At 44.4% G+C, this 71,730-nt stretch overlaps 1 protein-coding gene across 5 annotated transcripts; it reads left to right on the top strand.

Moving 5' to 3' along the window:
- The first annotated feature begins 35,173 nt into the window (after positions 1–35,173).
- Mdm1 (Mdm1 nuclear protein) lies at positions 35,174–63,011 on the top strand. 5 transcript variants are annotated; one of them, XM_040754822.1, is made up of 15 exons: positions 35,174–35,328; positions 36,615–36,729; positions 40,489–40,856; positions 41,951–42,085; positions 44,137–44,304; positions 45,455–45,549; positions 45,628–45,727; positions 49,134–49,163; positions 49,488–49,663; positions 52,316–52,615; positions 53,641–53,750; positions 53,838–53,947; positions 58,392–58,632; positions 60,415–60,474; positions 62,049–63,011. In XM_040754822.1, the coding sequence occupies exons 1-15, from the start codon at positions 35,323–35,325 to the stop codon at positions 62,159–62,161; spliced, it is 2,127 nt and encodes a 708-aa protein (XP_040610756.1). In that variant the 5' UTR covers positions 35,174–35,322; the 3' UTR covers positions 62,162–63,011. The 5 variants fall into 5 exon arrangements, with proteins under 5 accessions (XP_040610756.1, XP_040610757.1, XP_012977021.1 ...); XM_013121567.3 differs by lacking the exon at positions 35,174–35,328 and adding an exon at positions 35,405–35,558; XM_021233746.2 differs by lacking the exons at positions 35,174–35,328; positions 49,134–49,163 and adding an exon at positions 35,405–35,558.
- The last annotated feature ends 8,719 nt before the right edge of the window (positions 63,012–71,730 follow it).

Genomic DNA, 71,730 nt, shown 5'->3' with positions numbered 1-71,730 from the left:
CAGAAAAAGTTAAGACACCCCGATGTAGCAAACACTAAACACCTCTGTGGGCTGTACAGTTTGTTGTTCTGACTTGGGCCTGACATTGTCGTGCAAATGTACACCACAGATAATGAATGGGTACATCAGTGAAAGTGTTTGGATGATACTTTATGCACATTGAAATATGAATTTCATGTCATTTTTGCATGTCATCAAAGAGTATTGTTTTATTGGAAAATGCCTAGCCATTTAAAAACTCAAAAACCATTTTTATTTTTTAGACCATTCAGAGTTAACGGGGTGAATTAGATTTGCCTTGTGGGCTGTGGACTCCTGGTCTAAACTAGTGCACTCTAACTTTACTAAATATGTGCAACACCAATGGTCCTGTGATGATGTGAGCCAGGTATGGTGGCACACATCTGTTATCCCAGCACTTGGGAGGCTGATGCAGGAGCATGAGTTCGGGCCATTCTGGGCTGCATACATAGTAAGATCTTGTGTGCAGTCCACCCCCCAAAGAACACCTGAATCAAAAAAGATTCAGGCTAACTTGGGATGTCTGGGATAGAAAGCTGAGAGCTTACATTTTGAACCTGCTTCCAGCGTTCTGGGGGAGTGCTCCTGTTAGTCGGGATTGCAAGCACTGCAGTCGTGACTACGGGAAAGATGGGAAAGATAGGTTAATGGCGTAGGAGAATGCCCTCCTGAAATCCACGTGTGACAAGCCAGGCTGCAGAAGAGCAGGTTTGCAAGGCAAACAAACCCTGTCTTCCCAGACATGCGAGTCGGGCCTGTGTCTCAACCCTTCCCAGTTTCTGTCTGCGTAGCTGTAGAACAGGCAAGGATCTCTGCGTCAGATGGTGGTGTTGGAGCTTCACATAGCCACGTGAGCCATAGCAGGCTCTCAGACTGAGCTCTGATTTTTACATTAAAAATCGAGACACGAAACTGGGTATAATGAATTAAGGTGAACTTTAATTTTGAGTGCATCAGGGGATTTCCTTCTGTTCTTCCTTAGATCGCATTTGCAAGGGTCGTGCCCATTCATTCACTCAGGAAATATTTGCTGAGCTCTCGGCTTCAGTCAGGTAACCTGCTTTGCCAGGTAGGCTAAACTGAGTGAAATGTAAGCTGGGGGTGGAGGTGGGGTGGGTACGGGAGGGGGTGGGTACGGGGCGGGGGAGGACAGTAGAGTGTTGGGGCCTTCACCTTGGCATGAGGAGAGACCAGAGGGATGTCACACAGAAGAGGACTAAGCTGGCCTTTCAGTCAGGAAATGTGGGTCTGTCTGGTGGAGGAAAAGGGGGCAGTTTGCAACAGCTGTGGAAATCCCAGGGGAGGCCTAGCTGTGACCAGGACAAGGTTCCAAACAGTCAGGCAGATGGAGACCTGTTGGGTATCAGCCCTGGGTGGACCATCATCCCTTCCTAGGAAATACCTCAACAATAATTGTAAATGATAACCACCACGGGTTGAAGAGACTGTGCCAGAAAACCTGGAGCCATTTCTCACTTATATAAGCAAATGGGCCTTGGGGTGCCACAGCCTATATTATCTTGATATTCAGGAGGTTGAGACAACGAGGGTCACAAGTTCAAGGCCAACCTGGTCAACAATTTCAAAATAAAAAGTACAGAGAGGGCTGAGCATAGCTCAGCCAGAGAGCATTGATGTTAGGATTAATCAGGACCTAAGGGTTTAACACCCAGTATTGCTGAAAGAGGAGGAGAAAGGATGAAGGGAGGGAGAGAGGGAGAGAGAAACACACACACACACACACAGAAAGAGAGAGAGAGAGAGAGAGAGAGAGAGAGAGAGAGAGAGAGAGAGAGAGAGAGAGAGAGAGAGAGAGAGAGAAAATCTCTGTGTCTCTGCTTGGCTCAGCTGTTGCCCCTTAGTGTCTGTTAGCAGAGGGAAAATGTGAGAATGGACTGCTCAGGCTGCTGAGATAAACCCTGGCATTACTTACATTCCAGTGCAAGCGTGGGTGCCCATCACTGAACCCAGGGTGAAAACAGGCATTAACAGTCTTGTGGGACTCTACATGAAGGCGGAACAGTGCTGAGGAGTTGCACGCTGGGATAGAAGTTCTGAGAGAGGTTCATGGTGGGCCAGACCTAGTGCTGAAAGACCCTGTCTGAAGGGTCCCTGGCAGTGTATTTTTCTGTCCTGAACGGCCTTGCCGCTGAATGACGGGTGTGTTGGAGAATGGGAGAGGAGGTGTCCCTCATCTATGACCTCCACGTTGCATACTGACCCCATTCCTCTCCTGTCTCTGCATTTCTTCTCACTCAATTGTGTGGGATGGATTTTCCATGTCTCATCTTTTTTGTTGTTGTTGTTGTTTGTTTTTCGAGACAGGGTTTCTCTGTATTGTTTTGGAGGCTGTCCTGGAACTAGCTCTTGTAGACCAGGCTGGTTTCAAACTCACAGAGATCCGCCTGCCTCTGCCTCCCGAGTGCTGGGATTAAAGACGTGCACCACCACTGCCCAGCTACATGTCTCGTCTTTTTTGTTGTTGTTATTATTATTTTATGTGGTGTTTTCTTGTCTGTATGTCTGTGCACCATGTGCCTGGCTAATACCCATGGAGGTCAGAAGAGGGTGTTGGATTCCCTAGAACCAGAGTGGTTGTGAGTCTGGGTGTGGGTGCTGGGAACAGAACCTGGGTCCCCTGCAAAAACAGCAAGTGCTACTTTCCTCATCCTGTGTCCCATGACCCCACAGAGCCCCCTGAAGTGCTTGGTCCCAGCTGTTAAGAGAAGCTTTTTCCTTTACTAGCCGCTTTGGTTTATCCCCCGCCAGTCGCCTGGGCTCTGCCGCGCCAGCCTGGTTCTAGAGCCGCATCAGTCCCAAATAAACACACAGGAGGTTATATTAATTATGAAGTTGTTGGCCTTGCTTGTCTCTTACTGGCTACCTCTGCCTTAAGTAATTACCCCATAATTGTTAATCTAAGTATGTCTCTTACCGGAGAATAGTTCTGGGCTCCTACCCCCATGGCGGTTACATGTTGACTCTCCTGTGTTTCTCCTACCCAGAATCCTCCTGGATTCCTAGCCCCACCTATCTAGATTCCTATTGGCCAGACAGTGCTTTATTAGCATAAGACTTCCCCAACACCCAGCAGAGATGTAAGCTTCAAGACTTGGGGGCTGATGAGAGGGTGTGGAGGGTGCATGGCAGAGAGCTGTTCCTAACCTAGGCTGGAGCCTAGGTTGGGGCTCAGCGGAGAGCAGTCTGCACACAGAAGCAGGTCTTGATTTGTTGTCATGTGGGCATTTTTGTTCCCGTTACAAGACACTCTCAGAGACAAAGATCTCAAAGTAATGCTGTTTGGGGCCCCAGGTGAGGAACCCAGGCACCACTAATCACTTCCAGAACTCCTGCTACAGCTTAGCTTCCTGAATATTCCATCTGAATCAGCCCAGCTCAGATCTGCCCACCGGGAGAGGGACATTTTCTTCGTAGAAGGCTTTGCTATCTCAACTGTTGCAGTTTAGGGATCTTTGTGTCTTATCCCCAGGGAAGAAAGCAGTGTTCTCACATTGTCCACTACGATGAACCCATCAGTTCTGCAGTGAGGTTCTGTAGCTGCTGAGGCTGGTGGTGGTAAGAGGGAAAGGGCAAGAACTTAGGAACTGCTAAAGTTCTTAAGGAGCACAACAAATGCCTTTGGATGCTGCCAAGCGTGGGAGAAAAGATTGTTGGGGTCTCCTTGTGTGGTTTGGGGGTCTGGTGAAGGTTGAGTTACATTTGGAAATGTACATCCATTCACATGAAATTAATGCCGAGAAGTCACAGGATTCAGAGGTTGAGCACCATATTTGGTCTGCGTGCAGTAGAGCAAACCTGCAGTCATTTCTCCATGTTTTCTAAACACCCACACCAGTAAATAGCAGAACAGCTGGAAGCTCCCCTCACTAAACAGGGGAACACAGTTCGCTGGACTTGAATTTGTTTTTGTTTTGTTGTGGTCTTGTATGGGTACATGCATGTGTTTGAGTATGTGCATTGTGGGTACCTGTGCAAGTATGTATGCAAATGTGTGTGGGGCGGGCAGGGGTTGATGTCTGGCATCTTCCTCGGTTGCTCTTGAGTCTTTAGCCTGTGGAAAACACATCTTAGTGCACAGGCTGTAGGTAGCTTTGGGGCCTTGGGGGTCAGCATGTGGGTGTGATTTCTCTTTCATATGCAGGGTTAGCAGACAATCCCAAAAGGGCCCGAGGGACTTTCAGGCAGAGTACTGCAAAGTTCATCTTCCTCAACATGTGTTACTCTTTGTCCTGTTATGAAAATAACCCTGGCTTGTTAAGGATGGGAACCTAGGAAAGGTGACAAACTGCCCATTACCCAGACCCAGAATCGGCAGTCTCTCCTGCTGGCCACCCTCCCCGCCAGTTGCAGAGTTGGGCGAGCTTCCTCAAACACAGGTCTGTGCCAAGCTTCAAAGGGTTCCTGTTATCTCCAGTGTCCAAACTGGGCTGGCTCTGCTCGTCTCTTCAGTTTCCTGTCTCTCTGAGCCGCATCCCATCTCTCTTGTGCCAAATGGAATTTCCTTTGATTCTTCACACAGGCTGCACCTTCTCACGTTCCTTTGAGAGAGCCCTCTCTGTCCTGGTCTGCTTTTCCAGTTTCGCGGTGTTAACCTCCCAACCCCCTCCACCACCATTACCCACCTCTCCATTTCCCACCACACTGCTTCAGCACCTACATACTTCTTTGCCTAAAACACTGTCACCGACTGTCCCTTTTCTTTCCCCCAGGGGACCTGAGTTTGGAGGTCCTCCTGGGTGCCTTGAAAACCCACAGATTTCTTCTGCTGTGAGATTCATCATAGTGTCTTAGTGGCTCTTGGAGAAGATACCTCTCCATCTTTAGTACTCAGTCCCTTGGTTCACGTCACACCAATTACAAAATGCTTGTCCGCCACCTTAGAGCGGACCATTGTTTTTCTGCCTCATCCTCACTCCCTCTGAGGGTGGTGTCTTGGCTCAGGTTTGTGGATCTAACCCTGCCAGGGTTTACACCCTCGACGGAGATGTTTAATCACTGAGAGCAACTGTTTCCTCCTTTGAGAGGTCAAGGCAGCTCTGAGATGCCAGTGTTGATTCCATTTCAAATGCTTTAGGTGGTCCAGGGCTTCTCCCATGATCAACGTGACCAGCATGCCTATGCACACTTCTGTGTGTGTGTACTCACGCTTGCATGAGTGCACACATGCACACATCTTAGGTTAGCATCCCCTGCCACCATCTTCTTCTCATTCCCTACCACTGTCTCCTGGCTCTACGATTCCTTTGCTCTTCCCTTTAGTTCCCTGGTCTTTACATCCCTTCGTCCCTCCCTCCTTATGCCCCTCCCTTCCTCCCTCCCTCCCTCACTCGATCCCCCACTCCCACCTATTCCTTCTTTGCTTCCCCCTCTTCCATGGAACCATTTATTCAACAAAGTTATCTAGCACTTACTAGCCTAGGGATAAATGACACACAGACACAGTTCCTGCTTTTGTGGACTTAACATTCAAGCAGGAAGACAGATTAGAGCAAAAAGCAAATCCAGATGCTACAAATTCATGTGTCATAATGGATATTTTGGAGGGAGGGGGGAGAGAGAGAGAGAGACAGAGAGTGACCCCAGGAGAAGCTCTTTGGATGGAGTGACTGCTCCTTCCCCATTGGCCGCTCCCACACTGACAGAGGAGCATACTATTTCCTGGTGCCTTTGGTTACTGACTGTCTCCCCACCCTGGAAGGGGAGCGCCACCAGGAGAGGGGTTTGCTTCTTGTGTTGTGCCTGACCCAACAAGTCCAGCAGGCAGTATTTCTCAGTAAGTGTCTGTTGTCTGAATGTGTGAATGGGAGGTCCCGGGAGGTCTATGTGTGAAACTGTGCAGACAGAGTGAAAAGAGCCTGGCCCTGAGATCCAGGCAGAGGAAATGTGAGCAGCATCCCCAGGTATGGGGATGAGCAAAAAGAAGCCCAAGTGACACAGGTCAGATGAGCGAGTACAATGACACCAGGTGAGGGTGGCCAGGTCTCCCAGGCCATAGGAGGAGCTGGCATTTCATGACGAACCAAGGGAAACGCTGTTGCTCTTGGAAGTTTTTGTTGTTGCTCTCTGAAGCTTTGCCTTGACAGGGCATGGGATTGTGACTTCCTGCATTGGCAGAGTATGGGTAAGGTATCTGTGTGGAGGTGGGTGGCTGACGAGTCTGCTGCCCACCGCGTTCTTCATTTGTCTTACCTGTGACCCATGCTCTCTTTTGTGTTTGAGAACCAAGCGTGCCTTTAACCCTAGCACTCGGGAGGCAGAGGCAGGCGGATCTCTGTGAGTTCGAGGCCAGCCTGGTCTACAAGAGCTAGTTCCAGGACAGCCTCCGAAGCCACAGATAAACCCTGTCTCGAAAAACCAAAACAAACAAAAACCCCCAAGAACCAAGCCCCTCCCAAGCCTGTTTGTTTTAGGACCTTGTGCTTATCAGGGGGCATTGGCCTTGGTTGCCTACCAGAGCTTGACAGCAAGACCCTGCTGTTGAACACACCACACACATTAGTCACAGGTCACGGAGAAACCCATTTGATGCTGGCCAGGAAGCTTCCTTCCTGCTGCTGCCTTTCATAGTCCTGGAAGATGCTGCGAAGGCTGCTGGGGGAGAAACCCGTGAGCAGTGTCATCCAGCTCTGCGCCGTTAGATGCGGTAACCATCAGCATGGCAAGACAGGCCCATGAGTGCATGAGTGGCGAGGATGCTATGGGAGTAACAGCCTGTCACTCTGATTGGATTCGAGGCCCATTCTATAGGAGGAAACACATGCTTGGCATTAAGACTCCATGGTTGAGGAGCTCGCAGGGCCCAGGGGTGAACCTGTTACTGTTATTTCACTAAATGAGCATAGTCTCATACTATCCTCTGAATTCCTGTCTCCCTGCCATTAGGTTGGCGTACTTCTCAGACTTCATCATCTAAGTTTGCTTGTGCAGCAGATGACGGTTAATATAAAACTCACAACTGATCAAAACGCAGAGAATGCATCAACTGAGTACTCTGCCACAAAAAGGCACATGTACCCTGCCCCCACTAAGGTCAAGGACCACCGTGGCAGAAGGGGCAGAAAGCAGTCATGCCACACAGCACACCCCTGTGGTGCTTCCCTTTCCCTAATGTGCAGCACACAGCACACCCCTGTGGCACTTCCCTTTCCCTAATGCGCAGCTTCTTCTGGCTGGCCATTTGGGAACTCAATCCTAAAGAGGGCCAGAACCCAGATATAAGAACCACGATGGATTCAACTCTACTTGGCAGACTGGGATCTTAACCTCAGATGTGAAGTCGGTATTCGCTGGAGCTCCACCTTTGGCCTGCTGATAGGGATTTGGTATAGCCTGGGTATTTTTCTTAGCTCTGCCAGGGGTCTCACTCTGAAGAGCAGCAGAGGACCCTCACAAGGGACAGGGGCACTGGCTGATGGACAGACGCATGGCCGGGGCCGCACCCTTGAGACTTGGAGGCGAGCTCTGGGAGTTCCTTTCCTTCCGGCTTCTGAACCTGTCAGTTTCAGTGCCCCGGTCAGCAGCCCCTGAAAGTGACCGCAGCTTCCTCTCATCCCACAGCTGCCTCTTCCGGGTTCTGACTGTTTCAGTGCAGACAGCTTCCTTCTTGTTCCCCAGCCCGGACCCTCCCTGTGTCCTTGACTTCCCTACTCATCCCTACAGGATGCTAACCCTTGTAAATTTGGTTTCAGAAACTTGTCATCTGATCTGGAGGAGCCCATTTCCTTCCACCCGATCCTGGGCCCTGAGAAAACTGGGTAGTTCACAGCATCCGTAGAGCTGGAAGGTGTGTGAACAACACAGGAGTGTGGGCTATTTTTATGTCCACTTGACACAAGCTATAATCACTTGGCAAGAGGTAACCTGAATGAGAAAATGCCCCCTCCTAAAACGACCCGTGGACAAGCCTTTGGTGAATTTTCTTGATTGATGATTGATGGGGAAAGGTCACGGCTTACTGTGGGAGGTGTCCTGGGTGCTATAAGAAAAGCAGGCTGAACAAGCCATGAAAACAATCTCTCCTCCCTGGCCTCCACACCAGCTCCTGCTTCTGGGTTCCTGCCCTGACTTCTCTGGATGGTAAACAGTGATATAGAACTGTAAGCTGAAATAAACCCTTCCCTCCACAAGCGGATGTTGGTCATGGTGTTTTATCACAGCGACAGAAATACCAAGAAACTCAGGAAATAGAGGATGGATCTCCTCTTCCTGAGCCCCTCACCCTGGTCTTACATAGCTTCCATTGTGGTGTTAGAGCAACAGCAAACTTTGTCTGGCACTTGTCTAATAGAACTTGGATTGTTAGTGAGTTGCAATTCTGCAGACACCCTGAGTGATTTCCTAACATACTAGCTCTTTGATTCAATTAAACGACACTTCATTTTTCTTCTCCCACTTTATTTACTTCTCCAGCATCTACAAGTGGGCACCAATGGCACTTCCTAGTAATTCTGTCTGTGTCACACAGGCACAGTGGGCTCTACAATGACTGTTACCCTGAAGAGCGAAAATGGGTAGAGGGCATCCATGTAACTAATAAGGGGAAGGCTCAGTGTCGTGTTCCCATCCTGGTGTTCAGCTCATCGTTTTTTCAAGAATGATAGGCACCATTCCTTAATTACTGAGCACATGGAAGGTCTTAGAGTCTCATCTGCTAACGGGGCCTTAATTACTGAGCACATGGAAGGTCTCATCTGCTAACGGGGAGGTGTGGCTATGCATTCACGAAGCAAAGTGGAACAGAACTCTGAACCTAGGGACCGGAGGTCTTAAAACTGGGGTAGTGATGCCACAGGCAAGAGGAGGAGCGGCTTCATCTGCACGTGACAGAAAGGACCATCATATCTTCACAGTATACTGGGAATTGAAGCTTGGGTCTTGACATGGCAGACAAGTGATGTCTTTTCCACTGGTTTTATTTTGAGGAGGTCTCTCACTATGTACTTGAATTTGTAAGTCTTGAACTCATATGCTATAGCCAGGCCTTCTGAGTAGCAGGGATGACAGGTTCAAGCCTGACTTTTTTTAAAAAATGTTCTTCTGAGATACTATTTTGAATGATACTCAAAATTCTATCTTTATTAATATGACCTTGAGAACAACATTCTTTAGGTGTACTTGGTGTTCCTTTAGGCTAAATTCTTGAAGTGGGTTACTGGTAGATAAGCAAACTTTTAAGGCTTTTGATACATTTTCATTGTTGTTGGTTTTTTGGAGACAGGGTTTCTCTGTGTAACAGTCCTGGCTGTCCTAGAACTAGTTCTGTAGACCAGGCTGGCCTTGAACTCACAAAGATCTGCCTGTCTTTGCCTCCCAAGTGCTGGGATTAAAGGTGTGTGTCAACACTGCCCAGCTTTCATAAATGTTTTTAAATTGCTTTTCCAAGAACTTTTAGCAAGACTGTACCCTACACCAACCATTCATTGAAACTGTGTACACTGGTTATCTCTGTTACCATTAAAAGTTGTGTGTGTATGGGCTGGAGAGGTGGCTCAGAGGCTAAGAGCACTGCCTGCTCTTCCAGAGGTCCTGAGTTCAATTCCCAGCAACCTCGTGGTGGCTCACAACCATCTATAACTCAATCTGGTGCCCTCTATTGGCATGTAGGCAGAACAATGTATATGTGATAAATAAATAAATCTTTAAAAAAACCAACAACAACAACAGAAAAATGTCCAACATTGGCCCTTGGTACATGTGCATACACACATATAAAAAATAAAAATAAAAAAACTGTGCGTGTATGAAGAAGGGGAAAGGGAGATGCTCTCTCTAGTCTATTTCCACTTGCCCAGCTCCATTAATCAAAGCCGAGCATGCTATATCATCAGGTTCATTGTGTGCAGTGTGGGTCCTGAGTAGTGAATCCCTTCACCCGTCCTCCCATCAGTATGAAAACAAGAGTGTGAGCCTCAGTCGCTCAGGAGGAGGTTGGTGCGGAAGAAGGAAACATGTTCTCAGCCAGTCTCTTGGGTGAGGCCTGGAGCAGATCTGTCACCCACACAGTGTGGTTCTCCTCCCTACCGGCCGGCAGACTTCCTGTGCCGCCCAGCCTAGGAAAGGGTGTGCTCACTGAGAAGACAAGCATCTCTCTCTGGAGCCACGTGGCTCACAAGCTAGGGGTGGAGGGTGTGTTGCCTTGTGAACCACTGTCTGCATTGCCCAATTGAACAACCAGCACGGGCCGGGGCACAGGGGCGGCAGGCCCCGCATCTGTGTTGTTTCCTCACGGGGTGGAGTCATCTCTGCTCCGGCTCCAGTGAATCTGCCCAGCAAAGGGGAAAGACCGTGTTGTGAAACCCCAGGAGGACACAGCATTTCTGTTGGTCTGCAGCTTGTCAAGGGGCAGTTGCATCCTGTTGCTGTGATGTGGAAATCCCAGATGCCAAGGAGACAGGAATCTTAAGGATGTGTGGGACACAAAGACAGGCCCCCAAATGGGGACCGTGACCATCTTTTATGCAAGATTTTCTTACTTCGTAACTGTATAGGTTGGAACTAGAGAACTTAAAATGCAACCCAGAGTTATCTGGGCAGGGTAAACGTCTGAGACGGCTTCTGTGAGAACCCAGAATGATTCCTGAGAAGACAAGACGCTCAGACGATCCAGGTTCCTAATTTGAGGAAACCATTCTGTGAGAAGTGAAGCAAAAAACGGAAAAAGTTCAATAGAAACCACACCTTTGTACAGACTTTGTTGGTTGGTTGGTTGGTGTTGTTTTGAGACAGGGTCTTACGGTATAGCTCTGACTATTCTGGAACTCTCTGTGTAGATCAGGCTTGTCTTGGATTCATAGAGACTCTCCCTCTGGCCTCTGCCCTCTCTGCTGGTATTAAAGGCCTTCACCACCACACCTGGGGCTCTTTTTAAATTTTAAAATATTATACTGTAGTTATAAATATGTTCTACCTGCGGAGTGAGAGCTCAGTCATGTGAAGTAAAAGCTGGTTTTCTCCTCTTCCTTCACAGCGTTACCACCCTCCAATAATTCAGTGTATATTTTCTAGAGATTTTTTATTATGCAGTCAAACATATTTGTAATTATAATTTATGAATATTATAAACTATTATAGAGGTGTTTTAGGTAATTATAGTATTTGTAATTGTAGAGCATAGATGTATTCAATAAATTCAAACACACTTTTGCTTTGATTTACTTATTTTTTATATTAGTCAGTTTATTGTGTGTGAGAAAGAGTGTGTGTCTCTGTTTATGTGGGGATCAGAGAACAACTTGTAGGAGTCAGATCTCTCCTTCTACCATGTGGGTTCTTGTGATCCAGCTTGGACTATTGGGTCTGTGGCAAGCCCCTTTACTTGCAAAGCCATCTTTCTTGCCCCAAACATGATTTTTTAAATAGGAGTGATATAATACTTTGGAAATTCTGCAGCTTGCTTTACTGTTTTTCTCTTATTGGGTATTTTTGCTTTCTCTGTCCTTAATAAAGACCAAAAAAAAAAAAGAAAGAAAGAAAAAACCAAACAAAATAAAAAACCACCACCAAACAAAACAACAAAAAACCCCAACCATCCAAACAAACCAGCAAAAAAATGAAATAAAGTAAAAAGGAAGAAACTTCTTTGAGCCAAAAGAATCAGATAGATTTACTCATTTCTCTGGGTATCAGTTTTGCCTCAGGCATCCTTTGAGATGCTGGCAGTGAGGGAAAACAATACCTGTCCTCGTGCGTGGACATTTTAGTGGAAGGAGGTAGACAATGACCACATATAACACGTAGTAAGCATGGCCGGCAGGGCAGGATGGGTGCATCACCAGGTGGATAGGAAGAACCCCATTGAAAAAGCATTTGAGCTGAGACCTGGAAAGGAGAGAGGGGTAGCATCACATGACTGTCTGAGGGAGGGAACCTCAGGGAAAGGGAGTAGAAAGTCCAGTTACCCCATGGAAGAGGAGGGAGATTGAAAGGAAAAGTATTGGCTCAGGACTCCCCAAGACCAAGTTCTCAGCACAAAGGAGATTTATTTGCCCCAGATGGACAGAGGACAGGGATAAGAGACAGAGACAGGTGATAGAGGACAAGGGAGAAAGGGAAAGGAACAAAGGAAAGGGGCAGGGGTATTTGTCCTGAAGTGACAAAGGCCTGCCTCTAGATGGAGAGGCGACAGATGTGGAACAGTTTATAAAGGTAAAAGGAAACCCCAAGCCAGGATGAGGTGTCTAATTTTAATTGGGCATATTAACTCGGTGAGACAAGGGAACTTCTGACTGCTGGACTTCAATACTTTGATAGTTGGACCTTGGTAGTCAGCCTCAGGAGGAGGAAGTGGCCGGATAAGGGAATAGATCTTGGTGTGTGGCTTTAGGAATGCAATCTAAGGGTTTTTAGTAAGGCAGAGAGGGACCAGGGAGAAGGGCAAGGCCTGCCAGAGCCATGTTTGCCCTGCTCGAGCTGGCCAGAGCCCCTTCAGAGCTCTACTTAGTAGAGGGAGAAGTGAGCATGACTGGAGAATGGTGAGAGTGGGGGTCGGAGGAGAAAGATCTGTAGGCTCTGTGGGACATTTGGTGACACTGAGTGGGAGAGGACTTCCCTGAGGGGGGCTGAGGGCAGAGTACATCGCTGCATAGTGTGTGGTTTAACCCATGTGCTCTGGATACTGTGGAGAATAGGCTCTAGGAGGTGAGCGCAGAGGCTGACACCAGTGAAGAGGTCACGGCATCAGCACAGGGAAGTGGTGATGAAACTGGGCAGGTTGTTGCAGTGGGGGCAGTGACGTGGCCGGATTCTGAGTACGTTCCCCAAGTAGACACAGGAGGATCTGCTAATGGGTCAGATGCAGGGTGTGGGACAAAGAACAGAGTTGAGGGTGACTTATCAGCATGAAGCAACACAGGGTGGCTGTCATCAAAAGATTTATTAGTTAATATGAGAAACACAAGGGAAGACACATGGCCTCCAATATCATATCTAGAGGACCAGCCCAGCCCAGCCTTCTTGCCCACAACATATGCGACTCCTCTGGTCCTTCTAAATCCATACCCCGAGCAACCTCTACAGGCAAAGGAAAACAGCTTACAATTTCCTGCTATATCAGATTTCATGGTGCCTCCCATGACAAGCAAGGCATTGCAATGAAAGCCTTGTATATATATTTTAAAACTAATGTTGCATTCTGCTCCAAAGTCTGCCTGGCTGTCCATCCACCCATTCATCTGTCTGTCTGTCTGTCTGTCTGTCTGTCTGTCTGTCTATCCATCCATCCATCTATCATCCATCCATCCATCCATCCTTCCATCCAGATTGTAACCGACTTGGGTGATAAATTTGACAGACACCAAGACTCCCTAAGGAATGATGTAAAATTTTGGGACACTCACGCCCAGTCCAGTCCCGTGCTAGGGATGGCTGCTTCCCAAGAATGGCTCACTGATTCATAGCTGGCTGGTTCCCCAAACATTTCTTTACTCTGAGATTCATGCTACAACAGGATTGGGTACAACAGTGTGAGTCACTCTCTGTATACGTCGAGCTTTTCCATCTCTACACCACCGTTCAGACATTACATCGAGATTGGAAGGAGCATTCCCGTTTCCTACCTTCCTCTGCATAGCATCTTTCCCATCCTGGTGTTTAGCCTTTTCTAAGAGTTACTCAAATTAAACATGCCATGTGTGGATGTTTCACGTTATTGCTTGGTGGTGAGTCTTTTCAGATCACTCTTACAGCGTTAATTTTCAGTGGGAAGTGCACACTTTAGAGTCAGGAGAGCAGAGCCTTGAAGTCAGACCGATGAGAGTTATAATGGCTCTGGCGTTATTTGTCCATGTGATGCTAGGCAACCTCCCTAATGTCTGGGTCTATAAAATGGAGTTAAGAGTGGGGCTGGCAGGATGATTGAGTGAAGCGTGTATGAGAGGTGTCCTGAGCTACGTACAGGCACTTGATAAATGTTACTTCCCTTCCGCCTCCACTTCTGAATTTGTCACCTTCAATATCTTGCCTTGTATGAGTCTACCTTTCGTGTGGTTATGTATTCCATCTCCCCAACTAGACAATAAGCTCGTATGGGTTAGAAGCCACCTCTTCTATTTCTTGGCATGCTCCAAAGAATTTATCGTGGTGCCTTGAATGTGGGAGATGATTAATAAACACTTCCTGATAGACTGATGGATTCCCTGGCAAGGTTAAAGCTGAAGGGCGTTTTGCTCCCTTGGAGTCGGGCACGCAGCAATGAGCTTCAGAGAGGGAAATGCATCTCGGTGTTCAGAGCGGGAGGTCATTGTTTAGTGAGACACACTACTGATGGATGAGGATGCTGGACCACTCTACTGCCTGGATATGGGTTCTGCTCACCAGCCTTGGTAATGGTTGTGCAGCCAGATGGTGAGATCCTGATAACCCCTCCACTATCAAGTTCATTTAGCTATGTGTTTTAACAGGCCATCACCGTGGCACGTGGGTTGCTTGATTGATTGTACAGCTGTTATTGTGTATGCATGAGGGAAATTAGAAGTAATTAATGGCTGGCAATCAGTAAAAGTCCTATGTTGAAGTAAATGATTTAATTTTCTTGCTAAGTGAAGAGGCAAGTGTAAAGATTTCACATAGTTATTATAAAATATAGAAACGAACAGACATTGCAATTTCTTAAGAAAAGGTTTGGTTTTTAACTTCTGTTTGCTTATTAAAAAGGCAGTTCTTGCACGGGTTAATTCAAACAGTGCAAAGAGAGCAAAGTAGTGGTTGTGTTCCAGAGCAACTGCGGTTGCCAGTATCTTAGATGATTTTCTAGAGGTTTGTTCTCTCTCCCTCCCTCCTTCCCTCTCCCTATCCCTGTTTCCCCCTGCCTCTCTCTGCATCTCTCTCTCTCCCCCTCTCCCTCCCTCTCTCTCTGTGCACATGTATGTATCTCTGTGTATGTTTGTGTGTGTGCATGTGCACATGTATGAATGCATCCATAAGCTGAAAGTTGTTTAAAATCTGAACACTGTCTAGCTGCCGTATCTATGTGGCTCATTCCTGTATCTCTGAGGGTAACTCAACCCTAGCTGTTCCAAGTTGTTGGTCAATAGTCATTGGATCAATTGAGTAGATCTATTTTAGTCCCTGACTAATTAGAATTGTTTTATCAGTTTTTAAATGATCGCATTAGCCTCATACTTTTTATTGTAAATTAACAGAAGACATACAATTTGACATGTCTAGGGAGTAGAGCACCTGAACTAGTTTTACGTATTGGTACAATGACTAAAACCATGGATGAGGAAACTCAATTGGCACAGCCTGGAGGAATTCTTTGGAAAACACATGTCACCTAAACTTGAGTAAGAGCTAGTTTGTAAGCAGCTGAGGAGATAAAACATGCCAGAAGACACACACAGGTTAATGGAAGTTGGCACTCTATAGAGGTTACCTACTGTTAAAGTGGTCTCTCTGAGTTCATAAGACACTTATTACTGTAGCATACGAGTCTATGAATACTGACATTGTGCCTATTATCTCTATTTACCAGAACTGCCATGTATATTTCACATAATTACCGTATTTAATGGAATAACATCATTGCTGGGTAGATATTACTATCACCTGTGGTTTGTGATCCCTTTGGAGTTGAACAATCCTTTCACAGGGGTTCCTTATCAGATATCCTGTCAGATATGAACATTATGAATCATAGCAGCAGCAAAATGACAGTTATGAAGTAGCAATGAAATAATTTCAAGGTTGGGGTCACACAACATGAGGAACTGTGTGAAAGGGTCGTAGCCTTAGGAAGGTTAAGAACCATGACTCTAAGGGCTGAGGTTACAGGTGTCCCTCACCATGCTTGGGTCCAAACCCATTTTTATTGAATGACCCAAACCTTGGAACTGTAGGTTAAGAGAATGAAAAAAGAAAAAGAGAAATCCTTGTAAGGTTCAAATCACAAATAGCTTAATACAGAGGTTCTAAGAGTACCACCCATGTTTAGAAGAGACTCCAAGGTCAGTATAGACTTTTTCATCTGGGTACCATTCTTGCCTTCCAAATATAATAGACCCTACATAGAAACTCTTCTCATTATAGTTCAGCTAACACCAGTCTTACAATTAGGACTGGATGCTATCCTTTGACAATGCCAAAGATCTACTTTTGCCTTGGGGAGTATTATAGGGAACATTTATTTTGTTTAGCAAAAGTTATCGTTGATTATAATTACTGAGAGGGAAAGACAAAGGTATTTGTAATTTTAAAGAGATGTGCACCAGAGAAAGACACCATGTGACAGAGTTTGGGTAGAGGGTTTTTTTTTGGGGGGAGGCGAATGGGAAAAGGGGAGAGGGGAGACTGGCCTCTGGGTACAGGAGCTGCAGAAGAGAAGAGAAAGACAGAGAGCGGGAAGGGGAGAGAAAGGGAGAGAGAGAGAGAGGGGAGGTGGGCAGGGCCCTTTTAAAACGGAACATAGTGCACAGGTGGTGCTCTTAGTGGCTGCAGCTGAGGGCATATCCTGTTAGACCCTCAAGGACAGGCCAGTATAGATGCCTGAATACTATCCAAAGGTCTCTCTGCAGTGCCTCCGAGAAGCACACTGAATCTCTCTCTAGAGAGGAGCATTTGCTGGGGTCAGAGCAGGGTGCAGGGTGGCAATGGTGTGGCTTTCCTTGATGCCCTTTAACAGGAAGAGACTGAAAACCTTCAATAGTCTTCACCTGGCCTCCACGCCCAAGGCTTTTCATGGGAAGGTTGCCGCAGGCAGCGGGTTCCCCAGGCAACTCTTCTGCCAGTTTCAAAGTTAAATAGTATTTGGGGCATGCCACCTAGTGGTGACAGCTTCTGCTTTATTGCTCACTGGAAGAAGGTAACTCAAGCTCCAGTAAATCAAAGTCTCTTTGAAAGTCACAGGAGGGGGGGGAGGGCGCTAGGTTGTCCGTTAGCTTTTGCGTAAGCCAGTGTGTAAATCAGCGGGTTGTGTGGATCTGAGACAGAAAGGCAGGGTAGTTCAATGCCTACTGAGTTTAGAAAGCCATTTGCTTCCCCATGGACTTGGATTGCCTGTGGCCTGCCTGGCCCAGCCATGGCCCGGCATTCTTCAATCTAGAGGACAGGTTCCTTCCCAAGGAGTCCCAACTCTGACTTGAAGCTTGCCCTCTCTCTGACCTCCCCCCCCATCCTTATTTGTGAGCACTCCCTGCTGAGTTCCTTTGTCAGCTTTGTTCAGTTAGGACTCACCAGACCATACTTTTTATTACCATAGAAAATTTTAGACTTACTTTCTGATCTTAAGCAGAAAAAGATTCATGCTTCATACAGAATATAAAAATAGAGAATCATTCTCTTTCCCTCCCTCCCCTCTCCTTATACAGCCAAAAGTGACATAATCATGGTTAACCTTTTGCCAAAAATCCCAGCAGAACTTTTTCCTATAGTTATGAATGTGCATAGCTTTAAAAAGAGCAACACGGATATAGAATATTTTGCACTGCATAAAAGATCAGGAGCATTTTCTCATGTCAACAAAGTCTTTTATCCCATGGATTTAATGCATGGCTTCATTGGACATACCAATAATTAAGGTGCTATTAAATTCAGAGAGTGAAGCTGGCAGTTGGTGTTTAATGCACATTCATGTTCAGTTGCTACTTTACTGAGCATGTATTGTGCACTGTACTCCTGTTCAATGCAATCTTCACACGCATTAGCCACTCAGCAAGCACAGGTCCCTGTGAAGTGTGTGTTTGCAATGACGTTTTACGGAATAGAAACTGAGGGTCTGGGCTAAACCACCTTGCCCAAGGTTGAAGGCCTTGTGCTAAGGAAACTTTGGCCTTGAATCTGAAGACCCTCAGCTACTCCCCGAGGTCCTCATCAATGTTGGGAATGAGCAAATGGTCTGAATATTTGTGCTCATTATCCTCAGGACAGGAACAGAGAGAACTGCCTAGCTAGTACCGAAGGTTTCCCATCCAGTGTGGGAACTATGGAGGAGGGTGTAAGCTGAGGGAGGGGCTTGTAAATTTTCACAATCTTAACAAGAATTTATGCTTAATGCTTGATGTGTATTACCTAGTTTTATTCTCACATGAGCTCTAAGAAAACCATACTAACATAACCCCATTTTACAGATGGAGAAAATTAAGGTTAGAGAATTAGTTGGGGCCGGATCACCTTGCTGGAGGATGGGACAGACACAAAGCCCAGCATGTCGGATTCCAGTACCTCTTCAGTCGGCTTCACAGCTGTTAGTGTCCTGCTGTGGACCGTGTAGTGACAGTCACAGGCCCTTCCCCTGGCTGTGAGGGTGTGTTTGAAGGAGAGTTGTGAGACAGATGAATGGAAGAGAGGCCATGAAAGGCACTGATATGACACACTGCCCAGAAGAGTCCTGAAGAATGTCATCTGGGATGAAAACAACAATGGGGGAAAGCACCATCAGTTTTTGACACAAAAAGTTTGGAAAGCCGCGCTGAGCTACTGAGAAAATGGGATTTTTTTTTCCTTTCATTGCAAGCAAAGGAGAAACAGAAGTCACTTCGTTAGAAGCAAGGTTTTTTTCCCTCCCTCTAGTGCCCCAATAGAGAATGATAATACATTTTCCAAAAAGAATTTACTCAAAATACTCATGAGCATCAATAAAACAGTGTTCACAGAGATTATCCTACAAGTTTACACTTTCAGAATAAAACACAGTCCTTTGGATGTAATGTCTGTTTAGATTGGTCCTGTTTTTTGTTTCCAAATCTCGAATAAAATGAACAATACTCCATACTTCATAAGAGTTATGAGTATGAATGCATAAACACCGAAACCTTGGAGGGACTGGAAGGCTGATGTTAGTAGAGATTGCTGTCATACTCTCATTCCTGTTCTGAAGCCATCATGCTCTGATGGTGGGTGACAGTCTAGTCATCACCATGGAAACCAATGACATATGCCAACTCTTTCTCTGGGTCCTCCTTTCCCTCCAGACAGCCCCGAGGGCTGCCAACAAGGTGACTAAGTCCTGCTCTAACCATCTTTAGGTTTCTTTATGACCTGGCTGATGCCTTCACTACTAGGCATTTCCAGGAACAGGTCCCTAACCCCGCCTCCTTACATGTATCCTCCCCTTATCTTTCCCTCATCCTCATAGCTGCAGTTCTGGACCACATGGTTTTCTCCTACCCAGTTCTTTCTACCTTACATGTGGGTCCAATCTTTGCTGCTTCAACACGCTGTTCCTCATCCATGTTAATACCTGCATGGAGAAGCTAAGCCAACTTAATGTTGCCATCTCACTGCTACCCAGGTTTTGGGGTCTGTGCTTCATTTAGGAGGAGACTGCCCTAAGTGCCTAGTTCTAAGTTCCTGAAGATGTGTGACATCAAGTCAAGAGTACTAGCTTCTAAACTATGAATATTTGGATGGATACTACACCGTGTTTCATCTTAATGCTTGCTTGCTCACTTGTTTGTTGAGACAGGGCCCCCTATGTAGCCCAGGCTGGCCTTGCATTTACCATCCTCCTGCCTGATCATCTTGAGTGCTAGGATTACACGTGTGCGCAGCCATACCTCTGGGTTATTTCTAGAATAAACATTTTGCATATGAGTTGAATTTGAAGAAACAATCTATTATTCTTGGTTCTCTTTGAGAGATTATTTGCCATGTAAAGACAATGTGTCTCTTATATGGCACTTAATCTGGAGCCATGGGGCATGCTAATTACCTAATGAGTATTTGAAGTGAATTTCCCCATGCTATATCAAGTAGTATTCAGCTAATTCATGGAGACCTGGCCTGCAATGATGGAAAACAGTTACACTGCTACCAGGACACCTGGAACTGGCTCACTGGTAGCTGTTAGTGCTTATTATGTTAGTGTTGAATTGTCACCACCCTTTCCCTGCACATTCCTACTGAGTCACTTAGCAAGAGGAGCCAGCCAGGGTATGGGATTTAATGCTCCCCGCCCCCATCCTTCAAATAATCCCCTTGTAAAACATTAACTGTCACTTTAGCTCCTCTCTCCTAGCAGGAGGCTATGTAGTTAAGTGCCCATCTTCTCACAAGTCTGGGAGTGTTCAAGAAGAAAGAAGCCGTAGGAGCTATCCCCCGAAGCCTCTTTAACAAAGAAAGAGCTAGAAGTGTGGTTATGGAGTGGGTCTCTGGGGACAAGTGCCCTTGTCTTCAGAATGTCTGTGCTTGAGATGGTTCAAGCTGGATGTTAAGCCCCAGCGTGAGTGAGTCTAGAGACTGCCTGGAAGTCAGCTGGCCTCCAGTTTAGGGGCCTGAGGCCTCTGTCAGGTGCCACCTTTCATCTTGTTGGCTGCTCTGGGCCTGGGAGTGGGAGTCGGGGAGCCGACATCTATCGGTAGGCGCTCCTGGCCTTCTATGCATTGTCTTTCTGAGTGCATATCCCCCTCCCCCCCCCCCGTGGTTACTATTGCAAGTGCCCAGGAGCGGCTAAAGTCAATCACTGGGCTCTGCTGTACCCAGCCTTTGTAGGGTACAGATGACCAAAAACAGGCCAGATGGAACTTCATTTAGTCCTTGAGGTTATAGCGGTTGAATCCAAAGTTCAAACTAGCTGGGTGTTACGGCACACACCTGTAATCTTAATTCCCCAGAGGTCAAGGCAGGAAAATTGCTTTGAGCTTGAGTTCAGACTGCTACATAGAGAGAACCTGTCTGAAACAAAAGAAAGCAAAGCAAGACAAAACAATACCCAAACTAACCAAAAAAGCAAAAAATTAACTGGATTATAGTAAACGCATCTACTTGGTGGCTTCTGTAATAATCTGATTTTAAGGGATGAAGGACAGAGGAGTGGCTGTGGCTACCAGGCCTCACAGTAGCCCAGCTTCCTTTAGCTTTCCCTTCTGCTTCTCTCACTGACATGAACCTTCCAAACTTCCAAGCCAGCCACAGTCTCACTGACATGAACCTTCCAAACTTCCAAGCCAGCCAGACACCAGGAATTTACATGGAAACATAAAGATTTCTTTATTTTTTGTTTATGCCTTGAGCTCATTATTGCTTTTTGCATATGCCTAAATGATTATTGCTCCTTCCAGGTAATGAAGGTTAAGAAAGGAAGTCAGAGGCTGGAGATGACTCAGTGGTTATGAGTGTTTGCTGTAAACCATGTTCAGTTGTGTGCAGATTCTAGCACTCATGTAACAAGTCAAGTGTGGTCCTATGCGTGCCTGTAACCACAGCACTGTGGGCAGAGGGGGAGTGGAAACGGGAAGATCACTGGGCTTGCTGGCTGCCAACCTAGCCAGAAAGCAAGAGTTCCGGATTCAGGGAGAGACCTTGCCTCAAAGGAATATGACAAAAAGTGATAATAGAGGACACCTGCTTGTAAATAGAGTTCTTAATTGGTCTAGATCATAGAAAGCCAGTGTCAGATACAGAGGAAAATGCTGAGAGATCAGAGAGAAGGAGCAAGCCACGGCACACCTTATCTCCTTAGCGTCTCAGCAGACAGGAGAGTGATTTCCTGTTTCTCCCTGCTTATATCCTGTTTCTGCCTATCTGTACAGACCTCCAGACCTCTATGGAGCACACACACACACACACACACACACACACACACACACACACACACACAGAGACAGACAGACACACACACACATACATACAAGACAGACACAAAGAGAGAAGAGACAGGCACACAGGACAGACAAACAGACACACACACAAAGAAAGAGAGAGCAAGCAAGAGAGAGAGAAGACAGACCCACACAGAGGGGCACAGAGGGGGAGGGCAGACACATATACAGAAAGAGAGACAGACAGACGCACAAGACAGACAGGCATGTGTGTGTGTGTGTGCGTGCACACATGCAGAGAGACATGGAGAGAAAAAGAGAGAGAGACAGACAGATAGACAGACAGACAGACAAAAGGAAGCATTACAAATTGGTCGGAATGAAATACCAGAGACAAGCTGGATAAATGCCAGCTCCATTTGGATCATAGTGAACCTACACATGTGGTCACTCAGCTACAATGACAAGAATACCATCATTATTGTGTCACTGTCATTGCACTTTTACAGATGATTCAACATAATTCCATAATTACTTTTACAGATACAGTGCTTGTGGCTTGATAAATATACTTTATGGCTTATTTATTAAGCAGATATTTGACAGATTAAGGAGTTTGTCCCAGCAGAAACTCTAGGTTGGGAATAAAGCAAGTGCTTTATTTTCTTTTTAAAAATAGAATATCTTTTAATTATTCTTTGAAATTTTCACAAATATAATCAATACAAATACCAAGAGAACACACACACACACTTAGGCTGTTGCACTATAATTTTATATTTTCTTTCAAACAATAGCCAAATACTTGATTGAAAAGGACATCAACATAGCTGAGGTCATAGTTGAAGTCATGGCAAAAGGATGGCCTGCAACAGGTCAAGGGGACACCATCGCCAAAGTCAGGAAAAGTCCCAGGGAAAAGATTGTGTTCTAGTTTGTTATCTCTTCCATGGTGGATTACAGTTATGTCAGTATGAAATAGTTTCTATCGTAATTTATTGTAGACTTCAGTTTCCTCAGAAACATCTCTTGAGCATAATTGTGTTCTGCAGAATATAATAATGATAATATGTAGCACATGTAATAGCCAACTACTATTAACTCTTTTACTTACATTAGCCAAATGCATTCTTACATTTTTCTCACAAGGTGTGTACTATTTATTAGCATGTGTGAGAGTCCATGTGTGTGTGTGCACACATGTGTGTGGTAATGTGGGTGCATATGTACATTTGGAGGTCAGCTTTAGATGTCTTCTTCAATCACCTCTACTTTATTGCTTTACTCTCTGAGACCGAACTTGGAATTCATCAGTTTGGCTATGCTGGCTGGGAACGAGTTTCAGGGCTCTGCCTGTTTCTGTCCCCCTTATCTAGTATTGGGGTTACAGATACACGCCACAACACCTGGCTCTTACACAGGGCATGGGGACTTGAATTTAAGTCCTCACCCTTGTGTGACAGGCGCCGTAGTGAGTGAGCATCTCCCCAGACCATAGGTACTATTTTTATGCTCGTGTTCCAAAGGAGAAGACAGGCAGGGGGGCACTAGTGAACTTTCCCAGGATCCTACAGAGAGCATAGCGGAACCAGATTCCAAGCCATGCAGATGGCTCTAGCGTGTGGCTCTTCACTGCTAAAACCCATGGTTCAGCAAACACTGTTCTAGCTACACATCATTTGGGGAAGAGTACCTGAAATCTGAGTCCCACTAAAACTACTGAGTGAGAGCCACAACTCTCCTGCTCCTCAGCAGGAATCTACAGGAGAAAATTGAAGATTTTCCCTGCCCTTGGTGGATGAATTATTACTTCGCATGTGACTAAATGATTCGAAATCCCACCAGGTTATAAAACTTAAGAAAGGAAGTTACCTAAGAGGTAAGATAGGGACCTGGTGTGCTTCACCTGAATAAAAGACCTGAAATAACATGGGTAAATACCAGCTCAGTTTAGGTCAGACTTCAATGTTCTGGAAGGCCCTGTTGCCTTCTAGTTAATACTTTCAGTGACAGGGAAGCTAATGGGCTATTTGATGAATTTACAGTTGTGAACTTATAGAAACAAGTTCGTACAGTTCTTCCCATCTTTTGACTTGCCTCTTATTGTGAGGTAAGCTTCAGTGAACCAGATGGACTCATTGAGAGAGGTGACAATCACCTATTAGCTCACCCCCTAGGGAAGAAGCAGGTGACAGGATTTAGGCAGGAAAATGAGCCCTAGAACAAAAGATGGTGTCATTACTTGCAGCCACAATGCTGTTTAGGCTCCATCGGCTCCAGTTTCCCAGGCAGGTCACCCCTGAGGACGATTCTGCGCACTCAGTATCCTTAAGAGGTTCTGAGCTCCACGACTGCTCTATTGTTGATTGTTTTCTGAGATTTGCTTAACCCCATTGAGCTATGCCTGCTCTATGAAATTTGAGAGTGAAAGCATGTAGTGCCATATGGTAATTTAACGAAATGATACACTTCAGGAGACAGCGTTGCTGGCTTCCTCTGTGTCTGTGTCAGTTGGGTAAGAGAGAAAGATGACTCACAGAGCAGTCCTCTGGGATCAGTGAGAGTCTTGATTACACTTGGTTCCTGCCTGTCTTGTGGAGCAAACACTTGGACATTCATATACCTGGGAGGACTTTAATGATTACATGAACCGATTACAGGATCCAGGATTGAACTTGGGTATTGGCTTTTCTGAGCGAGAACACACTGGTGTCAGGCCAGTGGAAGACAGTCCTTTCTGTTTTTCAAGACAAATAAAAGCTGCAATTCCACTTTACATTGTAAAAGTAGTTCCAAATAAATTAGATGGTGATGTCTATCTTTACAGCAGCTAGCTAAGTGGCAGCCATTGAAAGACAGTGACAGCTGAAGCGACAATCCTCAGGGCTAAGAGGAAGGTAACACATGGGAGTTTCAGTGTGCTAAATCAGCTGTCCACATACCATAGCCAATCCAGGTGTCTATCGTGACAGAGATGATTGGTAGTAAGGTTGATTATGCTAAGCAGGTAAATCAAGCTTATATATCAGCAATGGTTTCTGTACTGGAAAGCTGTGAAGTCAAAGGTGCTTGATATAATAAAGTACCCCAGGGAGTCCATCTGTCCATCTGTTAGCTATTATCATGTTTTTCTTGAACACAGTGTTCAAACCACGCACAGGTATAGAGTGTATCTGTGGAGATTAAAAACCATGGTTACGTTAGCCCACATCTGCCTCTGGGGAACCTCCCATTTCTTTTGTAATGGGCATTCCCATGGCTGTTTTGCTTAACCTGATGTCTGCCTTCGGAGCATGTGGTGTGTTGAGTCTCCTTTGGGAGCGTTGGAGGATGTAGGCGTGGTGGAGGCAGAAGAAACGCTAGAGGCCAGTCTAGAATGCGCGTGACAGCTCAGACATCCCTTCGCACAGATAACCTGCTGGTGGTGGAATGACATATAGATGGCCTCTGTTAAAGCCATCTTACTTGCCTTTTAAAATCAAGTCTGCAGTCTTCCACCCGTATGGAATCCATCAGAACTTACAAAACACATCCAAATACCAATGACTTGGGAATACTATTTTTAAAGTTGCAATGTTTCTTAACTTCTCATTTCGTTTTAAAAGAACCACTACAGCTACCAAAGATAACGCCTTTGAAGACATTGAAACTAGATTTTTCCAAACCTCCATGGAGTTACAAGGAGGCAGAGTGGATACCCAGAGGGCCAGCTTGTCTCTGGGCAGTGTTTTCTGAGGTAGCAAGCCTCTGTTTCCCCCTTCTTCTTTAATAGAAAATCAAGAGGTAAAAATCACTGCTCGGGTCACAGGAAAGGACAGAATTGTTCAACCCTGTGATTCACCAACACAGCCTGCAACCTCTCTTTTACAGGCAGGGGTGATGAGCATGAGAGTCCGGCTTTGGGGCTGTCGCCTTGGGCAATAGGAAATAGGCCACTCAGGCAGTATGCAGGGATCACATAGACCCTCACACTCACTCCCAAAGGGAGAGGCCCTGGGGTCCAGATAGGTGTGGACCTGCTGCCACTTGGGAGAACATCTGACTCATTTTACCAAGGACAAGTTAACATGGAGATTAGTTATTTATACATATTCAAAACTGCTCCTGATGGCAGCAATGTCCTTGAGCAACACAGAACACACACATTTCACATGTATCTTCTTTTAGGACAGTGGCCAATTAAAAGGTCACTTATTTCATCATAACCGGAGAGTAGTCCTAGTTACTTCATGTAGAAAGTGGGGAGAGATTATTTCCCCCCAGTTTTCTTTTGACTTATTTAGAATCACAGGAATAAAGGGAGGAAAACTGCATCTTAAAACAATACAGTCTCCTTATTCCTTTCAGTTTACAACACAGAAACAGCCATTTTACAGTGCCAGGGAGAAAATGGTGCCTCTTTTCAGTGTGTTTCCAAGCTGCAGCCTTCATTCCATCTGGGCTTACCTCCTCTATCACACGCAGCCTGTGAGGATCACTTTTTGTCGGTGGTTAATCATTGGCAACTTACATGGCCCCGCTGGGCCTCAGTTTTCTTGGTTGTAAAATGTAGATAGTAGTATTTTTACTTCCAGGAGTTATTGTGAGAACAAAGCAGGTTAATAGATGTAAAATTCCTCAGAACAGAATTTAGTATGTGGTATACTGTAGTACTGTTAGTGCCATCAAAGCATTCTGACTCTTTCCCAATATTTTAAATTTAAAATTGTATTATCATTTTATGTGTATGGATATTTTGCCTGCCACATAGGTGCTTGGTGTCCAAGGAAACCAGAAGAGGGCATCAGATCCCCTGGAACTGGAGTAACAGGTGATTGTGAACCACCACATGGGTGCTGGGAATTGAACTTGGATCCTCTCCAAGACCAGCCAGTGCTCTTAACCTCTGAGCGACCTCTCTAGTCCCTTTTTCTTGATGATATTCATGGCTTTTCTAAGTGCAGCATATGGGAGGTTAAAAGGGGCTGTGAAGTGTAGGATCATATGATAATTCACAGTTGCAACCTCATGGTGAAACTCAGGGCAGTGGTGTGTAACCAGGGCAGAGGCTGATCTCAGGTAATGCAGTCATAGAAAGATTGAGACAAGTGGGCTTCTGCACCTTAGGGGCGAACAGAGGTTGGGGTGAACTGGAGACCAGGTAGGCTGAGATGGAGGAATATGGTAAGGAGGGTGATTCAGATATAAACATGTAAGAAAACAGGCAAACTGAAAGGTGAGACTGGTGTTGGGGCCATGGATGGCAGGGCTGTACGATGCGGGCTAGTTCTTATTTTTTAAACGTTTTTAAATTTAAATTAGAAACAAGCTTACTTCACATGTCAATCCCAGCTCCCTTTCCCTCCCCTCCTTCCCTGCCCCCCCAACAGGCGCCCCAGCCCCCACCCAATCCAGCGGGGGCTATTTTTAAAAATTATTATTATTATAACTACTACCACCACTACCACTACTCTTCAATATTGTGGATTAGACGTAGGGTCTCACACATGCTTAGCAAGCGCAATGCTATATCCCTAAGCCTTTAAAAATATATTTTATTTTTTCTTCTGAGATGGCATCAAATTAAGCTGGCAAGATAAGCCTTGGATTTTCCCAGGCAAGCCTTGAGCTTTGAAATGCTCCCACCACAGCCTCTGGAATGACTGGGAACACAGGCTGGGTCTGGAGGATTCCCCACCTGAGGCAATGAAGCAGGAACCCTGAAGATCTTTCTGAGGGAATGAAACACAGTTACTGGCATCTGAAGATTTCCTGTGTTGGGAGCGGAGGTCTGAGCCCGCAGAGCCTGCCTTCTGCAAGCCTCACTCTCCCTCAGCCACATCCCGCTATCGTAGGAGATTTGGGAACGCGCAGCCGCAGCAGATGGGTGAAAAAATGAAGGAAAAAAGAGTGACAGTTCAAAGGAAAACAAACAAAACCAAACCACCCAGAAGGAAAGAGCAAGACCTATCTGCCAATTGATTGGGTAACGGACTTGACGCAGGAGCTAGGTCATAGGTCACTCCTCGTATTCAGTTCCGTGGGTTTGGGAATTGGAGATGATGAGAAAGGGGCTGAGAACTGATTTGGGAAGGGAGCAAATGAGACCTTGCTTCTGGAGAAGCCTGAGTCTGTGACAATAGCAGGAACCCCTCTAATAACAGTGGACTCTTACTGTTTAACTGTGCCCCAGGCACTGTTTGTCCGCAAGTGCATTGCTTCAGGCAACAAGTTACTACTGTTGTCCCTGCTATGCAAAGGACTAGAAGTTCAGCACAGCTGCAAGATGACACAGTTAGATGGTTGACACTCAAGGCATCTGAATCCAGACCTTACGCTAGTCCTTGGCTTTGCTTGCCGCGTCTTAGGACAGCCCGACTCTGGCAGGAAGTGACACCAAAGGTTACAAACAGCCCACAGGGTTCGTGGTAGCTATGGAATGGGGAAGCGTTTTGAAGGGGGAAGGTGCAGACAGGAGAGATGCTGTGACAAGTCAATTGTTGGGAATGGTTCGGAGCCCCAGGAAACCGAAGGAAATGAAAGTAGCCCAAACCATGGCTTTGAAAGGACTGGCTTGTTAAGCAGATGGAGAGGGAAGTCAGAGCTGAGGAGGGAAAAGTCCTCCAGGATGGCAGGGACCAGTGGCTGTTTCATCATCAAAATGAAGAAGAAACAACTGGGCGGCTAAATGAGGGGTGCCTTGCGGCTTCTCCCATCACCTAAATAAGACGACCTTAGTGGGTCTAACATGGTCCAGGGATGGGCCTGATGGAACTTTTTAGGTGGTTGAGGATGACTGAACTCCTACATCTCCTGCCTCAGCCTCCCAAGTGCTGGGATTGATTGCCGGCATATGCCACCACTGTGCCGAGTTTCTGCTGCTGTTTGGGATTGAACCCAGGGCTTCCTGCATGCTAGGCAAGCTCTCTACCGATTGAGTTTTGCTCCCAGCATGTGTTCTCATTCCTGAACAAGCCAAGGATGCTCTCATCCCAGGATCCCTCTCACAGGCTAATCTATGCCATGATTCCCTTCTCCAATGAGTGTTTGCTGAATGCTTAGTATGCAGCCAGTGGCAAATAAAACGGACCAAAGAAATGTGGCCTTTCTGCTTTTAAATTGTCATCCTATCAGCATCTCTCTCTTCTCTCCATTTAGACATCACTTTTGTTTAGTTTCCCAGACGCTGCAGTTGTAATGGACTTGGTCTTAGCTTCACTGTTTGCCACATTTACCATTAGCTAAAGGGAACACAACTTCTAACACTTATTCCATAACCAGGTTCAATGGTACTGAAACCACTCCTGTGAATTTATAGGTGCAGGGTTCCACAGCTGGGTGTTTTACTCTCTATAATGTCACATACCATTGGCTCATATTGAGAGACTAGAGGCTGAACAATACAGTATTGAGATTTTGCTGAACTCATTGCTCCAGCAAAACATGTACCTGTTAGGATCTTCAACAATGGAAACACAAGAATTCTCGATCACTATTGACACTTCTAGAGCAATACCAATAGGAAGAGACATGGTCTCAGAAGGGGCAAGAAAGTCACCTGGCCTCGAACTGCAGTTGGTTACAAAGTGCACATACATCAACCGTATGACAAAGAAGTAAATCAAAGTTTATGTTGGCCTAAGGGTAGAAGTTAAGAACCTAGAGGTACTTGAGGAGATTGTTGGGTTACACCAATGATGCCTTAGGAGATAGCATCTGGGGGCTGGAAGGATGGCTCAGTGGTTAAGAATGTTCATTACTCAAAGAGGAAGTGGATTTGGTTCCCAGCACCTACATGATAGCTAACGACCACCTGCAACTCCCCTTTCAGAGGACCCAAAGCTCTCTTCTGGCCTCCTCAGCATGCACGTGGTGCACAGACAATGCAAGTTACCAAAGCATCTAAAGTAAAAACTGATAAATCTTTAAAACAGATTGACAAAAGAGGGAAAACAACTGGACTCACGGGGCCGTTAAACTAAAAGAGGAGAGGGAGGGTGAGAGAGGATCGGGGAGGCCCTGGATCAGGTGTTCTGAGGCTGGCTTTGGAGAGTAGTTTCTTTGTCCTGTCCACTCTTTAGTCCCTTTAGACTGAACTTGCTGGCAGTAGATTTCAAAGCTCCCCTAGCGTCTCCAGGTGCTCACAGGCAGCCCCTGCTGGGTTCTCGCCTTTCCCTCTATTTCCTGAATTCCTTGTGTAAGCATCCTTCTCCCTTGTGAGGCTGTAATCGGCTTTGACAGCAGGGCTGTGTCTTATTCATCTGTACAACACCATTTCCGCCCCTAGCCTTGTGGTGTCTTACTCGTGTAGAATTCTGTGTTGTGTGTTAGAAGCAAATGAAAATTCTCCCATATTTCTGCTGCTGCCATGAGAAGGATGTGTTTGTAAGGCATTAGCTCCTGCCTTTAACTGAATGACAGACAAGCCATTTCAAGTGCAAATAAAACCTGCCTTGAAGGATGTTTTGTTATTGATTAGTGTTTGGGAAAACCAGCATTATTATTGTAGTGTATGTAAATTAGATGACCCCAGAGAGGGCCAGTGGAAGGAGTTAATTTATATAAGGAAAACAGCCCCAAAGGTAACTATTAATATTGGCTCCAAAAGCTGCCCCCTGACCTCCACATGTACGACACAGCACACAGGTGCTCCCTCCATAAAAATAATTTGCATGTCCTTATAAGTGTGCTGAATAAAATACTTCCCTCGAGGGTTAGGTCTACCTGTGAATGTCACTGTACCACACCAGGTGACACATCTTCTCATTGTATATTCTTCGGGCATCTCAATTGTTGGGAGAGCGTATGTATACTCTGCCTTCTCTTTTATCTCTGAGCGTCTTTCATGCTACCGCATGGAGATGCCTCTTTCTCTTTAAGGGATGCACGGCTGTGTGTGTCACCTGTCAGCTCCTGTCATCTCACTTCAGACCCTGGGAACCATGAGGCCAGCACCCTGCTAGGTTTGCTAAGAATGAACCCCAGAGAGAGGCTGGAATTCTCTGGAGGGAGCTGCTGTCCCCAAACAAGTGACCTCATACCCTACGGTGGCTGTTCCCTGCAGACTCCAGCCTTCCTTTCCTTTTTCCTTCTGACTCATTTGGCCTTGCCACAGGCAGCCTCATGCTGTCCCCTGGCAGCATTGGCACCGCCTGGCCGGTGATCCTTTCTCAGAGGCCTGACCAGTTCCCCAGGCTTCTCCTTTGCTCTCTAGAAGCCTTGGCATTCTCCCTTTATGTTCCCAGCCACAGGGTGTGAACTGCTTTCTAGAGTTACTGTTCTCTCTCTCCCCTTTTTGCTTTAAAAGGTCTCCAGCAAGCAAGAAACCAAAGCCCATGAATTTCCCTTTGCAGAAATGCCTAGCCAGTTTCTGTTTTCCTAGATGGACTCTAGCAGATACAGTATTCAATACCAAAAGGCCCAACACACTCAGGGCTGCGGTGGCAGAGACCCTAAGTCCTGGCAGAGCACCTGGCTCTTGAGTATCTGCTGGAAAGCCTCATCTTTCTCTGGACCTTAGATGAGCAAACCATAATCTATTTAACTTGTCCTCTTTGATCTATGGTCAGACTGTCCCTTACCATACTAGTAACTTTTCTCATTGCTATGAACAGACAGGGCTCTACTGTACATGCGTCTTTGCTGTTGACAGAGCAACGTTGTTATGTGATGTTTTGCTCTGTTAGTTTTTTGGCTCTTTTGGGGGCCCCACCACACAGCTCCCACATAAATCACACACGGAGGCTTATTCTTGATTATGAATGCCTGGCCTTATCTTGGTTTGTTTCTTGCCAGATTTTCTTAAATTATCCCAACTACCTTTTGCCTCTGGGCTTTTTCCTTTTCTAACTTCTGCAATCTTACTTTCCTTTTTACTCCATGGTTGGCAGGGTGGCTGGGTGGCTGGGTTTCTGGCCCCTGAATCCTCCTCTCCTTGTTCTCTCATTGCTCTTCCTCCATTCTCCTTCTCTCTGCCTGCCAGCCTCACCTATCCTCACTCCTGCCTCGCTATTGGCCGTTCAGCTCTTTATTAGGACCATCAGGTGTTTTAGACAGGCACAGTAACACTGCTTCGCAGAGTTAAACAGACACAACATAAACAAAAGTAACACATCTTTATTTCATTAAACAAATGTTCCAGAGCATAAACTAAAAGTAACACCTTGAGATAATATTCCCCAACACCACTTAAAGGAGGAAGGATTTATTGCTGTGCACAGTTTAATAAGGGAGGTAGTCTGTCATGGTGGGAAGACACGGCAGCAGGAACAGGAGGCAACTGCCCCCATTGTGTTCACTTGCAGGAAGCAAAGAGAGGAATGGTGATGCCCATGCCTTTTTCTCAGACTTTTTTTCTTCCCCTGTTTCCTGAAATGCCAGCTATGGGATGCTGCTTGTCATGTTCAGCGTAGGTTTTTCCTTCTCTTCCTGGAAACACTTTCAGAGACACACTGAAAGGTGCAGTTTCTAGGTGGTCTCCAACCCAGTAAACAACGTAACCATCATACCCATCTCTTATTATCAGCAACAGTACATTAAACACTCTTTTTAAAATTTAATATAGAAACGATCTTACTTTACATATTAATCCCAGTTCCCTCTCCCTCCCATCCTCCCATACCCCCAACCAACCTCCCCAGGGAGGTTGAGGCCTTCCATGGGGGATCATCAAAGTCTGTTACATCATTTGGGGCAGGGCCTAGGCCCTCCCCCATGTATCTAGGCTAAAAGAATAACCCTCCATGGGAAATGGGCTCCCAAATCCATTTGTGCACTAGGGGCAAATACTGGTTCCACTGTCAGAGGTCCCATACATAGACTGCCCAGACCTCCTAACTCGCACCCACATTCAGAGGGTTTGGTTCGGTCCAATGCTGGTTCTCCAGTTTTACGACTGGGGTCCCTGTGCTCCCACTTGGTCAGGTCAGCTGTTTTTGTGGGTTTCTCTAACATGGTCTTGACCCCTTTGTTCATCCCTCCTCCCTCTCTACAACTGGGTTCCAGGAGTTTGACTCAGTGTTTAGCTGTGGGTGTCTGCTTCTGCTTCCATCAGCTACTGGATGAAGGCTAAGGATGGCATTTAAGGTAGTCATCAATCTCATTATTGGAAGAGGGCATTTAAGGTAGCCTCTTCACTACTGCTTAGTCACTTAGTTGGGCTCATCCCTGTGGATCTCTGGACATTTCCTTAGTGCCAGATTTCTCTTTAAACCTATAATGACTCCCTCTATTAAGGTATCTCTTTTCTTGCTCTCCTCTATTCTTCCCCCAACCAGTCTTTCTGATCCCTCATGTTTTTCTCTCTCTTGCATCAAACACTCTTAAATGCATATTTTTTCATGTATGTCTGAGTGTCAATAAGATAAATTTGTAGATGAGGAACTGATATGTCAAAAGGATTGTCAAATCATTCTTTCTTGGGGTTATAGTAATTCTGTTTGTAGGAGAAACAGAATCATACACAGGGAAGCAGGAAGCAGGTGTGGTACCCTTGCCCAATTCGTAATGAGGGGTTCATACAGGATGAGAGAAGCATGGCATGACCCATCTTTAGAGGAGTCTCTTTCTGGCCTTTTTCCCCCCAGGAACTTCGTTCTGAGACCTGTGGATAACAAAGGCCAAACCAAGCCACAGCTGACTAAGATGCTTCACCATTCACTTATTAGGGGGAAATAGAAGAAAAGGGGGTTATCTGTCCCTTACAGCCAGGCTGGATGGTTTAAAGAGTAACTTTGTCTAGTGGAGACTTTGTACCCAGCTAATGCGGTTGTAGTCATCAGTAATAGTACTTCTATAGACGTGTGGCTATTGGAGAGAGAGGCCATGCTCTTGGATGTACTGTGTACAGATGTAAGGCCTTGTGAGGCAATTCCTATTGAGTCCAGAAAAACACACATGGAATTTTGGTAGCTACTCCACTCTTGGTTTTTGTTTTGTTTTGTTTTGTTTTTTGTAGTGGCAAAGATGGCAAGAATCGGTAATACACAGCTACACAATTCATTTGCCGAGTCCATACCTCTTTTATTCCTCATCTTTGATTCATTTCTGGGGGGTTGATGCTTGCTTCACAGTGGCACAATAAAACATTCCTCCTTGCGTCCTTGCAATACATCTCTGGCAAGCTCGGGATGCCACCAAGTCATTTTTACCCCCTGCCGTCTGGTTTTCCTGTCATTTGTTCCCTGCCCAGCAGAGCCACAACACAGCCGTCATTGTCCGTGTTTAAAGGAGACACGCTCTGTTCTTGCCCTTGGCTCTGTGCACACTCAGAGTGGGGTCTTTCCCGCCCCGTAAGGTCTGGGCTGCTCTCCTGCAGGGGACTTTTGTCCCACTGTGTCTCGCTTGTGCCATTCTTAATTCGCACGGCTGAGATTCTGTCGTCACCAATTAACATTAGTGAAAGGCCTCCTGGATGTGTGGCTGCACAGGGGCTTATTTAGTATTCCCTTTGTTTGAGACATCAGGTGGCTTTTTCAAATGAATTTTTAAGTATCTCAGTGATGATGAAGACGAACGGAGACATCAATTAGGGATCAGAAAGGCAAGTCCACAGGAAACGCTTAAAAAGGAGAGCATGAAGGGTTGATGTGAACACCCCAACATTTAAAAGCGGTTTGCTTTTTTTTTCCAGTCGACAAATGACAAAAGTAGCAGATAAATTCATTATTCCTGCAAGAACCCTGTCAGCCTTCTAGCCAGACATCGGCCTTGATCATCTTAGTCTCCTCTCTGGCAGTTGCAGTTTTCAGTGCCAAGTATGAAATTTCCTCCTGAGCCTTTGCTAGTCATCTGGACCCCCGGGGGATGACTTTCTGTTTCAAACTTCATTCACGCTTCTCCTGTATCTATTTATCATCTATCTATCTATTTATCGACAGGGTTTCTCTGTGTAGCCCTGACCATCCTGGTCCCCTGACCATCCTAGAATATAGACCAGGCTGGCCTCACACTCAGAGATCAGCCTGTCACGCCTGTAATCCCAGTCACACTCCTGAGGCAGAGGCAGGAGGACCTCTGTGAGTTCGAAGCCAGCCTGGCCTATAGATAGACTTTTATTTTTTTATTTTTATTTTTATTTTTTGGTTTTTACGAGACAGGGTTTCTCTGTATTGTTTTGGAGGCTATTGGTCCAGCCCGGCCTCGAACTCACAGAGATCTGCCTGCCTCTGCCTCCCGAGTGCTGGGATTAAAGGCGTGCGCCACCACCGCCCGGCTAGACTTTTATTTTAAAAAATGGATGTGAGAAGAATCAAGAGTGAAGGAGTGGCAGTTGCGATTCACAAACATAATTTTTTTGTTCCCGTTAAGTCCCGATATGAGTCCCCCACCCCCCCAAGGGATCAGAGGGTGAAAGAACACCACTGAAAGAAGACAGCGGTTGATTTTGTGGTCTAAATAACATTTCTTTGGATCTGTCTACATCGTATGAGGTTTTGGACCTATCTATCCTTTTAGACGGGAGGCTAGGGTAAAGCGGATGTCGGTAGGAACTGGTTTTCAGCCGGGTCCTCCTGGACATTCTCCTTTCCGGAAAAAGAAACCCTAGGTTCTGTCGTGCATTCTGGAACGCCAGGCACTCTTTCACGTTCTGTGATGTCAGGGGCCTGGAACCAGCGAGGTGGGCTCTTGCAGAATTCGGCCGGCGCACACCAGCGGTGGTCGTGCGGTGCGAGCAGTCGGCCTGCAGCCTCCTCCTGGACTAAGCTCCCGCGGGCCCCGCCCACCGCAGTCCCCGCATCCTCATTGGCTGGTTCTCCGCCCGCCATTCCCTTCCTGCTGCCGGCAAAGGTGCGGGTCGGTGCCCTTGCGAGCGCTGGTTGGTCTAATCGTAATGACGGTAAGGGCTGCCATTGGTCATCAGGCTCCCAGAGTGGGCGGAGCAAGGCCGAGCGGCGGGGCTGGGCGGGCGGCGGGGAGTGCGCCGGCGCGTAGTCGGGGACGCCGAGTCCAGGATCTTGCTAGGGAACCGGTGTTGTCTTCCCGCCCCGCCCCCCTCGGGGCTCAGTCCCGTTAACTGTCGGCGGGCCTGGTGCCGCAGCGCTGGGCGACATGCCGGTGCGCTTCAAGGTGAGCTCGGGGGGTTCGGCGCCTGGTGGCGGGGACCCCGCCCGGTGAGCACGCTGCGCGCTTCGGCCTCACCGAGGCTCCTGGCTCGGAGCCTGGGCAGGGGCCGAGGATGCTCCGGCCCGTGGATGCTCCAGCGCGGAGGGACGGGTGTGAGAGAGTTCGATGGGGTCCTGGTGGAAGTCGTTCTGGGGGCGCCAGGGGCGGAGACGGAAGGTGGAGGGCACTGGACAGTGGGACGAAAGGCTGCTTTCAGTGTGGGACACCTGTGGTCCGTCTGACGTTTGCAGCCAGCTCCCCTTTTCCGCAAACCTTGAGGGGAGGAGGAAAGGAAGGAATGAAGGAGGGAGTGAGGGGGGAGAGAGAGAGAGAGAGAGAGAGAGAGGGAGGGAGGGGAGGGAGAGGGAGAGGGAGAGGGAGAGGGAGAGGGAGAGAGAGAGAGAGGGAGAGGAGAGAGAGAGAGGGAGAGGGAGAGGAGAGAGTGGCTAGGCAGCTTGCCTCGTTGTACACTTGTTTTAGCCGTGCTAACATTTCCAGGTAACTGTATAGCACCCTTCCACGCAACGGGTGGCCATAGTTTTGCAGAAATCCCCACTCTTAATTCTTCAGGGCTTGTCGACGGAGTGGGAGGGGGGAACGGGGGAACTTGCCTTTCTCCAATTGCTTTTTATTAAAAGGAACTAGCGGAATCCATACTATTATGCTCGCTGTGGGAACTTAGGATGACTTTCTATTGATGAGGACTCAGATTTGTTACTACACTTTATCAGATGAGCTCACACTTTGGCATTGGAGAACCAGCTGCAGGGCAGCCTCTCTGATGTCAGACTCCTGCTTCAGTGGGCCTCAGGTGGTTGTGAGGATTAAAGGGCTACTTAGCCAGGGCTGGGTAAACATTAGCCATCATTAAGGAGATTGTCTGGGTTTAATTCTCATTCTTGGGCCTTTCAACACTCTTCGGAGGTTGAGATTTGTTTTTTGTTTTGTTTTTTTCCTTTCTGATGTTGACTTTTAAAACACCATTTATCACACGGTGCTAAACTGTTCTTTGTATTACAGGGGCTGAGTGAATACCAGAGAAACTTTCTGTGGAAAAAGTCGTATTTGTCAGAGTCCTACAACCCCTCAGTGGGGCGCAAGTACTCATGGGCTGGGCTTAGATCGGATCAGTTAGGTAAGTGGAGCAAACCAGTAGCATTATAGCCTGAATAAACCTTAGGTTATGTTTATAAAGTATTAAAATCTGTATTCGTATAGCTGCCAAATATTTATTGATGCTATACTGTGATCCCAAACTCCCTTATGAGCAGAAAAACCAAACAACTCAGTAAACAAGGCATTTCAGGTTGTATATAAAATAGCAAGATAGCAAATGGGTTGAAGAGCAGAGTTGAAGGGAATACACTTGAGATCTGTCATTCTTGAAGGGCTACTCTGCGGTTGTTTGAGCTGGAACCTGAGAACTGAGAGGGGCCAGCATGGTGAAGAAGACTCCAGAAATCTTGAGGAGCAGAAGTATAGGTAGAGCAGCTTGCCCAGGTCTAGTTAGTGTCAGAGGCATGACTTGAACTTGTCGCTTTGGGCTAGTGCCTATGAGCTCAGAGCTATGTTCTTTTTATTAGTATGCTTCTCCAGACCCCAGAGAATTTGAGCCCTTGGTCAGGGTTCCCAAGAGAAAAGGGTGAACTGACTGTCATAGCTGCTCTGTTTCTTTCTCACTGGAATATAAGATCTCTGAGAACAGCCCTCTTATCTCCTTGTTTGCCAGTAGAAACCCAGGGCTTTGGGACACTTGACTCCCTATTAAAATAATTTTTATTTTTTATGCTTGTATGCATGCGTGTACACGTGTGTATACACATGCAGAGGTCAGAGAACCATCCCGGGTGTCATTCTTTGGGAAGTCCACCTGCTTTATTTTGGGACAAGGTCTCTCAGTTAGATTAGGTTTCCTGGCAGAGAGCCCCAAGGGTTCACACCTGCCTCCACCTCTCCAGTGCTCCTTTAGGAAGAGAATGCTATCACACTCTTTTTTGCATGGGTCCTGGGGGGCAAACTCAGGTTCTCATGCTTACAAGGCAATGTCAGCCCTAAAACTCACTTTCAAATTGATGAATAAATTTGAATTAGAATATGCAGTAAATATAACCTTGAGCAAATCAAACCTGCCTAGTGGGTCTTAGGAAGCCACAGTGCATGGGGTTGTCGGGTAGGGCTGAAGGAGGCATTGCTTGGTAAGGGCTTTACTTACGAAGATCAATACTTAAGAGTCCTATCGATGGCCTGTGAGAGTGATGTGTAAGCCCTCAAATGTTAGGCATTTGAAGCCAGAGAAAGGCAAGGCTTACAGCGAGGATACCAAGCTGAGAAGGCAGTAAAATAAGGAATATGTTTAAATTAGGTTTGGAGAACAGAAGGAAGATGGGTAGCTTAAGGCTCCTCTGCATTATAAAGATTCTTAGCCCAGGGCCTGACTTCAGAGGCCCAATTCTTTGGCAGCATGCTGGAAAACCTCTCTGCTCCTCTATTCTGTACTTTGGAGTGTTTGTTAGATCAAGAATGCAAAATAAACTGATCTTCAAGGATAGCTATCTCATTGAAGGCCAGAGGGGTATGACTGCACACTGGGTGATTGGCTAACTTGATTAATTGTCCTAGCATTTCTGAAATCAGCGCATTCAAGGGGCGAGTGATGAGAGGCGACCATGCAAGTGAAACCACTTCGGAGCAGGGTACATCTTGAAGGAAGTAATGGCTTAGGGGAGGGAGGTTTGTAGGGTCTTCAGGTAAGCACAAGGCTGTCAGGCTACTCAGAAAATGGGAGTAGACTAACAAGGAACCAGTGGGCTCACCTAGGACTGGCTGTCCATCCTCTCAGTACGGTGCAGCCCTCCCAACCAGGGTGTCTGCTGGAGCTGGGAAGACAGAGGGCAGCTGATTGGAGAATCTTCCTCTTTGCTCATTACCAAAACCCCACCCCTCTGTTACAGCCAGAGTCTAAAACAGTGCTCTTCCGTTTTGTTTTGTTTTCATACTTCCTATAGTAATTAGAGGGCCTGGAGTAATGGCTCTGAGGTTAAGAGCCTTGGTGTTCTTGCAAAGAGCCCACATAGCACACACATGAAGTTCACAAGCATCTGGATCTCTAGTTCCAGGGGGATCCAACCCCTTCTGGCTCCTGAGGATACCAAACATGCATGCACTATACATATATGCATGCAGGCAAAATACTCAGGCACATAAAATAAGAATAATAATTAAAAAAAGAATTTAGAAGGTAGCAGAATTTAGTTCAGTGGCAGAGCACATACCTAAACGTATGTGAGTGACTGAGTCCCCAGTGGTCCCCCAAAGTTAATAAAACTTTCCTCCTGTTTTAAAATTGATCTTTAATTTTTTTCTGAGCTTTTATAAATAGGATGTATATTTTGGTGGAGTGTGTATATACGCTTTAGAACTGCCACCTCAGCTCAATTCAGTCTACAGGAAATGTCATTTGCAAAGTCACCTTCATCGGTGAATTTGGCTTGCCAAATTAGAGTGCCTTTCTATGGGAAAGACTAACTGCATGCTTTGGTTCCAAGTTAAGGTACAAATGTGCACTTCCCCTGCCAGCTGAACTGTATGGGTGTTGAGAAAGCAGGGAGTCTACTGCTTCTCCTTTGCTGTCTGCAGCCTTTGCCTTCCTGTGAGACACTGTCCCTTAGGGCCTTGTGCTCTCGTGTCCCCTTGTTCCCCTCGCCCTGAGTTCTTGTACTGTGTCACAGTGAACCACCACAGGTAGTGTCGGGCTGCTTGAGATGGCAGGGAACCACCACAGGTGGTGTCAGGCTGCTTGAGAGGCAGTGAATCACTACAGGTAGTGTCGGGCTGCTTGAAATGTGTTCCTGTCTCCGTAACATGGAAGCAGGACCACGATGGTCTGTAGTGAACAGAAACACAGGTGGAAGATAGTGTCAAGCAAGATCACATGTGGAATTCAGGATCTAGAAAATGATCCTTTCTGCTCACCCACCCCCCTCCCGATGTCTTTGTGTGCATGTCTATTGATGTCTTCCTAGTCCAGGGAAGCCCATGAACATGGAACCCTCGCTTCAGTGGCTAAGCAGCTCAGAGAGAGGTTTGTGAGTGGTAGGTTTACCTCATGTCAGCTTTTCCGTTGCCTTCCCTTCTTCTCTGGTCTTACTCTTCCTTAGGTGGAGCAGCTCTCTTTCTGTTTAAAAAATGCCCTGAAATAGGGCGTTAGCTCAGCACTGTCGCAGACTCCACCTACCTCAGTAAAAGGAAGGTCTGGTTTGGTCTCTGTTCCTGCTGGACAGTGATGTAGAGAAATCGTATCTTAGCTCTTGTTAAAGGGTCATTCTTGAATTCTCAGGAAGGGAAGGCGAAGGAGAACCAGGATCTAGCACAGTGATATCTCACACTGTTCATCTTGGTCTGTTCTACATAGAAGGAGCTTTGTGAAAAGCTCTGAATCTCACAGACCGGGGCTTATTGTTCTAAGTAGCACAGGAAAGTAACGGGAAACGGTCTCTTACCTTGTGATGCCTGTGGCTTGTGTGGGGAGAGCTTGGACATTGTGACCTCAGTGTTCAATTTTACTACTACTTTAAAACAATAAATATTTGATGCTGATAAAGTCCTGCAATTTGGAGGAATTTATGTGTGTGTATTGCTATTTTTAACTTTTGCTGATGGGGGGGAGGGGAGTGTGTGTATGACCACCTCATGGCATGTGTGGAAGGGTCATGGGACAGCTTTCTACCATGTAGGTCCTGGGGATTGAACTCAGGTTGTTAGACTTGGTGGCAGGTGCCATCTTTCTCTCTCTCGATTGAATTTTAAGCCTCCATCTCTCTCCTCACAGGTTTTATTAAAAGCTCTTCCTGACTGAACTTTGGTAGTAACTAATTTTATGTGCTGTGTTTTGTAGGGATCACAAAAGAGCCAAGTTTTATTTCAAAAAGAAGGGTTCCCTACCATGACCCCCAGATTTCAAAATCCCTGGAGTGGAACGGAACCATCACAGAGAATGATATGGTTGTGCCACCAGAACCCCAGACCCTCCAATCACCAAAACCACAAGAGGCAGAGGAAAAAGAAGATGCGAGCCAGGAAAGAGCTCCCTCATTAGAGGCTTCCAGGGTTCCCAAGAGAACTCGATCTCATTCTGCAGACTCCAGAGCCGAAGGGGCTTCAGACACTGCGGAAAAACACCAGGATGTAACAAACCATGCACTGGATCATGAAGTGGAGTTGGAACCTTCCACCAAACCTCTTGCGGAGAGTATAGACCCCCGGGTAGGAATAGCCATCATATTTCTTTAGAAAAGAGTGACGGGTTTTATCATTTCATTACTACTACATTGTGTATTTAAATTTTTCTTGTTGTTACTTCCTTGTCTTGTGTCTCTGGTCTAGATGCCAGCAGGCTGCTGGAAGTTACTAAGAATGGCTCTATTCTTGATACTCTATTTGGTACTGGTTGTACTAAGGCGTGCCTGCCCTAGATGAACAGTCCTCCTCTGGATTTTATTCTCCAGAGACTAGCACCAGAGTCCTCAGGGATGAGGTCAAGCTGAGGCAGGAGGGAGAAGGCTATAGTTCCCCGGCTGGGGTTCTCAGCTGACTTCTATCCTAATTTCATTTCTTACTGTGTAGCAGCAAGGGAACAAACGGATTCTCAGTTGACAGGAGGAAGAAGGAGGAGCCTCTGGCTGGCTCTCAAAGGTCTTGCAGTTTTGGCCTCTTATGTCACAGCTGGCCTGCAGCAGGCTGGACAAGCACAAAAGCAGAGGCTGCAGGGGAGTGTGTGGGACTCTCACTGCCCCCCACATTGTATTCTTCAGGCTGCTGCTCTGTCCCTAGTTTCCTTCAGCCTTTGCCTGCATCCCTGGAGCCATTTAGGAGTGCTGGAAGAGACTCTGTGACTTTTGAGAAAGCCAGGGGATGTAGGGGGACCATGGAAGGTGCTGGGCGAGCTTGGTGGGCAGAGGGAAGGATGGCCAGAGAAGTGCGTGGATAGGCCAAGGTGCTGTGATCTCTCTCTCTCTCTCTCTCTCTCTCTCTCTCTCTCTCTCTCTCTCTCTCTCTCTCTCTCTCTCTTTCTCTCTAATAGATTTAATTGTGAATGATTGGAAGGAAGGAACAGAGCAGTACTATTTATTAGGTGCATAATAGTTCCTTGATACTATTATTAAGAAAGGAATTTGAAATATTTTGACAATTTAAAAGTGGTTATTTAGAAGTTAAAAGTTTGCTATACTGTATGCATTATAGCTAGCAATGCTGTAAGGTACAATTAAAACTTAAGGGGATACATTTCATGTTACATGCTTTATAGCACGCTTTAGACTTTAAGTTTTCATTGCTTTGGGTTTTCTCCCCCCCAACAGTTGGATAGGCATCTTCGTAAGAAAGCTGGATTGACGGTTGTTCCCTTGCACAATGCCTTGAGAAATTCTGAATACCAAAGGCAGTTTGTTTGGAAGATCTGTAAAGAGACTGACCCCGTGTTTGCAGCCAATAAGGTAGTTTAACAGCTGTGATATGTTTCTGAGTGCTCTAACCTGATTTAGTAACACAGACTTATGTGGAGCTAAGAGCTGAGAGAAAGTTGGAACTGACCTAGGCCTGTTCTAGGTTCTGGGAGACAGATGAGAGTTTTGCTGGACTCTTACTCTCCCTTGTGGTTTACATAATAATATCATATAATATTTATGTAATAAACTGTTCTGGGCTACTAATGATCCACTAAGCCGGAGGCAGGACAACGAAAACGTTGGGGAGTAGCAAGTGTTCACATGCCAAAATATCTTTTTATTTTTTTAAATCATTAAATTGAATATATTTCATTTGACTGTTTCTGTGTGATATGTAGTTTTTAAGAAAGATAACTGCTTTGGATAGTTAATAAATGCAAAGTTGGTTGACAGTAGCACTCGATGTAATTGTTCCTTTGAATCAGCTGAACAGTGACAGCAATCGAATTGAGCTGTATTTGTCATTATCTTTAGATTAGATTAGATTTATTATATCTTTTACAACTTTAGTATTTTACTGACTTGCTAGTAAACATTCTGCTAACTGCTGCTGTCTTCCGGAGAAGTCTTAGCTTCTGATTTCCTACTATGTTGTTAACTTTCAGCTCCATGTGGAGTAGCTCCAGAAGTCCATGACAGCTTTGTCTTTTGTTCTGATCGTTGTGCTTTTCTTTCTAAGTCTCTGTACTTTACCTGCCTCGATTCATTTGCCTGCATTTTAGTGCTCGTTGTGTACCCCGTACCTAAACACTAAGAGGATAGACAGAGCAGGGCAGTAACATCTGCACTCTCCCACGGACATCTGCACTCCAGGGGCAGCTTTCTTTAGTTGTATGTTTTGGGATCATATGAAGTATAACACAAAGGGATGTGTTCTCTTTTTAGGACCTAATACATAGGATCAGGGTTTCCTCTGCTTGCTTGCTTGAACTTTTCTTAGATAGTAAGTGTTCTTAAAAAATATCTGTGAGTTGAAAATTGTTTCCTTTTTGTAGAAAATTTGGCCTATGAGCTAGAGCTGACTCATCAAAGATTTCTTCATAGATTTTACATGCCAATGAAAGCATTTTTCAGAAATGTGTTTTTATAGGATCAGAAGTATAATGTAAAATAAACCACCCACAGTGTCTTCATTAGTGATGCCATTGCTTTCATTAGCGAGGATTTCAAAGTGCTTCTGTGGGAAGCAAATGCTCTTTCTAAGTTCAAAGCACATTGGCTTTGAGCTCTGGAGGAGCTCACTGATAAGCTTTCAGTCCCTCTAGGGAGTCATCTGCTTTCAGTCAGGTGCGTCTCTTAATAAGGTTGTCATATTAATATTGAAAGGAGTTGGACTAGTTTGACTGAAAAGCCCTGAGGTTGTGTTGTGCTGACAGCTGTGTTTGGATTGGGTCTCCATAAAGCAGTAGTGGTGTGTGTCTCACCTGGCACCCTCCCGGTATTCACTGTCATGGGTGGTAATATACCAGCACATGGAAACCATATTGAATATTGTGGATGAAAGAAAACATTTAAAAGCAATATAGTAATTCTTGAATGTTCTCTCTTGTCTTCATGAAAAGGCTAAATCTAAGCAAAGGGCAAAAAAAAAAATCCCAGATTGAACAAGTCAGGTACCAGTTTATGCTCTTTTGGAAAAAGTGGAGTTTTGACAAAGAGAAACATCATTTGGAGAGCTGACAAAAGTTACCTTAATCTAATGTCTGTTCATATTATGAAAATTTGCTTATTTCATTATCTCACTACAACTGATGGAAGGAAGCAGGGAAATCTGGGAAGGGAAAAATCAGACGAGTATAGTTTATTATTTTTGCTTAAATAACATTTTGATTGTAATTTGACTATTCAAGGCATAGTAACAAGTATAGAAATTTGACCTTTGGCTACTAATGACACATGTGAAATGGAGTTGCAGTCATATATAATTTTGCCTTTTTCTGTACTATAATTTAATTTGTTGTTTTTAGAGCAATTAAACACCTGAGTTCTGTGTCACCAAGTCATTAACTGAACTGAACTTTTTCTTTTGTTGTTTTAAGGTTTTCCGTAATAAGAGCCAAATTGTTCCACACTTCAAAGGCAATGCAGTTGTCCATGAGACTGAATATAAGCGGAATTTCAAGGGTTTATCTCCAATGAAGGAACCAAAGTTAAGAGAGGCTTTGAAAGGAAACAGTGATCTTGAGGCATTGTCTCCAGAGAAGAAGGTATCTGCTAACTCCTAACCTAGTAAAGGTTTCACACACCTCACAGTCTATCCTGTTACCACCCAAGTTCCATTTCTTTTGCTAGCATTAACTCATTTGTCCATTAAATGCCATATTTTCCTTGACTACTTGAGTGAAGCCAGGTCCTGTATAGGTACTGAGAGTACAGCATGCAGACACAGCAAGCTCAGCGGCACTTAGGCTGCTGGGAGAAAGATACACAAGTAACTAAAGTGACCAAACTTAGCAGTGCAGCAGGTAAGTCTTCCATGTCTGATGTCAAAGGATTGACCTTGCAGTGACATGAGCTTCAGGGCAGCAGGAATGATGGGAACTTGTATTTTACAGTAGTAGCTATTAGATGTAACACATTTAAGACAAACTTTTTATTATGCTAAAATATAGTTAGTATAATTCATATCATTTACTGCAGTGAATATAAACACCTGGGCTTGTGTTTGAGCTTACAGGTATTCTAAGTTATGGCATCAGGATAAAATCATTGCAGATTATAGGAAAATGAAATATAAAATAGGTTTTTAATCTTCTGTAGTAATGTTATCCAATACTTTGTGATTTTTTAAAAGTAGAAATATCTGATTAAAATAACCTGTGTATGTGTGTGTGGATACAATGCTTATACACATGCACACCAGTATGCACACGTGTACTTATGCACATGCATGCACATGCGCGTGCACACACACACACACACACACATGCATGTGCACACAGTACACACACATATTTTCTTTTGACCTATGACATTTTGGGGGTTGGAAAATGTTACTCTGTAAAGCACCATGGTAACTTAATTAGTAAAACTTCAATTACTATAACACTTGAATGTAAATTTAAGGACTAATTCAAAATCTCTGTTCAATGTGTAGTAGTATTGTTTGCTTAATATTTAGATGGCATTTGTTAACCTTTAAGTTAAAAGCAAAACAATGAAACACTAGTCATGGCTCTAAACTCAGTTGGTTTTAAAACTTGTTGACTTTTCTTGTTTTCTTTAGTAGCTAAAACATCTAAGAGCAAAAATGTAATAGGCTCTCCAAGCCTAGCTTTCTAACATCTATGTTTTTACTTTAATGTCTGACATCTCTAAGCATAAAAGCTCAAATTATTTCCATTTCAATATAACAAGGCAGACGAGCCTTTAGAGTTAGAAGTAGACATGGCATCAGAAGACTCAGACCAGCCTAAAAAGAAGCTTGCTCCGTGGAGACACCAAAGGCTTGGGTATGTATTTTATAAGGAGATGGTCATTGTTGGGTGGTCACCTTGCTAAAATACTTACTTCCATTCTGTCTCTCTTAGCAAGGTGAATTCTGAATATAGAGCAAAATTTCTGAGCCCAGCCCAGTATTTATATAAAGCTGGAGCTTGGACATGCATGAAGGAGAACATGCCAAACCAGGTGAGTCTGTGATTTCTCATTTTCTTCTTCCAGCCTATCCAACAGTTTTACAGTTAGTTTCATTCACAATTTAAAGATGAATGGTATGATAACAGCCCTCCAAATTCCACCATCTTAAAATTGTAGGTATTGATTGACAGCTTACTAGCATGTTCACTCTTTATACCAATGGCTTCCTTAGAGATTGATATTTATTATCAGTCATTTTTTTACCATCAAATATCTGATAGCTTTAATCAGTTCAGTTTACATTAATTGATTTGTTTCTCATGACATTCAGACTTCCAGTCTCTCAACTGAAGGTCATTGTCCAATCAGTAATGTATCTGATAGTAAGACTGCTGACAGTTTGCACTATTGTAGCATGTAGGAAAGGGGGTGCAGCCTGAGCTCACTCAGTTTCAAGTTCTTCTCTCGGTATCCTGACACATAGCAGGGACTGGGATCTAAAGACAGGCCGGAGAAAAGGGCAGTTATTTCCTAGGGTTGAGAAGTGCAGCTTCTAGGATAAATAGTGGAATATTTAGATTAAATAATTAGGATCTTAAAAATGTATCCTGACAGTTTTCAGCCTTTGCCAAATGCACAAGTTGGTTGGATTATATAATAATAGGCATTCTTTTCCATTCACCTTTTCAAAGAGGATCCGTAGGATGGGGACTGTTTGTTTAGCTCAGTGCTGAAGATCATGGCTGGCAATTGTGTCTTCAGTTTCTGGGGTCAGGTTGTTGGCCCCTTTGGGCTGCTGGTTTTTTGAGGTGGCCCCTCCCAGACAAATGTGCTGTCATTCCTGCCTCAGCACTCTGTTTCAGGAGGGTTCTAGAATTTTTTTCTATTCTCAGTACTGTCTATCTGAGCCTCGCTCAGGCTACGTGGGACAGAAGAGCCAGAGTGCCAACTCCCGTTCCATCTGGACCATTTGTTTGTTTGTTTTGGTTAATCAAAAAGCTTGAGTGTCAAAAAAACAGTGAAGGATGGACACCCTCTTGCCCATGGAACATCTGACTTTGAGAGATGTTGGCCTCTTCAATTTTCATCTTAGATTGGGATTATAGACATTTAAATGTAAAGCTGAAGTGTTAGCACTGGCATTATTAGGAAGAATGGCTAATGAGAGCCTTGAATTTCCTATATCATCAGTAAATAGAATTTCCATAAAGTGTCTACTCTCCATCCTTTCCAAATAAGTGGTATCAGAAGTGGATCACTATGCAGAGAACTCTTCATCCCCCTCTTATGCATGAAGCAGCATGGAGCTTCCATGTGAATAGAATGTAGCCTCCTTGGCTGTCCTTCCCATTGCTCAACTTTCAAGGCTGTGCTGATCAGAGCCCCCTTTGAACCTGTCCTTCAGTTTATACTTGTTTATTGGGGTGCAGATTGTGCCAGTGTTAGGGTGCTCATGGAGATACAGGCCTGCTTCCTTGGTCATTGTGAGCGTGTTGAGTCTGGGGGTTTCTTGGCTCTGGTCTCTCTCTACTTCCTCTGCTCCCCCCACACACTGGACAGCTGCAGAATTCCTGCCTCGGCGCTGCATTGCCCCTCTCTGCCTCAGGCTCACAGGTTCATGGAGAGAGACGCTGAGGACACAGAGGAAGTGATCCTAAGGCTTGAAGATGCTATGTAGGCAATGAAACATTTGATATGAGGGTACTTACATCAGGCACCTCATAACATGTGTCCTAGTCATTCAGAATGCCCCGCGAATTGCTCAGCACATTTAAACCATACATCTTAGTTCTGCCATTGATGCAAACACTGTTACTGCCGATTTCCCTTGAAGTATAGGAGACAGAGCTGATACATGGGCATAGCTCATTTGGCAGTGAAGACAAATAGGATTTCAAGTTTGTCTGCGTAAGAGCAGTCTTCTGGGATTGTGTGGTCTCTTTTGCTATGGTAAGTGCTCTCTTTGTGATGGCTCTTTCCCAGATGTGCGATACTCTCCTTGTTACCAGCTGTCTTCTAAGGAGCTGGGTAGTTTCCCCCGTTGCTTTTGCATCACAGGTTTCACTGTTTGCTTTTCTCTTTTGCTTTTAAGTGAAATCAGCAGTTCTAGTGCATGGTACTCCAGTAGTACAAGAATCTTATTTTTGTGGTATAAATGAACAAATTGTAAGACTGAAGAGATGGCTCAGCAGGGGAAGGGCTTGCTGCCAGCCCTGACAGCCTGAGTGTGGTTCTGGGGTCCCGATGATAGAGAGAGCTGACTCCCTAAGGTCAGTTGTCCTCTGACCTACACGCACAGAGTCTCTCTCTCTCTCTCTCTCTCTCTCTCTCTCTCTCTCTCTCTCTCTCTCTCTCTCTCTCTCTCTCTCTCCCTCCCTCCCTCCCTCTCTCTCTCTCTCTCTCTCTCTCCCTCCCTCTCTCTCTCTCTCTCTCTCTCTCTCTCCTTTCTCTTTCCTCTCTCTGTCTCTCCCTCCGTCTATCCCTCCCTCCCTCCCTCCCTCCCTCCCTCCCTCTTCCTCCTCCTCCTCCTCCTTCTCCTCCTCCTGCTGCTAAAGAATAAGGCAGTGATGATAATGTATAAAGCAGTTTTTCTTCCCATGAAGGTTAAAAGATGACACTATTAACAGTCATGCACAAAATAAATTGTCAAGGGATAAAGGATGTTACAGAAATATGGGAAGTATAGAATTATTAGTGGTAATAAAAGTTGTCAATTATAATAAACAAGATTTTAAAGCTGAATTTTAATGATTCAACTTTTTGTGTTGTGGTTTCTACACTGTACATTAGCATTTAGAGAGGCCAGCAGGTGGCAGCATTTAGAGAGGCCAGCAGGTGGCAGTGTGATGTGTAGAATAAAAGGGCTTAAATGGGTAGTTGGGTTCCTTTTAGCAGGAAAGTACGTTATTTGCAGAATAGGGAATGCCAAGGATTCTATATGTCATCATATTGCTTTAAAAATATCTTGTTATCTTGCTGAATATGCAACCGTTGTATTTAGGGATTTCTATTCAATTCTATATTTAGTTAGTACTTTTTTTGAAGTTGAGGTTTTGCTGACTCCAAGGGAACCTGAGGGAATCTCTCAACTTTCAGTGATCCTCTGTCATAGAAGCAGCTGTGTACAAAGCTTCGGGGTAAGCCAGACTGGGAGTTACTGACATGTAAGCACTCTGGGGGTGGGGGTGGGGGGTGGAGGAGGAGAGCTAGGAATAGCAATCAATTACCTGTTACAACACCATCACAGCCAAGCACGAATGTGGTTGGTCTTTGATACAGTATTAAGATGTCTTTGTTACTGAGTTAAAAGTTACTAAGGATACAAGAAATATTGATTGACAAATTTATATATATTTAGAAGGAGGAAAAATAAGGTACAGCATCTCATTGATTCCCATTAACAATCATTTATGGCATTAATCTGTCATTAAGTTATGTCTCTGTATTCCTCCCCTAGGGTTCTCTAAATGCCATGTGGTATGCAGAGGTTGGTTGCTTTTGAGTTCTTAAAAACTATAATAATTCATAGAATACTTGTATAATTTCATTGCATAAGAAGTCTGTTCAGTATTTTTCTTAACTGCCACAAATGCCCCCTTGCCTATTAGGCTGACGTAAAGTAACTGCATTGTGCTTAACTGTCTTAACTTCTGCTTAAATGCATAGTCTGATGTGTGTATGTGGCTGTTGTTTTTGCCTTTCTTTCTCATTGGACTTGGGCTGTATTAGTGCATTGGCTTTGATATGTCCTTGTAGGTATTTGTAAAGGAGCGTTGACAACACCAGATGTCATCTGTACTCTTTGGTGTAGGTTAAGGAGCTCAGAGAGAAGGCTCAATCTTACAGGAAGAGAGTCCAGGGAACACACTTCTCTCGGGACCATCTGAACCAGATCCTGTCAGATAGCAACTGCTGCTGGGATGTCTCCTCAACCACTAGCTCAGAAGGGGCTGTCAGCAGCAACATCCGAGCACTGGATCTTGCCAGGTGAGGTGTTCTTTGTGGATGTCGAGAAGAATGTGTCGTAGCTTATGTGCATCATAGAATGACATAGGAAAAGTGACCTTACTACCTACAATCTGCTTATTATTGAAAGCTTACTCTCTGTGACAAATATTGCTATATTTGTTCTTTATGTTTCTGTATAAATAATACATAATTAGGGAAGGCTAAATTTTGCAATATTCTTTGTTGCAACCACAAAACTAGAATGACTATAGGGTAGATGTAAAAAGTCTTTAAGAAGTTTTAAAAAAACAACCATAAAAATTCCTAAGAGTATAAGCTCATGTTATATAACCATGTCATTCATTAATACATTTTAGTGACTAATTTGGAACCTGGCTTCTAGTTGTAGAGAATTCTCTGCTGTTTTGAATTTTAAAGTGAATACAATTTAACTGTTTGTAAGAGAAATTACACATTGATGTGTAGCAAATACAAGTTTTTACATTAAAGCATACAAATGTAGTCTCATATACCAAATTCATCTATAAATTCTATTGTGTGTCCCTGCTTTAAAAATTCAGAAAATACTGTCTTTAATAATGTTTTAGAAAGATGAATCTAAAATATAAAAATTTGAATCTGCATACTTGCTCACATGTATAATTGGGTTTGTGGGAGGTTATGAATTTAGTTATGACAAATTAGCCAAATTGGGGTATTAGTCTTCTTCATTTTGAGGGTAAATAATTAATGGCTTTTGTCATCAGAAGTGCAAGCATGTATGTGTGACAGTAGGTAAACATATTACTTTTTGGAATATTTTAGTGGAGATGTAGACATAACTTTCACTTACTCTATTCTACACTAACTTCAATACCTAGAACAAGGCCATCCATGTGGAAAACTGTGGCACCTGTGTCATGAGCAAGTCTAATGTATAGGGTGAAAGCCTGGATATTTAAATGAAAGACAAGATGTCTGGCCATTTGTGCTAAGAGTTTATGTATGTGTGTGTGTCTGTGTGTTTATTGCAAGGAGGGGGCAGTCTTATATACAGACTTACAGCACAGTGGAGAAACCCCAGGTGTAAGAGTTCCGGTTTTCATAATTAAAGGTTGATGCCAGTGGGGCAAGGCCAAGGCTGTAAGCCAAGACTAGAAAACAGGATGCCCCTGTGGTTATTGACTGACAAACAACTCACAGAGACCCTGTCAGGGCTGGGGCCCAACATCTCCCTCTTCTTTATATATAAATTAGCGCCTGTCTTAGGTGACTAGGATGTTAACACCAACTTTACCCGACAATGGAGAAATCACTCAGGCTGCATGACCCTCCTGTCTTAGGTTGGCTGGCATCCCCTTAGTCTCTCATCTGTCATTGGCTGCCTAACTTTTTTGTAGACTCAACCGTAATCAAGCTGAGGGATTCTCTGTGGTCCTTGAGTGACAACTTGAGCCTGGCTTGTCTGGTGCTTGTCAAGCATATGATAATAAGTCTTATGGCTACAAGGCCCGGAGATAGGAACCCAGCCCATTCTTTGATTAAATGGCCTGCCATCTATCCTTTTTTTTTCCTTTAAAAAGAGATTGACTGTGATCATTACTATTTATAACCAACCCCATTTAAATGAAAACAAACATTTACAGACAGTATTTGTGAATGTGGGCATCCTTCTCTCCAAACTGCTTCCTGCTGTTTGGGGGTGCTGACATACCATGGGTATCCTAATAAAATCCAGAAATCTTGCCTGTAGTGGTCAGCAAGGCTGCCATGTCCCAGCTGTTTTGAATGTTGGATCACCTGGGCCATTGGTGGTCTTGTTTTATCAAACCATATTAGTCTGGAAGGAGTCCACAGCTTTTCATTTTCTGTGGAAACAAAAAGAAAGCTTCTTTTCCAAAGTAACCTGTCCTTAGACTTAAATTGTGAAGTCAAAGCAGTTTTAAAATGTGTAAGTTGGATTAATTCAGCAGCATTGATAATCAAGTGTATTTTAGCAGCTATTGCTCCTTCCTCAGCAGTCAAACAATTCAAAGACAACACATCTTTACATGGCTTATTTATTATTAGTACTCTATTTTGCTTTTTCTTTCACTTAATACCAGTACCTTGTTTAACAATTCTACTCTCTGTTCTATCAATAGAGTAAGTTGAGGTACCCATTTTCAATTCACCCTCATAAATTCTTACTTGCTGACCAGCCTCTGAGGGCAGTCTCTCAGGGTGGTCTTTCTTTCCCGATCTCGGTGGAGCCTCCATTTGTGGTGCCTACTTCAGGAGCAAGTCTATTGGGCAAAAGCCTGGATATTTAAATGAAAGACAAGACCACCATTTGTGCTGAGAATATGTGTGTGTGTGTGTGTGTGTGTGTGTGTGTGTGTGTGTGTGTGTGTATTGCAAGGAGGGAGCAGCCTTATATACAGACTTACAGCACAGTGGAGAAACCCCAGGTTGTAAGAGTCCGTGTTTTCATAATTAGAGGTTTGTGCCAGTGGGGCAAGGCCAGGGCTGTAATCCAGGACTAGAAAACAGGATGCCCCTGTGGTTATTGGCTGACAAGCAACTCACAGAGACCCCATGGGGGCAGGGATCTAACAGAAAACAATGGAAGCAAATTGATGAGCTCACTAAACTAGTATAAACCAAAACACTCTAATGCAGATGTACAATAAAACCTTCTTTGTTATGCAGTGATCCTATAAGCCACAAGACTCCCCAGAAACATCCTCCTGCCAAACTAGAAGAAGAAAAAGTTGCCCTGGGAGAGAAGCTCCTGAAAAATACCACCAGGGAACTGGCCCTGCCAGAGGCGGACACCATTTCTGTTAGGAGGAAGCTGGCTTGGGATGCGGAGGGCAGCAATGAAGACATGCAGGAGCAGCCCCGGGGAGATGGGGACCAGGAAAGGGGAGAAGACAAGCAGATCTGTGTGGGCGAGCTCGAGAAACTGGACACACAGGACAAGTTTAAGACAGACAGAGTGAAAGAAGGGTGAGACTCAAACTTCTCAGTACACGACTAATGTGTATTTGCATTGTCACTAGGTATAGGGGTTTGCACCCGCAGCCTTATGACTAATACAGAACAGGATTTTGCTTTTAACGCAGTGAAGTAGGCACTGCCACATGGTATGTGCTCTGCTTTGACTTCTGCAACCTCTTGAGTCACCACTGGTGCTGCTGGAACACTGAGGGGGACATAGATTGTTCTTACTGATATCCTGTTGGGGAGGACTTACCAGATGTGTAATGTGTCTGGAAGAATGGCTTCATGAGGCAAACCGGCATTCGCTAATACCTGATGGTTTTGTCAAGCAGAGGCTGCCCTTTTGTAGTATTTTGAAAGTGGCTTCTGGAAAGAGCTCCTAACAGTGGTTGTATGGATAGACAGCTTTACAGCTTTGGGGAGCTCTTCCCTCTTGCTGACCATACATCTTGGCTGTATTTAAACCCTTTGTTCATTCATGGGTGTTGCAGCTAATGTGGAACTTGGTGCTAACTAAATGGAAGACTTAGCTATGGATTGCTGATTTACAGTGATTGTCCCTCCTTTATGGTCCTCAGTTCCCTTTAACTACAAATGGATTAAGACTTTTTAAAAGGATTGTTTTTAAGGCAGGGACTTCCCTGAATACTCTAGGCTGGCTTGGAACTCATGACTCTTTTGTGCCATCCTCCTAAACACTAGGATTATAGGCAGGTGTCATCGCAGGCTCCCTACATAGGAATCTTTTTTTTTTTTTCAAAAGCAATGTTGACTTCTCTTAGACAATTTATGCTTTATACTACACTACATAGTGGTGATGATGTAGTTTTTGTTGTTTTTTTGTTTTTCAAGACGGGGTTTCCTGGAACTCACTCTGTAGACCAGGCTAGCCTCTAACTCACAGAGATTTGCCTGCCTCTGTCTCTGGAGTGCTGGAATTAAAGGCGTGCAACACCAATGCCCGGCGATGATGTAGTTTTGATCATATTTTTTGGAATAGAGGCTTCCTAATAGATTTTTTGACTTTTTAGGTCCGAGTCCTTTTCTGTTTCCTCAGAAAAGGGGGGAAGGCTTCCTACTCCGAAGCTGAGAGAACTTGGCATCCAGAGGACTCACCACGATCTCACGACTCCAGCTGTCGGTAATAGTCAAACCCTGTCATCCATAGTCTGCCCGTTTAGACTGTAACTTAGTGTGATTGACATGTGGTTTCCATGGGATTTTCCAGGTGGGGCAGTTTTAGTGTCGCCATCTAAAGTGAAGCCTTCAGCCCCAGAGCAGAGGAAGAGAGCATCCTCCCAGGATGGCTTAGACACTCTGAAGAAGGACCTTCCAAAGGTAGACATTGTGTTTCAGAGGAAAGCCTTTTGTGGGGTTGCATGATCTCCTGTAATAAATGGTATGTAGGCTGAGACCTTAGGAAATCCTGCCTACTGTACGTAGAAATATTACTGCTAATCTTTTGGTAACATAAGGCAAAGGCCCGGAATTTATTGACTTATTTATTTGCTCTTGACATTGTATTGCTATTGATAGCTTTCACATATCTTTGGGAAGGAAAGAAGAAAAACACAATCTGTTGTCTGGTAGTTCTGTACCAACCATGTTGTAGGCACTGTTTAGCATTGGAGATAAAACTAGACAAAAGTCCAGGGCTCATTGGGCTTACTGTCCAGTGGAGGGCGGGGCACCAATCTCAATAGCGAGGGTACAACACACAGATAGGTGTTAGCGCTAAGGAGGACAGAGGCAGGGGAATGAGTAGGAAGTGGTCCAGGAATTCTTCACTGACAGGGTGGTGTTGAAGCAGACCCTGAAGAAGGTGGAGGACCAATCTGACAGGCCTATCTGAGAAGATGTCAAAGAGAACAGAAATGAAAAGTCTCTGAGGTGAGAGGACACCTGATTCATTAAGTACCTGTGCTCTTGTGACTGGAGCAGAGAATAGCCTGGGTAATGTGTTTTGAGACAGAATGATATATGCTAAGATGTGTAGGGCTTTGTAGGTCATAGGAAAGGCACACATGTTATTTTCTGTGAGATATGAGATAGGAAGTGTAGGAAGGGCAGAGGAGTGGCGTGATCTGACTTAGACTGTCCCAGAGTCACTGCAGCCATTGTATTGACAATGGACGGGGACTGAACACAGGTGAAAGCAGTCGGTCACTAGACCCAGGAAGACATGATGGTGACTTGGATTGTGGTGGTAGGTGGTGAAGGCCATTCAAGGACATCCAGTTGTGGATGTCCACTGAAGATGTGTGTGCTAAGAGTTGCTGAAAGTTTGGATATGGTGTGGGAGGGAGAGAAGAATCAGAAGCAAGAGGAATGGAGTTGCTTTTTAAACCGAGATAGGAAAGATGGATAGGAAAAGATCTGTCAGAAAATAGCAGGCGTTCTCTTTAGGACATTTTAGATTTGAGAAGTTTATGAGCTGTATATATAGTATGCCTGTGTATACGTTATGTATAATGCATATACATTATATATATATATATGTACATATGTATTTAAAGACTCAGGTGATGGAGAGAATAGGTATTGAGAGAGAAGAGTAGGTGTAGACGTGTCTGAGCCCCAGGACTTTGATATTACAAAGTTGAGAAGTCACCCAAAACCAAAACAAACCAAAAAATACAAAAACAACCAGTGAGACAGTGATAGTCAACAGTGTCCTGGAGGTAATGGAACATCACAAGGCCTGGGGCTGCCAATGAGTGAATGTGTATTCTGGCCTGGAGAGATGGCTCAGTGACTCAGCGTGCTGGCTGCTCTTCCAGAGGACCTGAATTTGGTTCCCAGCACCACATGGCCCCAACCACAAAGCTCACCCATCTCTTGTAGTTTAATTTGAAACACTTCTTCCTACCGGCACAGACCGTGCAAGGATCATGTAGCACCAACTAGCAAAGATAGTAGCTGAGACTTTCCCATTGTCTCACAAGGGTGGGAAGCCACTAAACTATTTAGGTAGGCACTCTGCCACTGAGGAACATACTCTGCCTTGAAATAGTTTAAGTGTGATTTATGTATGTCTATAGTGGAAGCAAGAGTTGACTGTGACTTCCTGAAAGGGACAATGTCCAGTCCAGAAAGGAGACATTGGTATCATGGGGCATTTGGGGGGTGCATAGGTAGAAGTGTGTGACCCTGGAGGACTGTAAGGGAAGCTGTGTCATGCCTTGGTGCTGGGCTGGATAGTGTAGAGAGGAAAACTGAGTGGCTTATGGTTTTCTGTCATTCCAGTAGGGTTGAGGGGTTGGTAGGTAATGAATTAAAACTCATAGGCTTGTTTTGGAGAGGAATTCCTGTGTGCCAGGCACTGTCCTAACATCTGGGGACACAGCTTTGTGACTTTGTGGAACTTCCCTTTTCACTGGGAGAAATAGACCAAGGATCTTTTAAGGAGAGCTGTGAATTAATCGTCAGGTGACCTCCAAGGGATGGGTGAGGCTTAGTGACTGGGGCCATGTGGAAGGTGACACTTGAGTCAGAACTGACTAAGAAGGGAGGCACTGTGGCAGAGAAACTGGCAGGGTGTTCCCAAGCAGAACAGAAAGCACCACATTGTTCTCTCCCGGGGCGGGGCTGTTCATTTTATTTTGTCTTAATCTACATTTCTAATTACAAATAAAATAGCATAATCATGTGTTCTGTCTGACATTTTCACACACATGCTCTGCATTTTTATCATATTTGCTTCTCATTACTTCTCTTGTTCACCTCACACTCCCACTAATCCCCTTTCTCCCATCCAGTCCTCCTCCTAGGCTCTCCTTCCTTCTCCCTCCTTCCCTCCTTCTCTATCCCTCCTTCTCTCTCCTTCCTTCTCTCTCTTTCCCTCCTTCTCCCTCCTTCCCTCCCTTTTACCCCTGGCCCTGTTGTTCTTGTTTTCATTTTTGGTGTGATCTCCAGTGTGTTAGGGTTTCTTACAGAATCCAGAGTGAGTAGTTATTTACAACCTACCACTAGTCATACTACTTAAGAAAAAAGTCTCTCCCTTCCCAGAGACCATAACTGCCCAAAGGTCTCAAGGAGGGACGAGCCCGCATCCCCATAGAAACCATTATGTACCTATAGGTCCCCAAGGAAGAGTGCTGAGTTTTAAAGTGTGTGTGTGTGTGTGTGTGTGTGTGTGTGTGTGCTGGAAAGGTGTGGGTAGGGTGAGGAGTCTGGAGTTTGGATGTTATCCTAAAGGCATTGGGGAGTGACTCAGGGTAAATCCAGTCACTAGCTGCTGTGTGGATCTGCTACCTGCAAGGAAACGGGGAATAGTGGACCAATAAAGAGACTTGAGGCTCAAGGCTCAAAACCAGGTCAGTTTCAGTAAGCCCAGGAATCCCTTCCGTTAAGACAGTCCGTAGGTTTCAGTCAGCTCTTTCTAGCAGCAGTAAAACCAAGATGGCAGAGCTTCTAAGCTATGTAGGAAGAAAAGACTTCTTTAGTGTGACTTGTAGTTCACTGAGTGTACAGGAGAAAGGGAGGCAATGGGAGATTTGCCTTCTCTTACTGGAACTTAAGTTCTCTTGGGAGAAAGCCATCAGCTCTTCATGAAGTCACAGAAAATGATACCTCAGATTGGAAACTGCATAAAAGTCACATCTATGGGTCAAATGAGGGGACGAGGAGAGTTCAGGGGATGACCAGGACTGTGGTGTCTGTGTTTGCAATCTGTGGAACTCTTAGGATTAAGCTGCACTGTCACTGTGGAAATCTGAAGATGCTAATGAAGAAGAAAAGGACTGCTCTCATGCCTGCTTTCTGCTGAGGACCAGGGTTAAGTTCTAAGGTATTTAGTTAGGGTGTATAAATAATTGGTATCCTACAGGCAAGGGACATAATCTACTTTTTTGTTTTTTTTCTATGCTAGTTTTATTTCAGATTGTATACATCTTTTTCTGATTAATATTTTTTCTTAGGTGTATTGTGAACGTATTTTTGCATCATTAGGCATTCTTATTTTCATGGCAACATGGATGCTCTCTATAATTAAAAATTTTAAGACCAGATACTACTGTTTAAATATGTTTCAGATGTATGTCATTTCGTTTTTTTATTTAAAAAGTAATATAGAGAAATCCATGTCTCAGCTACATTTTGGTTTATATCTGTATTCTCTCATGTTATTGTTTCCCAAGTACTAATAAGCATTAAAGTAGATACAATTCTAAAGTTTATGTTGTGTCTTGCTGGGTTTTTAGAGCAAGTGACCTTCAGTAAGTCTGTAGGTTCCTGTTTTTCTTTATCTGTGTTACCTCTGTAATATTATATTTAATTTGATTTTTACAATTTGGTAAGTGAACTGTTCACTTCAATGCTTTCATTTTGTGATTAAAAGATCTAGTGAGGTAGAATGTTACTGTACTCACATGTGTCTGAATGATATGTGTGTGAATATGATAGTTGATGCTTGGCGTATGCCTTCTGCTTCATAATTCTAGTGAGGCAGAGTGTTCATCTGAATGACTGACTTATGCTTCCCTCTGCTTGGTAATGAGACTTGCTTCTTCCTGCTTCTGAGCAGATAGTTCTGTAGCATGGTGACAATTGCCCTGTCTTCCCAGGTTTGTTCTTCCAGTGCATTTTTAATGCACATTTTGTGGCTGTATCAGCAGGTCTGTTTCTCTGTGTGGGTGGCTATGCGCGTAGTCTCCTCTCCATGGACACTGTCACCCCCCCCCCCCGTGTCTTCTGTGACTTGTGTTTGTCTGCATTTGAATGCTCGTTCCTTTCTTTACTTTTGCACACCCATATGCATCTTTTCTCTTTTTTTGTCATCTAGAAAGGAAACCACCGTCCTGTGTCTCTCCTGACTTCTCCTGCTGCCGGCATCAAGACAGTCGATCCCCTGCCTTTGCGGGAAGATTGTGAAGCCAATGTCTTCAAATTTGCTGAGGGTACTGTTCCAGTTTCGAAAGTTCTGAAACATCAGACAAATACCCCTGGACAGTCTTCTACTCCTTACTGGCATCCTTCCAGCAGGATCCAAGGCCGTCTGCGGGACCCTGAATTTCAGCACAATGGTGAGTATTTTGGTTTTAATTTCTTGTTTTCTTAAAATAAGAGTGATATGGAAAAGTGCTATAAGGAGGACCGCATACTGACAAAATTCTATTGTGTAGGTGGTTTTCCTTTTTTCAGTAATGTATAATGGATCCCCTTTTCCCGCCTTCCCTCCTCCATTCCTCCCTGCCGCTTTCCCCTCCTTTTTCCTTCCTTATTTTTTCTTTCCTTTCAGCCGGGTCTCCCAGGCTAGTGGATTTCTGTGAACAGGCAGATCTCTTTTGTGGCTACTGGGCTGAGCTGCTGTTCCCAGCTTCACTTTCCCTTTTAAAAAGTGAAAGGTGTCTCTCATGTTCTTGCCAAGGCTCATATAGAGACCAGATAGATGCCAATAGCACTTCTTTTTCAGGCAGGAAAACAAAAATGGTCTCTAGACATTGTCTAGTGGTACTCGGATGTGGAATTCAAGATCTTGTTTTCCTGGGGTTTTGTTAGACATGGCTCCGCTGTTTGCCTTCCTCTGTCACAGTTGGGACTTCTGAAGTTGTCATCCTGGGGATGTTGTGTATGGTATTTGCTTTCTGGTGGCTTTGGGATTGTCTGTTCATACCCAGTGCTACTGATGCATTATAACGATGCATCTTGAAGTGGGTAACCTGGTACCCTGTAGACCTTTCAGCCTGGTCAGTTCTTCTAGGAAGTTTTCCAAGATAGTGATTTCTTCCCTTTTCCTGTGGCTCTGTGGCCCCTCTTCTTTAGATATAGGGCATATGGCCACAGTAGCGCTAATGATTAGGGCATATGGCCACAGTAGCGCTGATAAACCTTTAGAGACAGGTCTTTAGTCCACTCTAGGGAGATGCAGTAATCCAGCTGTTAAGTTTAAAGAAGTTCATGGTTTGTGATCTAGCTGTTGCATACAAAGATTTTCAGAGTGTTGTCCTGCCCGCCTTCTCCCAAACCCCACATCACCCAGGGACGGGCGAACAGACAGACAGACAGACGCATACACACACACAGCTACTGCTTCTTAGTACTCTGCCCACTTAAGACTTCTGCCTCCTCCTTTCTTTCCATTCTCCTAACTTGGTTGCTGTTTTCTTGTCTTTCATTTTCTTTTTTTTCTGTGGGCTTCTGCTCTCCCTAAATGTGTATATTGAGTTTGTCTGTCTCAATAGAGACTTCCTCTGTTTCTTTGAAGTTTCATCAATATTATCATGGAGAAGAATTTTAGGAGCTTATTCACAGTGTATGCACTTGCTAAATACATTAAAGTCATCCAGTGGCCCTTTGATGCAGTGGTTTCTATCAGTATACAAAATTAATAAGTATGGCCTTGGAACAGTGGGTCTCATCCTGTGGGCCAAGGGGTCACATATCAGATATCCTGCATATCAGATATTTACATTACAATTCATAACTGCAGAATTGTAGTTATGAAGTAGTGAAGTGATTTTATGGTTGGGGGCGTCAGTGCAACGTGAGGAGCCGTATTGAGGGGCTGCAGTGTCGAGAAGGTTGAGAACAACGGCTGGGGAAGCTGGGAAGTGCATGATGGAAGGCTAGCATCTAGTGAAGATCTCGTTGCTACATCGTTTCCTGGCAGAAAGACAAGAGAAGGAAGGGCAGACCCTCCCCGATACTGCCTTGGGTCACACCTACTAAAGGTCATCTCCTAATGCTATCTCAACAGCAGCTCAGTTTCACCATGAATTTTAGAGGGAACAAATGTTCAAATAATTCCACTAATATGTTGTATCTGGTAGCTAAAGGATAACGTCTTCTGCTCTTTTTTCTTTAAGTGGGAAAACCAAGGATGAACAATTTGCAGTTACCTCCCCACGAAGCCTTTAATGATGAAGGTATTTTAATACTTACTAAGATACACATCAGCTCTTTTGTATGGTGGTTTATAGTATAGTGATCTTACATTTGACTATCACTTCAAAGACCAAAGTGTACTTCTATAGGTTTTTTACATTAGGTCTTTGAGACCTTATGATGTGGTGGAATTAGTCCCATCTTACACTTTCACAGGAGTCGCATGGGCTGTGTCTAAGGCCTGTTTCCCCAGCAAGCATGCGCCTTGCCTCAGGGAGGCCGTGGCTCTGCCTGCTTCCATCTGTCTGTCTCAGAAATTTGGCCTGATTAATCCATATTTTTTCAAATGCCTACATATTCTTATCATTTCATCTCTAAAAATATATGTAATTAATGAAAATGGATCCTTTTTCCTCCTGTGTAGTCTTCCTCCTGTCAATTTTTTTATTTTAATAAAGGCAGGAGGAGTTTTGAAATCTTGAGGTGAACATTTAAAATGACTGTTGTCCATCCTGAGAGGCATGGCTGTAATATGTAAAGTGCCAATGAGTTCCTGAAGGTATTAGCTTTGTGTTGGGAAATAAATTTGAACTTAATGCTCTTCACACTGGCAGTTAAGTATATTAGAAGGTTTTCCCTAATAGCAAATTTGCAACTCTTTATTCAGTGAACACAAGTTGCTGTGTTTTGAAATACAAATATGACTACCTTGAATCTAGTTTTCCCTTTTGTCTTGTTGATGAATAAGTATTTATAAACATGTGATGGATTTGCTCCCCCGGAATGTAGGATTTCAGTGCCTAGAAAGGATAGCTTATTTATTTATTTATTTGGTTTTACGAGACAGGGTTTTTCTGTATTGCTTTGGAGGCTGTCGGTCCAGTCCGGCCTCAAACTCACAGAGAACCGCCTGCCTCTGCCTCCCGAGTGTTGGGATTAAAGACATGCGCCACCACCCGGCAGAAAGGGTAGCTTATTAAGAACAGTTTTTTCTTCATTTAGTGATACTTTCAAAAAGTGATATGATGCTATGTTAAAATATAGAATTTTAACAACTTATTATTCTTGATAATGTGTGTGAGCACATGCAGATGTATACATGTACCCTTGAGGCCACAGGCAGACCATCACCTGGAGTTGGAGTTGCAGGTGATTGTGAGTCGCCTGATGTGGGTGCTAGGAATTGAACTCAGGACCTTTGGAAGAGCAGTATGTGGTGCTCTTAGCCTCTGAGCCATCTCCCTAGCCTCAGCATTTTGCTTTCTTAGTTGAAAACCTTTTTGCTCCAAATAGTTGTTCTTTTGAAACTAGGATAAGACATCTTAAGATGAGTTGTCTCCAACAATACTGAAGTCATAAGCTGTGCTTAATTAATGATGTTAATGGATTTCAGTGATGTAAAAGGGTTCTGGCCACACTGGTGTGTCTGACCTCTGCTAAACTTAGAAATTGGCCATGAGCTATGATGACTTAAACTCTCCATTTACCAGAGCCCTTGTTTCCGGGTAGATCCAGTGTTGCTATTGATTCGATGGTTTTGATTTTCTGATACTAGTACATTATTGTTCTGTGGAGATTTCCACTGGGAATGTAATCCTGGATTCTGTCATTACAGATGCAGACAGACTGTCTGAGATCTCTGCCCGCTCTGCAGCTTCCAGTCTCCGGGCTTTTCAGACTCTAGCGCGAGCTCAGAGAAGAAAGGAGAATTTCTGGGGCAAAACATAAACCCGTTCGTTCTCCTTATCTGGAGACACGTTGGCATCATCCTTCCGTACTGCTTACTGTGTTAAGGTTTTCCGGGTGTTTGATTTCCTTCTGACACTTCCAACTTAAATTACTTGATTTTTCAGTAGCTCATCTTACCCAGAAAATTTTCATTCAGGCATATCTAAATTTAACTCTGAGAATTCCTTTGTACTTATCTAAACACAAAGACGTAGATTATGTAGTTCTTTTGTATCGGGTGTTGGGGGCGGCTGGTAGAAGTGTGAATGTCACCTGTCCAGAGAATACTCTAAAGGGATAAAATGAAGTCAGAATTAAGATCTCCCAAGTCATATTCGCTCAGATTGCTTCGAAGCATTTTTATAGCCGTAGCTGTCATAAAAGGAATCTCCATTCCTTCGAGGTTTGCTTTAGTGTTTTTTATTAGCACCTTCTGTACACAGTGGCAGTGTTAAGGGAACTGTACTTTGAAAATCTGGCTGTATATATTTTTCTTATTTATGTAACACAGTTTGCTGAGAGAATATGTATATTTTTGATCTTTTTATGTATCCTATTTGTACAATAACTGACATACATTTAAATAATGTCTAGATTTTAACAAATTATTTGTGTAACGAAGAATTAAAACTTTGTAGACATTTAAAAATGAAAATTAAGTATGCTTGGCTTCTCCAAAATGTTATCATGTGGAATAAATGCCTTCTAGAAGCATTCTACTAGAATTGGCTAATCAAAAATTATACTATGTTTGCAGCTCTCAACTGCACTGAATCTGAGTCTACAATATTTTTTTTTGCACAAATACAAGGTTTTAAAAGCAGATTAATTAAAAAACATTTCACATCAACCTTGTGATTCTGTTTTTCACTTCTAGGATGTTTTTAGCAGTTGTGTATAAATCAGTAAATTTAAGCTTCTAGTAAGAATGGGTTTTATAAGCATGTTACACAAATCTCTATAATGTAAACTACTATGGTTTGGACTTTTTTTCTCACCAAGGAAGGATCTCTCTAGTTTCTAAGGCTGCCTTTAAACTTATGACCCTCTTGTGTAAGCTTCCTGAGTGTTGGAATTATGGGCATGTGCCATCTTGTAGTGACATCTCCCGGATGGGGGAGGTTGGGTTGGAAGTTTGGAGCTCATTTGATAGCCCTGTTGGGAGATGATGGAGACTCCAGCAGGGGAGGCCTAGATGGGGGAATTAGCTCACGAGGGGTGTTCCTTTGAAGGGTCTGTTTTGTCCCCAGGTGTCAACCTTTGCTGACCTGTGCAGATTTGTCTGTGAGACCTGGGATTTGAAGACCTTAAGGAATGAGGCTGACTACAGTCTAATGCAGCAGACAGCATCTGTCACTGTACTTGTCTACATGGATGTAACAAAGAAAGCAATGTTTGAGTTCAGAAAACATGATCAGGAAAACATGTCAATAAGCATGCACTAAATATTAACAGAGCAGCCCTTTCCCAGAACAGAGCAATTTAAACACAATTGCTATAGCTTATATCTGGGAAAGCACAAAAGCAGAAGGTCATATCCAGATTCAGGGTACACTGAGGACAGCACTCAACCTGTCCCCATACCAGATTGGGTTCTATAGCTATGTGCCGACGTCCAACAAGAATAAACATGTCTTATAAATTGAATGTAAATATTTAACACAGGAGGCATGAAATCACATCCAAGACAAACCTGGGAACAAAATGCACCTGAGGTAAAAGGCCCTCTGCCTTTTTCCCTGAGTCTCATGGTTCAGCCCCAGGACATTGTTCACCCGGGCCCTGACTTTCATATTCTGTACTCCTGGCTGCCATGAGATGAGTTCTTTGCTCTACCATGCCTGCAGCTCCATAATGCTGTGACCCAAAGCAGAGGAGCCAGCATATCCTGGACTAACTGTGAACCAAAACCCATTTTTACCCTTTTTGTTTCAGGTATTTTGTCACAGTGACCGCTGACAGTAGAATAGAGTAGACATTCAGAATTATCAATGCCCTTGGGTTAGAAAACGATCTTACATTGTTAATAAAATTGTGAAGAACTGTAAGTTTATAGATATTTGCCTACGTTCCACTGAAGAACTAACTGGTCATGAAAATGTCCTGAGACACCAGATACGGAAGGAATAAGGGCCTAGGATCTGGCACCACCTGGTTGTCGTTGCGCAGATAGGCATCTGTACAGGTGATCGCTGATGCTTGTGGGCTCTGAGTTCAAAACCGACTGTCTCTGGAAGTTCAAAGGTGTTTCTTCCTCTTGGGGCGATTCGTTTTGTTGGTTGGGAAAGTTCTCAATGGCTGAGAGCAGATCTGTAGTATAGCACAGATTGTAATATTTGGGTATACCATTGCAGTGAATCAGGCCTATGAACTTGATCTGTGAGCTATCAATTAGTTTAAGGATGGTTCCCATGGGCCTAGATTGTGACTTTACTCTGTGACACTTTGGTTCTGCAGTACATTACTGTGCCTCTTATCTTAAAAACTTGTTCTACAGTCCCAGGGATTTAATAGTTTTAGGAATCACTGTTTCAGCACTGGAGTAGCTACTTCAAGGGCATGAAGTTATGACTGTGTTGTCTTAGTAACCAGAGCCAGCCATGAAGTTTCCTAGTACTTAGAAGGAGCTGTGGGTGTGAGTTCACTTCAAATCGATTTTATTTAGGCATACTTTAATAAGCTGGCATTGTTACTATGATGATTTGGACAGGTAAACATGCCTGAAAACAGTGCAGCATCAAGATGTATGTCTAGCCTGTGTGTCCTAATTTCCCTCTCTTGTCAAGTCTGTTCCACAGCTGGTCCTCAGGCAGCCATGAATCTGAATTCACATAATGTTAGTCTGGTTTTCACTTGTATATTTTGGGATTCTTCATGTTTTGGTGCACATTTCTTTTTTAATTTTTTCACCTACTGGAAAACTTTGGATTTCTTGAAATTTGAGGCTATTCTAAACATATTTGCTATTCACATTGTGAGCCCTTGTGTGGAGCTGTCTTTTTGCTGTCTTCAGAAACACTCAGCAAATCCTGCCTTTGTTTGTCTTTAGTATATATAACCCCTCTCCGACCCGAGACAGGGTCTCTCTATGTATTCTTGGCTGGCCTGGAACTCATAGACACGCACCTGCCTCTGCCTTGGATTAAAGACATGTGCCACAATGTCCAGCCACAGTATACCCTTTTTTGAGCATATATATTAAAGGTACAGTATAGCCAAATGGGTGTTATAACTGGGTGACTTGGTATTTTTGTCTAAATTGGTATTTCCTGAGCCATACTCAACAGTGAACATTTAAGTCACTATATAAGGTTTTTCTCCCCAAAGCACACCCCCTACTCCTCTCTGCAGCCCCCATTCACTCCAGGAACTGACATTCTTCATGCTCTTCTGGTTGGAGAACCCAGTACAAATGCATGCATGTGCATATGTATGTGACAGGTTTGCATGCTAATTTTTAGTTTCACCTCTGAATCCCTTTGGAGTGTGAATTTCAAGTTAAGGAAGAACCATTAAGAATGATAAATGTTTGGTATGTTGTTAGGTAGGAAAGGTTATGCAATTTCAGTAGAATGGTGCTCACTTTATAGATACAACAGGTTTCTTTACTTGGTCCAAGAGTCCATTGGCTATTGAGTTAAATCTAGATCTTACTTGAACTCCACCTACACTCCCTTCTCTGAAGTGCTTGTGCTCAAATGTAATATCTACTATGAATCAGCTAGTTGTGGTTGATTCATTTGGGAGTTGATTTTTCTCTTTGCCTTCTTGGAAGGTAAAATATCTTCCTTTTTGAGTCAGGAAAGCAAGAGAATGCAGGCGGTGGGTTACCATAGGTGGACTCAACCATAATGGAAGTGAGTTGACATACAAAGGCCTCCTACAGAGCAAAGTCAAGGCTAGCTTTCCCAGGAGGCTAATGGAAGCCGTGCACCTTTGCTGTGGCTGTGCATACATGCAGTAGACACACCATAGTTTCAAAGCATATTGATCTTTCTGGATATTTACCAAAGGAACAAGTAGTCTAAAATAGTGGATAATTGTAGAGTTGTTCATATTAGATCTGGGAATATGTTTAGGGTGCTTTTACACATGCTGGGCCATAGTCTAAAGGGCCTAGTATTTGTAAGGCTGACATAATATAACCGTTATGTTTCCCAAAAGTAATTGCTATTGGACATCTAGGACTGTGCCCCTGATGCCTCATAGCTCACCCCTCCAGTTCACCTTGCAGTTAAAACCAGGCCAAGGGCTCTTCAGCTTTATGCTGATGGGCTTTCATGGTAGTGACATTGACCAAGGCTAGAGACATATTTGTCTTATGTTGAGTGTAAGCACAGAAAGACCCACCCATCACTCTCACTTTCAGAGCCAAGCTTCCTTGGTCCCATTGCATATTTCTTTCCACTCTGGTGCTCCCAGGCAGGGGGCGGCTCCCAGTCCTAATAGCTCTGACAAACAGGTGAAAACACACCGCTGCCCTCAAGGTGGCAGCCATTGTCTTTCTGCGTAGGGCTCATCGACTAATTCACTGGACTCTTTCAGAGCATTTCCTTGGAAACAGGGAGAAATGAGGACTTGGGGCAGGACACTGGACTGCCTCTGAGAGTCAGGTCCTGATGTCAACAGGTAGAGTGATAGTGGAGGAATTCACATCAATACAAGTCAAACAGTGAAATACTCAGGTTATGCTGTGAAATTTCTCCAAAGAGTCTATGTCTGATAGTAGGCTAGAGCTGGCCTACAGACCCATTGTTGAGTACTCTGTAAATCTTGAGCAGTTGCTAAAACACCAATAGTTTGAGACTGCCCCCAGCAGCAAGCTGTGTAAATCAGCATTTCTATTTCCCTCCCAGAGAGGCAATGTACGAGCTCCCCCTCTGCTGCTCCTGTAGCATTTGCCTGATGGAAAAACATCCAATTCCAGGAAACAAGCAGCAGCTGCAGTGTTTATTACACCACACATCCCTTGGCATATATGCTTGCTTCAGTTTTCTTTCTTGGGTGAAGTCCATGTAGAAAACAAAGTACAGGTGACCACCAGTAGACTTTCAGAGGGACATCCACAATAGACCTGTGAACCAGCCCAGTGTTGGGGAAGATTATTTTCAGGTGTATGACTTTTGTTTATGCTGCATTTGTTTAACTCTGTGAAGCTGTGCTACTGTGCCTGTCTAAAACATCTGATGGTCCTAATAAAGAGCCGAACGGCCAATAGTAAGGTAGGAGCAAGGATAACGGGGCTGGCAGAGCAGAGACGATAAACAGGAGAAACAAGGAAGCGGAGGAGAAAAGAGAGAACAAGGAGAGGAGGATGCTAGGGGCCAGACACTTAGCCATCCAGCGAGACATGGAGAAAGAAAGATATACAAAAGAAAGATAAAATCCCAGAGGCAAAAGGTAGACAAGTTAAGAAAAGTTGACAAGCAAAAAGTCAAGCTAAGGCCGGGCACTCATAACTAAGAATAAGCCTCCATGTGTGATTTATGTGGAAGCTGGATGGTGGGCCCTCCAAAAGACTCAAACAGCCAAAAGAGTAGAAAGTAAAAAACATACAATAACCCAGAGATGGGGCCAGGATTCTGTATGTATAACCTTCTAGAGCAGTGGCTCTCACTCTTCCCAATGCTGTGATCCTTTTTAAATACAGTTCCTCATGTGCTGACCTCCAACCATAAAATTATTTTCACTGCTACTTCATAACTGATTTTGTTACTATTATGAATCGTAATGTAAATACCCGTGCTTTCTGATGGTCGCCCTATGTGTTAGGTGACCCCTGTGAAAAGTCACTTGCACCTCTCCACAGGTCGAGAACAAGTCACTGTTCGATGGTTCCAAGGCTAAGATCTTGGGGAAACACTGGCTTTGGGCTTATAATAGCTGGTATAACTCCTACTTGAGTAAGTCTATTTGACTTTGAGTCTGTGTTGTTCTCCTTGCCGATGAGCTCAAGTTTAGTCTGCAGGTTAATGGTATTATGGTATTAAAGGAGTTTTACATATGCTGTTCAAATGTTCATCTCAAAATAATTTATTGGCAAATTTTTATTACAACAGTAGAAAAAAAGGGGCTCATTTCATAGACACTCAGGATTAATCTAGCAAGTAGGAGACACAGTGAGTGCCCTGAAATGAAACTGTGGTGCATCTCAGCACAGGCCTGTCTTTCTGACCTACATTCAGTTTACACGGAGAGGCAGTTTTGGGTAGAGATTCTGAAATGATTTGTCTGTTTCCGTTATGTGGTAAAGAAGAAAAAAAGAAAAGAAGATTCTGACTACAGTGTTGTGACTCAGCGATTGTAGAAGGTGGAATCAATTACCTGGTGTATGCAAGCCAGATTAGTGTAACCATGAATTGGAGATGTTATCAGGCCTGAGTCAGGAAATGCAGAGATACAGGAGTCCCTGATTACTGATGAAGGGGAAGATTGGCAAGCTTGGACCATGAATGAGTGTGTGTCCAATATCAAAGGCTTCCCATGTGTGCTGCAAGTTACTTCTGAGATGAACGAAACAAAAGCTCTGTGATTCCAAGAAGAAAATAAAGGCTAACCTCACTGCCATACATTATGGGAAAATGCCGATGAGTATCTTCTCTCAGACTTCAGTGAGTCGGGGTTTGGACGCTTTCGACATTCAGGAAAATTGCCCACAATGACTACCTTAGCGTGTGATGCTCCCATTAAAAATGTATTCGGGTCAGAACAGATGGCGGGGAAACCAACAGAAAATTGAAAATAGGTTGAGCAGCGATGCTAAGTCTAGTTCCGTGAAGGACCCATCGTCCTACCGAGTTTGCCTTGTAATTTTGCAAAGATGTCGGCAAAGTGTGTTAACACTACAGAATGTATTCTGGGGAGTAATAACATTCGAATTGACTTCTGTGACCTAAGGCTGAGACTTGAAATATACCTTGGATCCATGATCTAGGAACACATAGTTTCTGGGATCAGTCACAAGCCAAGTGTGGAGACCAAGGAAAAAAATTGTGCACATTTGTTGTATAATTTGGAACAGTTGAAGCACAAAGCAGTAGAGTCAGAATATCCACCTCTATGACTCATAGTAATAAGGGAGCTAGAACAGCAATGGTACTTTTGATTGAGAGAGCCTTTGTAAAGAGTAGTTATCATTCTCAAGCACATCTAATGGAGGGTTTCATCCATTCATTTTTTCATTCACTCACTCAAACTGAATGCAAAAATTCCACAGGTCATTTCCAATGTGCACAATGGTTAGACCACAGCAACATGTTCAAGATTCACTGTCCATTCTGTCAAAGGAGAAAGACCACTTTCCACTTACACTTCATGGGTTTTTGATGACAGGAAATTTCCATTTGCTCCCTGTCCCTGGAGGTCAGCAAAATCAGCAAGCAAGCCTTGCTTTTTCCTGTGTCTTATTCCCCTTATTAAACAGCTCGCTACTTGCCAATGACGAGAAGTCCATCTAAGCCACAGCCATGTATGTATGCATGGCTTGGGTGCGTGAGAACGTGTTTGCATGTGTGTTAGTGACTCATAACGCACTCTCCTTTTGTCACCACAATTACTTTGTGGAAGGTATACATAGGAGAGTAAGATGAAAATACAGGAAATCTCGAGTGCGTCTTCCTCAGGCAGTACACCTGCTTTAAAGGACACACGCCTTGCCTTTGTCCCGTTTCCCATGGTAAGTCAGGGACATGTTTCCTTCTGGGTCTCAAGGTCTCAGTTGCTTTAGGATTCTAGAAATGACCTTTCCTCACCTTCTGAAGAGACCCCAGGGACCCTAAAAGCCAGGAATGGTGATGGCTCATAGTTAGATGCGTTTAGAAATGTATTGACTTGTCATGCCCTCCTCTGGGTGAATGATTCACTCTCCCCATGGTCTAAAACACAGTTGTTCTCAACCTGTGGATCGTGACCCCTTTGGGGGGTCGCATATCACATATCCTGCATATCAGAGATTTATATGTTATAACTCATAACAGTAGCAAAATTGCACGTATGAGGTAGCAATGAAGTAATTTTATGGTTGGGGGGGGTCACCACAACAGGAGGAACTGTATTTAAGGGTCGCAGCATTAGGAAGGTCGAGAACCAATGCTATAGCAGATTTTCAACTGAATAGACCACAAGAACCTGGGGGCAAAAAACAACCCAGAAACAATCATAATCAGACAATTGTGTATGAATCTTAGTTCTGCCACTTGTTAGCTGTGCAATCCTGGGAAAGTTACTTGGCTTCTCTGAGGTCTTGTAGCTGAGTGTGCTAAATATAGGTTTAATAATCCTAATCTATTTCAGAAAACATCAGTAAACATGATGGTGAATGCTTGTTGTTGCATGATCACATTTGGAATCAAAACCCAGGCATCTGGGCACACGTGTGAAGAATTATCTTGGTTGGATCATTTGAGGTGAGACCCACCTTGAGGTGAGACCCACCCTGAATCCAGGCCATCCTACTGGTGGCACCCTATATAAAAAGACCTGGGAGAAGGAAGCTTTTGGTCTTTGGCCTGCTTGTCCTCACCTGAGTCATTCCACTACAGGTGTTAGGATCAACTTCCGGATTCTAAAGTAGACTGAAACCCAGCAGCTCTCCAGGACTTCCCTGGGACTCCAGCACCAGACTGAGATTGCTGAAATATCCAGTTGCCTGGACTGGGCAATTACCACATCGTTGGCTTTTCTGTCAGGAGATAGCCATTGTTGGATACTCATGCCACAGCCTGTATGAAAGCCATGCTAACCAATCCCCCTTCAATATTCAATTACATATTGTCATCCTATGAGTTCTGTTCCTTTAGAGAACTAACTCTACCACAGATTGTGGTACCAGGAATGGTTCTGGAGAAACAGGATTTTAAGGATGAACTGGTTGAGTATCCAGAACAGGCTCTACGATTCACTGACACAGTTACTGTCTTGGTAGCATGGAGAGCTCTGAAAGCTATGGTTAGAAATAATTAAGGAGCTGGGTGATGGTGGTGCACGCCTTTAATCCCAGCACTCAGAAAGCGGAGGCAGGTGGATCTCTGTGAGTTCATGGCCAGTCTGGTCTACAGAGGGAGTTCCAGGACAGTCAGGACTGTTACACAGAGAAACGGAAACCCTGTCTTGAAAATCCAAGAAGAAAAATGTGGGCTTAGTGTGGGGAAAAGGGAATTTGGTAACTGAGATAAAACTTTTGATCATCCGTGGAAACGTGAAGAAAATACCAATGCTGGCTTGCTGCGTCTCACATGTCCTGATAGACTGACAGAGGTCAAGAATGAGCTATGTGATGAAGTTAACCAGCTTCTAGCAGGTCAGGGTACAGTGACAAAGGAAAAGAAAGAGCTCGATGACAGTTGACTGGCTCCAGACTGGCTCAGCATCTAGGTTTCTAAATGTGCCCTTCGCAAAGGATCTTCTCTCCAGCAGCCATGGAGCACAGGTTCAGAAAATCCAACTGAAGCCCTCTATAGAAGGGTGGCTGAATTATGATGAAAACTCAAACTGTAGCCTCCCAGGGTGTTGGTGGTTAAAGGAAGGAAACCGATTGGTAAGGAATGGGATCCTGTAACCCGGGATGGAGA

The sequence above is a fragment of the Mesocricetus auratus genome, unplaced genomic scaffold (genome assembly GCF_017639785.1).
Source record: "Mesocricetus auratus isolate SY011 unplaced genomic scaffold, BCM_Maur_2.0 Super-Scaffold_100011, whole genome shotgun sequence".
NCBI classification, from domain to species: Eukaryota; Metazoa; Chordata; class Mammalia; order Rodentia; family Cricetidae; genus Mesocricetus; species Mesocricetus auratus.
Note: the sequence above shows the minus strand (reverse complement) of the source record. Positions and strands in the feature narration are given on the sequence as shown.

Coding starts and splice junctions, on each gene's coding strand:
- Mdm1 (XM_013121567.3), top strand. Junction 42,086..44,136: donor CCGTGTTTGCAGCCAATAAG/GTAGTTTAACAG, acceptor TGTTGTTTTAAG/GTTTTCCGTAATAAGAGCCA. Junction 60,475..62,048: donor CGAAGCCTTTAATGATGAAG/GTATTTTAATAC, acceptor CTGTCATTACAG/ATGCAGACAGACTGTCTGAG.